At 39.8% G+C, this 72,089-nt stretch overlaps 3 protein-coding genes across 3 annotated transcripts in view; 2 read left to right on the forward strand and 1 right to left on the reverse strand.

The window, feature by feature from the left end:
• Positions 1 to 3,602: 3,602 nt before the first annotated feature.
• On the forward strand, positions 3,603 to 30,215 carry LOC147604032 (uncharacterized). The gene is made up of 3 exons (XM_086795289.1): positions 3,603 to 4,453; positions 29,673 to 29,811; positions 30,069 to 30,215. The coding sequence occupies exons 1-3, from the start codon at positions 3,603 to 3,605 to the stop codon at positions 30,213 to 30,215; spliced, it is 1,137 nt and encodes a 378-aa protein (XP_086651415.1).
• A 2,438-nt stretch (positions 30,216 to 32,653) lies between these two features.
• LOC147604033 (aspartate aminotransferase-like) lies at positions 32,654 to 47,762 on the forward strand. The gene is made up of 10 exons (XM_086795110.1): positions 32,654 to 32,997; positions 33,096 to 33,333; positions 35,423 to 35,516; positions 35,596 to 35,699; positions 36,772 to 37,020; positions 37,118 to 37,231; positions 37,655 to 37,738; positions 37,828 to 37,998; positions 46,868 to 46,981; positions 47,261 to 47,762. Exons 1-10 carry the CDS (start codon positions 32,822 to 32,824, stop codon positions 47,411 to 47,413), a joined length of 1,497 nt encoding a protein of 498 aa, XP_086651236.1. The 5' UTR covers positions 32,654 to 32,821; the 3' UTR covers positions 47,414 to 47,762.
• A 23,574-nt stretch (positions 47,763 to 71,336) lies between these two features.
• Positions 71,337 to 72,089, reverse strand: part of LOC147604034 (pentatricopeptide repeat-containing protein At2g13600-like) — a 4,708-nt gene continuing 3,955 nt past the window's right edge. Inside the window, exon 1 of the mRNA XM_086795070.1 lies at positions 71,337 to 72,089. This exon is cut by the window's right edge and continues 3,955 nt beyond it. The gene's annotated coding sequence lies outside the window, so the exon portion shown is untranslated.

Raw genomic sequence — 72,089 nt, forward strand, 5'->3', positions numbered from 1 at the left:
TTGTCCATTCAAACACATAACAAATTAGCAACACATGCTAAAAGTACACAACAACACATAAGTATTAAATCCAACACTTATTTCCAGCCATCCCTAATTTCATATGTTCTACACATGAAATATCGAGAATCACCCAAGTGCTATGCTATGAACATAGTGGTAATTAAGCATCCCCGATTAATCACAGAAGGACAGACAGACAAGCCGTGACATATGGGCTCATGTGGCTAACCCAAGAGTTATTACGTAGTTGTTAACCCCATTTTGGGTTAACTATGTATCTCTTCTCTACATATGAGAGATGGCTTAATAAGTGTCATGAATGGCACTATAAAATGTTGTATTATGAGAAAAGATGGACCAATGACCAATCTTACAATACATTTTTGGGCACCTAAGTGTGAATAAGGGCCAAATGTATATAAATAACTTTTTCTCATATCAACTTTGTGCTGATTAAGTCTTGTTTTTCTACTTGCTTTCTTGTGCTCTAGCCTTGTATGAGAGCGAGAGTTGTACATGATTCTTGATGCACGTGCCTCTTGTCCATTATGTGAGAGTGAATAGGGATCAAACAACTTGTCTCCATGCAAGAGTAGTGTGCATGATTCTTGGTGCACAAGAGTTGAGAGTAGTGTACATGATAGGGATCAAACAGATTGGCTCCATGCGCAAGCATTGGCTTAGGACTTAAAGGAAGGAATTCCACCTTTAGAACTATAAAGGAAGGAATTCCACCTTTAGGACTTAAAGGAAGGAATTCCACCTTTAGAACTATACTCCCTTTAAGCACTCACAAAATCAGGCTCAAGGCATGCAAAATATATGCATTGAGGTGCCGCATAGCCTCAAAAATCAGCAAGAATGCTCTCTCTCAAGCAACCAAGAAAATAGCACCCTCACACTCTCAACAATCAAGAGAAACAATGAAAATCATCAGTCTCTTCACTCTGATCCTCCATTTATAAAACCAAGAAAAGCACAAGAGATAGAGAGCTTGTTGCAAAAAGAACCCAAGAGAGAGAGAAAAAGAAACATTGAGATGGGTTGATAAAGGAAAGAGGAAGGTGTGACCTCTCCCAACCACCCATCACACGACTCCTTCCTTTTTTGTATTATTTGGAAAAAAAACTTACATGGTTTTTTAAATTTGACCTTAAGAAACTACCTTATTCAAATGTAAATTGAAACTCCTAAAACTTTTCAATTTGTTTTAGAAACACACACACACACACACACACATTGTCCGTGGCTTTTATAATTGCAAATCCGTTAAATAGCCATGATAAATTACATTATATTTTGCAATTGTCTAGACCACATAAAATAATAGTTTGAAGAGCCAAAAATGCTCATATTTTGCTAGTGTAGAATCATCTTTGTGCCTTTTTATTGCACAAATTATGGAGTCATCAATCCTTCTCCACTTAAACTATGAACGTCCTCGCTGAGCATTGGAAAAGAACACTTTGCCTTGGAATAGGCACCTCATGGCAATGAAGAAACACACTTTGGCACTTCACTTTACTTCACTTCTCCTCACTTCTTATAAACACCAACACTTCACACTCACACTATCTCCAACTTCAACTTCTTCTTCAACACTAACACTTTATAAAGATCTATCACTTTGACTTTGAAAGAAAAAAGTAAAAGAACCTCTCCAAATGAACATAAGTATGCCCATAACTTGGCAAAGAAGCAATGAAAACCTCCATCACTGAAGCTCATCAAAACCATGGATAAACCATGGTAAAATCCCCACCAAGGCATCGTGCATTAAGCACACACACATAAAAGATCCATTGTGAAGAGCTCCACGGAGTACATGTGTGTATAGTTTTGATTTGGAAAGTAAAGGATTTTTTTAATTTTGCAAGAAAAAAAACTTAAACTATGGTTCTTAGGTGTAGTGGGTTGAATTTCTTCGCAAAGAAAAGCATAGAAAGAGAGAGAGAAATTACAAGTATACCATAGTTATAGAAAGTAAAGCTCCATGTGTGTGCAAAGGAAAGTTTGAATTTCAGCTTGTCACGAGTCTACACGTGAACACCCTCTTGTAGAAGTCGATTTTCATAAGGTTTGATTATATTAAGGTTTTTTTTTTGAAAATAAACCTTATCTTCTGCACACACACGTGGCTTGTAAGAAATCGGCGATGCTTAACACTGGTGTCTCCCTCGTGATTACTTTAATGATGGCCGTTAATCTCTCTCACTTGGTGTCTCCCCCCGTGATCTACAGGCAACCATGAGGAGGTTCTCTCCATCATTTCCACAGTCTACAACAAACTTATTTTCTCTATCAGCCCCACAAATTACTGGCCACCATCCATGAACCTTGAATTCTCACCTGTTTCACTAGCTGTCCCATAGCCTCAAAAATCAGTAAGAATTAACCCACACGCTCTCAACAATCAAGAAAAACAATAAAAATCATCATCCTCGTCACTCTCTTCCTCCATTGATAAAACCAAGAAAATCACAAGAGATAGAGAGCTTGTTGTTGTAAGAACCTAAGAGAGAGAAAAAGAGACGTTGAGATGGGTTAATAATGGAAAGAGGAAGTTGTAACCTCCCATCACATGACGACTCCTTCCTTTTTTTTTGCATTATTTGAAAATTTTTGTTTTCAATGTTAAAAAAAAAAGGGACCTTAGGAAAAGGCCTTATTCAAATGTAAATTGGAACACCTAAAACCTTTCAATTTACCGTAGAAACACACACACACACACACACATTGTCCATGGCTTTTATAATTGCAGATCCAATAGGGGCCGATAACGAGTGAGAAATGCTTTTTCATTAATTTGTGTAAGAGGCATAATAGGAAAACCTTAGACGTGCTATGGATATTATTAGGTTTTTTCAACCTTATTTAATGACTCTAATGACTCTGAAAATTCAGAGCTCCCAAATGTCTGCACTGATGAGGGATTTGCCTCCATTGATATTTTTTATTTTTTATAAGGAAAAATCCTATGGATTCATATTCGTAAAATCTGAGAAGAGGGACCATTCTTCATAATCTGAGAAGAGGGACCATTCTGAGTGTTGCCCATGCACAAGAGGATGCATGTCCCTCTCCCTGAACCTTATCCTTCTTCGTGTTGCAAGGGGTTGATGATGATAGACGCAGCCTAGGCCTGTGGGAAGCAGAAGCAGCAGATGAAGAGGAGCCAATCAAAGCCTCTCCACGTAGAAGAAGGCATTCAGAGACATTTTCTCCCTTGTGCGTAGCGCTATCGTGGCGTTCGGAAACGCCCCTGGGGGCGGTTCGGTGCAGAAATCCGAGATAGCGGTGTGCCGCAATTGCTCCACAGTCGTTCGATTCAGCAACTTCCTGTAAGAGACCTTATTGAAATTTTTTTAAAATATATTTAAAAAATATAAATTTCATCTCTTTTGACCCAAATGAGATCCGTCGGTTTAGTGAACAGAACCGACACAATCAGCGGGCGATTGACTATATGTATTCTGAATTATTAACCTATTTTTTCTTATTTATTATGTAGTGAAATGTCAAAAATGAAAAAAAGAGCAAGAGAATCAACGACTGGAAAATTTACAAATTCAACTATTGAAAGCCATGAAGTTTCAAGCATGGAACCTAAGAAAAATCGTGGAAGACCAAAGAAGTTATCTAATGAAGATGCAATGTTAGATCAATCCAATGTCAGCTTGAAAGTACTTGAGCTAAGTGTGACTATATCATTAGGTGGTAGTGACATTGATGAAGCATTACTAAATAATCTTCATGATTTTATCACTAAAGAATGCCTTGCTGGTAGTTGCTCATTGGAAAGAGGAGGCACAGTTTTCCATTTACACTATCAAATGGTCATTAGAATTCATGCAAAGTCAATAATTGCAGTAAATAAGCTCATCAAAAAGTATCTTGGATGGGATAAGAATAATCCCATTGGTGGCATTGTAATGTGTAGAGCATTAAGACAGAAAAACATGCACACATTTCATGGTATGATAGGCTATTGTATGAAAGATATTGATAAGCCTCATTATAAAAATGTGTCACATAATATTAGTGCTGAAGATATTACAAAGGGAATAGAAATTTACATGCAATATGGTGCAGATGATTTGAAGAACAAAGTTTGTCTTACTCCAACAAACATTTTTGATAGAGCATTGATGTTTTGGAAGTTCTATTTAAAGCATCCTTTAGGCAATAATTTCTGCACCACCATTCATAAAATGATCAAGACAGGAAAGTACTACCCATCTTCTAATTGGATAACACCATATCAAGGAAGAGGAATGGAGCTTCAAAAAGTTGATGCTTTATGGAGGACAATGGTATACCCATCTAACACAACAATGAAAGATATCTTTGACATTTTTATTAATAAACAAAATTTCGATGCTTCACATCCAAGATTAGATTGGTTCATGAATAGATGGAAAAGAAATGAGAATGAAGTTGACGATTTAAGGTATGCCTTTAATGAAGATGAAATAGTAGAGAATTTATATAAAACAAATAAGCAAACAATTGAAATAATGGAGGAAGAGCAAACACATAGACCGGGTAAAGAAATTGAGAAAGATAAAGACATTCCAATTGATATTGAAGTTGATGATAGTGACAATGAGGAGAACATCCACAAGCTAGAATATATTCCTTTATTCCAAAAAAAGAATATTAGTATTGTAATCACTTGAAAGATCAATAAATGATATTTTTATTATGTTTTTCTCAAATGTGAATCCATAGGAATTTTTGTCTTGAAAAATAAAAAATGTCTATGGTTTTCTTTTTGTCGTCCTCTTTTTAAAAGTAGAGTTATAATTTTATCCGAATAGTAGAGTGAATAGTATGTAGTGAATAGTAAATAGCCATGACACATTACATTATATTTTGTAATTGAACCGCATAAAATAATAATTTGAAGAGCCAAAAATGCTCAGATTTTGCTAGTGTAGAACCATCTTCGTGCCTTTTTATTTCACAAATTATGGGGTCATTAGGAACTCATACTCAAAAGCATGTAGACACAGTCACCTATGCAACTACAACAAACCTAGGGGTAAAGCCTTAAGCGAACCATGGGAACAAGTCTACACACACAAGGCTAAAGTTGATGACATTCTTAGGGACCCCTCATTTGTAGACTACATGCGAAACGTAATTATACCTCACCATGAGACGACAACATAACCTAATCTAGAGAACAATAGAGGGGTTGGTGGCCATACCCCCATTGTTGTGAACCCTGTATTGTTATCTCATGAAGCAACCCATGGTGGACTTGGAATAGGAAGAGGTGCAGCAGCTTCAAGAAGAGTGATGCCGGGGACTTTACTAGGAGGAATTATTAGACCACCCCTAAATTTAGCAGTCGACACCCATAATGATCTATTAAGGATGGCTAAAGAGATACATAGGGGGCTTGCTAGGGAGTTGGATATAGCTCTTCCACCTCCAAGAGTTTCACAAGCTAAACCATAACATGTGGCAAAACTCATGCAAAAGTTCACAAAGTGATGGCAATGCCATACAACACCTCAAAATTTTTGAATAAGTGTGTGAAACCTATGGACGTTTGAGCTTCCAAATGAAAATACATGCCTTTTCATGGTATCGATCTCTTAAGCTTAAGGATAAAGTTGATTTCACTAGGCTTCAAAATGTATTTATACAAGTTCTGCATGAAGCGGTGTCAAATGGATCCTAATAGCTCAACTATACAACATCACATAAGAAGAACATGAAACCGATGAGAGATTATGTCTCTCGATTAAAGAATCTCAACTCTAGGTGTAAACCTAGATAAATATTAACTAATGAAAAATTATTACCTAACTTCCAAAAGAAGGGTACAAGATTCTAAGATACATGATTATCTATTGATTGCCAAGCCAATAATGCTTTGACGAAAACTAGCCATCTATTTTGAGGATAACATGTTGGAATTACCCCAATTAGATGATTCCTCCTCCACAATCTCCATTGCTCTTTGCAAGCATAGCAACTTAGAAAAGGTGGGGAAAATAGATAAAAAATCTTATCGTTGATGAGATCATCACCGCATTGATACATAAACTAGGGCTAAAGCAAACCAGGAAAAGTCCAATGAACTAGCACCTCTATCCAAGGAGAGAGTTGGTTTGGTGCTCAATTTGTAGGTAGAACCATATAAGTATAGAATGCCCACATCTAAGGCCTTGACCTTTGATGTATTGTGCACATTGTATGTGCACAATACATCAATTTGTAGGTATAACAATACAAGTATAGAATGTCCACATCTAAGGCCTTGACCTTTGATGTATTGTTCACATTGTATGCAATTAGGAATCATGATACCAATATATGCATCGTACCCATGGCCACAACAATCATGATGCCAGTATGTGCATTGTATGTAGTTTTAGGAATCATGATGCCAGTATGTGCATTGTATGTAATTAGGAATCATGATACTAGTATGTGCATCGTACCCATGCCACAACAATCATCGTAATTTCCACAAGTGCCTGTAGCACCCCCTGTCCATGGGAATGTTCAAGGAGCTCATGTAGCTAATGTGCAAAACCACAAGTGCCTACTACTACAGGGGGTGCTATAAGCACCCCCTATCCATGAGAATGTTCAAGGAACTCATGTAGCTAATGTGAAAAACCAATCTAGGGGAATGTATAGATTACCTAACATACCTATACCATTGCCAGTATTTCCACCATAACCACTTAAATCGGCGCTAGTCAAGCAAGTGGTTTTTTGGATGATAGAGACTACTATAGGGAGCTGATTATGAATTTTCATTACCTTGAAGCTCTAGAGATCAGTCTTGAATATTACATCATGCAAGGAGGGACACAAGTGCCTATGTTTCAAACCATATCATAATGGAAAGAGAGGGATTGAATGCTATGTTGAGGAGAGCCCCATTGTAGTGCCACCACTACTAAGGTCCTCATTGTGTCACTGCATGATTAGGGCCAACAACCTCTGCTAAAATGCTGATAACCCTAGTGCAAGCTATGTAAAATGTGGAATAGATCACCTCTTTAAGGATTATCCTTATAGAACAAACAGCAAAGCATCCACCTTTGCCAACCCTTCCATAGGAATCAGAATGATGAGTGTGTTATTCACATTGGTAATTGTACCTCTTAAGGACTTAACACAAGCACGAATAGGAATTCTACAAAGGGATCACTCTATGAATCCTTCTTTAAACTTGGCACACAAGGTTGGAAGAAGGAGAAGAGCGAGGAAGGTAGGAAGAGGTGAATCATTAGTGACTATATAGGACATGTCTTATGAGGGGACTATCAAAACCATATCCACATAGTCTAGCCATGAGAAACCACAATGGTAGGAAAGAAAGGGTAAAATTGGCATGGGGAATAGAGCTAATGCCAACAAATTGGATAATACCCTAATGTGCAACTAGATATTAAAAAATTAGAGGTGGCATGAGCCATAGTCCAAGAGAGTCAAGAAAAATTTGATGACAGACTAAGAGCCAGTCGGCAGGCTACAGAGACAATCTATCCAAAACTGAAGAAATAATAAGGAAAACTAAGAGAACTTGTAGACCCTTGTTGGAACAAATTGAGGAAGTGTATGATTCTGAGTTTGATATGGAGGAGGATTTTTTCAATTATATGTTAAGGGGGTTAACCTTTTTCTATGGAATCAACCATTTATGAACAAGTATCCTTGGAATTTGATGATTACTTGAACTATTCACCAAGATATGTAGCAAGACTTATGGCCTTCCTTTCTTCAAAATTTGATGATTAATTGAACCATTTACCTAGATATTGTTGGATAAATGTAATCCCAACTCCTTAGTCCAATTTAATGTGTGGTTGTTAGGCTAGTGGTCAGTGGTGGTTGGTGAGTAAAGCCTACAAATGGTTGGTGCATGTTGTTCATGCAACTCATGCAACTAAAAATAGGGTAGAGGAGTCTCTAAATAAGGTACAAGTCGTGATCAAGTGATTATGTAAGTTTGGCTCATGCCTAATTCTAATTAGTGTCTTCTTGTGTTAATCTCAAAGCAATTTTCTGCATATACCAGTTTTTGTCTCTCATATTCATGATGTTTTGTACATGCTTTGATCCACCTTGAGTATGTTTTGATCTATCTTCATAGTTGAATTATCATATCCAACATTTTGTATCAGAGCTTGACCCAATTAGGTTTAGTTGATTAGCAAAAACCCTAATCTATCTCTTAATCACCATAGCCAATTTTTCTCTGTTGTTGAAGCAGCACATGCTGTAGATTGCTTCCATGCTTGCATCTGAGGTGATTATATCCCAAGATTTTGATATAGCCTTGTTGCTTTGCTCCCACGCTTGCCCTAAAACGAAGCTCACAGCCCAATTTGATCGCAGCTTCGCGAATTCGTCATCGCCATCAACGCAGCCCGTTTTCTGCTAATCGCATCCATTCGTCGTCGTCTCTACGAATTAGCTAATTCCTTTTAGGTGATTCAAGGCTATCATGTGAGGATTCAGCATACCAAATCTTGAAGTATTTGGTTCACTGGAGCAGCTGTACGCGTCGTTTTTCCAGTCGCTTATTTTCTACCTTTTTTGCTCCAACAACATGGTGATTCTTATTTTGATCTATATTGATGATATTTTTATTATTTAGGCTTAATCATCTATATGAGCAAGTTATCAACATCAAGCATCATATTTCATCATCATAAGCTCCAAATTCCCCGACAAATTCAACAGAACTGGGTTTCATACCTGGCAAATCAAGGTGAAGGGCTACCTCATGAAGAAAATCTGTGGAGTACGGTCAAACCACTTTCTGATGATGAAGCAGGTATTTCTGCTGCAGTTACAAGAGCTACAATGGCTGCACTTCAAGCAAAAGATGAGCAAGCACTTGGTATTATCATTACTGCTTTAGAAGATGATTTTATTCATTATATTGATAATGTTGAGTCAGCTATGGAAGCTTGGGAATTACTAGAACGTACTTTTGGTGCAAAGGCAAAGCATTCCAAGATCAGTTTGAAGATGCAACTCTTTGATTTAACCATGGAGAGTAATGAAAATTTAGCAGCTTTGATTAACAGGTTGAAGAGCTTAATGACACAATTGGTTTATGTTAAATCTCCTGTTTGAGGAAGATGCTATTGCTATCCTACTTAAAAGCTTACCTTCAAGCTTTAGGCAAATTGTGACGGTACTTAAAGAGAAGGAGCCAGTCCCTTCTTTGGAAAGTATCATAAATTCTTTGCAGGAAGAAGACAAGAAGATTACAAAGGATGTGATAGATCCTTATGCATATGCTATTACTACGACATCGGCAAAGAAGAAGTGTACTATTTGTGGTCGTACAAATCATCTTACTAAGGATTGTTTCTCCAAACATCCTTGTGAGTATTGTGGAAAGACGAATCATCCATCCTCAAAGTGCTACCAAAAAGATCAAAAGCTAGCAAAGGCACATGTGGTTGAAGAAGTCAACCAACAGGAAGAAACAAATCTTTGTTCTAGTCTTAGTATAAAAGATGTAGATGATGAGTATGCTTTTTAAATTATGTCATGTATGTGGTTGAGTCAAGACTTATGTTGTTCCAACTTGACGAGTTGTAAAGGAGAGTACACCACCCTATGTTGTTGTCAAGGGGGGACTCTTACTCATTGTGTCAAGGAGGTATGTTAGTCTTGTTCATGTTCTTGTAAGAAGTTGGTCTTAAGGGGGGATTGTTGGATAAATGTAATCCCAACTCCTTAGTCCAATTTAATGTGTGGTTGTTGTTAGTGGTCAGTGGTTGGTGTGTAAAGCCTACAAATGGTTGGTGCATGTTGTTCATGCAACTCATGCAACTAAAATAGGGTAGAGGAGTCTCTAAATAAGGTACAAGTCGTGATCAAGTGATTATGTAAGTTTGGTTCATGCCTAGTCATAATTAGTGTCTTCTTGTGTTAATCTCAAAGCAATTTTCTGCATATACCAGTTTTTGTCTCTCATATTCATGATGTTTTGTACATGCTTTGATCCACCTTGAGTATGTTTTGATCTATCTTCATAGTTGAATTATCATATCCAATAGATATGTAGCAAGACATAGCCTTCTTTTTTCAAAAATTAAGATGCCAATAGATAGGGCCATTACTAAGAGGAATTCAACACTTGTGAATGGATTTGAAAGAATGGGTAAAAGAACGAATCTGATCTAGGTTGAGGTCTAATGATACTCTACCAAGCTATTGAGGAGGATTTGAACATGATCAGAGAAAGAGAGGTGCTATGACAACTTACACAAATTTCAGTGAATCATTTGGGACATTATTACGAGAGTGATAACACAAATGCAACACCACTGGTATTGCATAAGGGTTATCAAGCTCCAACTATCCTAGATGGAGGAGAGGGAGCCAACATCATTACCAAACAATGCTAGGAGAAATGGGGTAAACCGACCTTAGAAAAAACCAAACCTTATTGTAAAAATGGAAAATGGAACAATAACAAAACCCATGGGAGTTTTGTAAAATTTGAGAATTAAGATTTTCTCATTCTGGTTTTGCCATACCTTTGTGGTTATGAACTTTTCTAGCCAACCTTTGCGAAATTTGAGAATTAAGATTTTTTCATTCCAGTTTTGCCATACCTTTATGGTTATGAACTTTTCTAGCCAATCTGACTCATATGACATCATCCTTGAAGACCTTTTAGTAAGGAGGCTTAGGCTGGTGCATGATTGGGCTACAAACCACATATATTTATCAAAGAATTCATAAATCCTTAAGGTTAATTTTCTCTCATGGAAAATGCATCCTATGATGGTGGGTTGTTTGGAAATGATTCTAACACCACCAATGGAGCCATAATAGTATAGCACTACGAGGCACTAAAAAATGCAGAGTTAGGAAAAACGAGGAAGATATGTTATATGCTTATCTTCCCTCAAAATGATTTCTGTCAAAATTGGATGCATCTCTTGGAAATAATAGATGTAATGGGAAAGGTAGGAATGGAATATATTAGGAAAGATCTCAAGAGAGTACAAGTGCAATCGCCAATCTAAGAATGATGAGCCCATTGTTATCAACACTCAACCAGCATGCTAGCATGTCAATCAATGATAGCTATGGTAGCAAATTAGATGAATCCATTAGGAACCATATCTTTGGACATATGGTCCACAAATGGCTAAAGAAGAAATGCTACCAGGCTAGATGACAAGAGGCAACAACGGCTAAGATACATTAAGGCTACTTAGATTCTTGAAGAGAGTTCTCTAGAACTAGGGAGAAGAATTGAGTCAAGCGGTGATGTGGGAGGATGATGAGGCGGTGAGAGGAAGCCTGAACCTAAAATGGAGCTGAAGTTATCTAGATTTGAGAGACTTAGATGGAACAAAAGCTTCGCAAAGACTGAGAACAAAACCAAGGATGATGAGGAACCGGACTTACAACTTACTTAAAGTTCATGAGCACTTCAAGACCTCTCACATTGATGAAGGGAGTGTGGTCCATTTGAGAGCATGATGTTCCAAATATCAATCTCATATCATTGAACCTGTTGAGGTTAAGGAGGTATACATTTCCAACCTTCGAAAGGATCCCAAACGAGTCATGAATCTCATATCATTGAACTCGCTAAGGTTTAAAAGAAAGTAGACATTGCTGACCCTTGGAAGGATCCCAAACTAGTGGACATTACTACCAACCTAACTTTGAAGGAAGAGGAGGAGAGGTTAAAGGAGTATAGGGATTGCTTTACTTTGAAGGAAGAGGAGGAGAGGTTAAAGGAGTATAGGGATTGCTTTACTTAGATCTACAAGGACATGAAAGGTGTGCTGAGGTTAAGGAGGTAGACATTGCAAACCCTAGGAAGGATCCCAAATTAATGTACATTGCTACAAACCTAACTTTAAAGGAAGAGGAGGAATTGTTAGAGCTATTGAAGGACTATAAGGATTGCTTTGCTTGGACCTACAAGGACATAATAGGTGTGTTGCTAGAGTTTATTCAACACAAAATTCCGATCATTGAAGGATCAAGGGCCATGAAGAAGCAATGGCCTTATCAAATGAACCATAAATATTCAATAATTATAAAGGAGAAAATTGATAAACTCATTATTGTGGGGGTCATTTATGAGATTGAGCATATGGATTGGGTATCGCAAATTGTCATAGTGCCAAAAAATCTCAGGGTATGTTGATTGTAAAGGAGGAAATCGATAAACTTATTGTTGTGAAGTTAATTCATGCAATTAAGCATGTGGCTTGGGTATCACAAATTGTCATAGTGCCAAAAAATAATGACAAGCTCAGGGGGTGTGTGGATTTGAAGAAGGTCAATGCGCAGAAATGCAGAGAGATCATTACTCTATACCATACACTGAGCATGTTTTAGAAAGAGTGACAGGGGTGAAAGCTTAATGCTTTTTGAATGGATTTTTAGGATACAATCAAGTATTCATAGTCCCTAAAGATCAGCATAAAACGGCATTCACAACCACATGGGGAAGGTTTACCTAACTATAAAGTCATGCCACAACCACATGGGGAAGGTTTACCTAACTATAAAGTCATGCCACAACCACCACCCACGAATTACAAAGGAGTGTAACAATTCATGGGTTGCATATTGTAGATTCATTGTATTTTACACTGAGATAGCTTGCCCATTATATCAATTAATTGTAGTCTTTAAATGGACTAAGTGTCAGCATAATGAATTGAAAAAGGCATCGATAAGTGCACCTATTCTAAGCCCACCTAATTGGGACTTGATTTTTCATGTCCACATCGATGCCTCCAATTTTGCAATTTGTTGTGTATTGGATTAATCGAGTGAATTCAAGCTAGACTACCTAGTGTGCTTTACGAGCAAATAATTAAATGAGGTAGAAATAAACTACACCACCACTAAGCATGATGGATTGGGAATGGTTTATGTGGTTAAGAAGTACACACATTACTTGCTTGTTGCCAATAAATTTGTGTTTTTTGGAGATCCCCATGCCTTATTTTACCTTGTCAAAAAACCATGCACGACTGGGAAATCACAAGATGGTTGCTCTTATTGATGGAGTTTGATTTTACTACCATAGTTAAGAAGGGAAAACAATATGTATTGGTAGACCATATGTCAAGGTCCAACGAAGAACTTTCCCACCATAGGTGTTGATGATATGAAGTACTAGATTTTGTTTAAACTCAACTTGGTGCTCAAATGGGGCACATAAACTTTTAAGTATCTCACTTATAGATTCCCAATCACGATAAGGCCCTAAACAAATATAGGATGCAACACTTTATTAAATTGGCAGGTTTATTCAAACTTGACTTGGTTCTCGAATGGAGGGCATAAATGTTTGATTGCATCGCTTACAGATTCCCACTGATAAGGCCTTGAAAAAATATAGGATGAAACACTTTATTAAATTGGCAGGCCCTATCAATTAATAGATTAATAGCTAGACAATTATATAAACTAGGAAAAGACTGGAGTATCTAGTTTTGTGCCAAGTTTAAGGGTGGTAGTAAGAGAAAGATGGATGAAAAATGCATTGGATAAAAGAATATGGGACTTGGAAAAGTTAGATGAAACTTGCTATTAGCCATGCATGGTATGGTGGTCACACAAGTGGTGGTTTGACTACAACCTCAAGATGAAGGAGCTGAAAGAAGGAGATATAGTGTTGATGTAAAGGGTTGGGTCAAATAATCATGAAGGCTAGGACCCTTTAGAGTCACAAAGTTGACTCAACAATCTAAAACTGTGAGGGCTAGGAACATTTAGAGAGTCACAGAGTTGTCTCAACAAGGGTTGATATAACAACTGATGGAGTGGAAATGGAAGGCTTCATCAATGGCAGAGCAAACTAAAAGAGTATTACAACCCTTTGACTCTAGATATGCTAGTTCAGTAGCATAAAGAGAAACAAGAAAAAATAGAGAAAGAAAATCTTAAAAAAGAGGCCTAGGAGGAAGCCAAGGCAAGGGAGACCAAAGCCAAATAAAAAATGAAACATCAAACAATTGGAGTACTAGGGTTAGCAGCCTAGGCTATGGTGGATCGAAAGGATCCATGGTGTGTGGTTGAGGGAGATAGAGAGAGAACAAAGCTAGAGAGCTAATGCTACTCAAATTTGCATGACTCAATGAGTGTTTGATATATTAAGACCCTTCACTAAATACATGCTTTATAGGCATAAAGCCTTAACTTTTGACTCAATCAAACTTGGACTAGTTCTTCCCAAGAAGGAAGAATCCTACACACTTGCACACTTGCATAATATCTAATCCTAAGAGGTTGTTCTCACACAAACACACACTAGTACATATTAGTACACTCACAAAGAATGTTCACACACTATGGCTACATGCTACCCTTTGACTTTGGAACCTGTACAATGATAAATATCATGAGAACATGTGTTGTCTCCAACATTCCCCCTATAACATATGTTCTAATGCCTAGGGATTGATATAATGCTAGATACACATATGTTCTATCCAGTGATACATATCTGGATATATTAAACATCTAATGCTCACAGGTTTGATACAAATCCTAGTTGGAGGTTGCTTGTTAAATGTTAGGCTAAGAGATTTTTGGTAGCAAGAGTAGCCTAAAAAACCCAATCTGAGTCAATGATAAGTTTGACCTCTTCTGGTGAAGCCTCCACTTCATCATCTTCTTTTTTATTATCTTTAACAATCAACGCTTTGGTCTTTTGCTTCAAAAAACAATTTTCTTCCTTATGATTCTTCTTACCATAGAATCCACATCCATTATTAGTTTTGTTGGTGAAGCCCTTGGAGAAATTTCTGGTGTTGATGTAGCCCTTTTGCATCTACTTCGTGAAATAAGCCCCCCCCCCTTCATTGTAGTTGGAGCTAGAATTTCTTTGCTTGATCTTTCTTTCCTCCTCTAAGAAAGAAGCTTCAATATCCACCAATTTTGATGTCGGTAGATTTGTAAGAGTGGTAATAATATTACCATACTCTTCATTTGAAAAACTATTGAGTAAGACTAGAATTATGATGTCTTTGTCTATGGTAGCTTTATACTTGCCAATTATGTTAGCATGCTTTTCATTGAGTTTAAATGTAAGGAGAGAGAGTCCCCTAGTTTCATTTTTAGCTCAAAAACTTTATCGATAGCTAAATTTGGAGCACTTTCCTTGTGCACCAAACACAGTTTCAAGATGTACCTAAGCCTCATGTGATGTATCACACCCATCAATATGATGGATGGATGAGTCACTTAATCCTAAGGCTATGATAGCAAGGGCCTTCTCATAATCAACTAGTCAAGTAACTTCTCGTAATCAACTAGTCAAGTAACTTCTCCTTCCCGTGTTGTTGACTTTTTATCTTCTTTGTTTGCCACATTCCATATCCCTCTTCTCATAAGGGTGAATTTGACCTTCGTCTGCCAAAGTGTAGAAACCTTCTTTTTCAAATTTATCAATTTTTACTTGAGTTCCCATTATTAATGAATGAGGATAGGTCTTACTCTTTATAGGTTAAGAGTATTGTCTAAATCCAGTTACAAAATTTTAGATCACTTCACACAATTTTCCCCCTTGATCAAAAATCCAGTAAAAATGCTAATGACTGATGGGAGTATTAGCATTGATAGCCAGTGTCTATCTCGTTTATATTAAAAGCATAAATGTACACTGAAATAACGTATCCCAAAAACTCCTTCAAAATTGATTGTGAAGCTCAATAAAAGAAGCTTTAAGCTAAATGAGGTTTTTTTTAAAGCTTAGCATGTGAACACCCTCCTATTGTTTCCTTTTTTTCCTTCTTTAATAACTAAAAGCTTAAAATAAGACCTTATCTAGAATCTTTTGCTTGCTTTTCCATCGCCTTGGCACTCTGCACAAAAGGCATTGACAACCACATAAAAGGACTTGGTCGATGAGATTGGGTGTTAACAAAGCTGGTGGTGACGAGATAGGACGCGAAGGACCAACGTTGAAGAGGTTGCTGAAGGAGGTGGAGATACTGCAATCATCAAATGATGAGGCTTGTGATTATGATTATAGCACAAATGAGTGATATGGAAAAGCCAGTATAGGTTACAGGCAGGTGCAGAGCTGAAGAAGTAGGTTTGGATGGGTGGCATGAATAAAGGATGTGTGCATGTAGCAGCTACCATTTTAACCTTTGCCCAAAGTAGCATTATTTTCAACCTCTCATGGTAGTGACGCTCTATGACACTAGAATATACCCCTAACTTAGAGTTGTCAAGGGAGGCAATGGTGGCTCTGCTCCTGTTGGAATTAGGGTTAGGGTTGCAACAATGCACACACATAAGATTGAGAAGCTTGAGAGCACACAAACTCACTAGATTAGAATTAACAAATGTGTGCCATATACAAAAGATAAGTACACACCCCAAAATGAGATAAGAGGGTGTACATACACATGGGGGAAAAAACCTCCTAGTGAGGGAAAAAGTGCCCCTATTGCGGTCCTAAGTATGTTCACACACATCACTACCATATAATGCTACAAATCCCCCCTCGAGTGATGATGTGAACATGTACAAGATATGGCCAATCAATCTTGAAAAGATAGTAAGCCCAAAGCTTTACGAAAAGCTTTGAACTTTTTGTGAGGAAGAGCCTTCGTGAAATAAATCTACCATGTTGTCATGTGTAGGCACATAGACCAAGCTGATCTTTGCTGTTTGGGAGAGAGTCTTTTCCTGACATAGTGGTAATGCCTCAACATGCTTAGTGCATGCATGAAACACTGAGTTCCTCGCAACTTCTAATGCGCTTTAGCTATAAGTGAAAATCGTAGTGCTAGACGACTGTCCAACAGCTGTTCTATACTCAACTTCATTACTGGAAGCGGCCACTGTAGGCTACTTCTGAGCCATGATATACATGAATCACTAAGGCGAAAGCAAAACCCACTAGTGGACACTCATGTATCATAACATCCAGCCTAATATGAATCACTGAAAGCATGCAGTTGTGACTGACCCCTCTTTGGATAAAATAATCTAAAATATTGAGTGCCCCGTAAATAGAAGAAAACTCGCTTAACAGCCTGCCAATGCTTCATACCTGGGCTATGTATAAATCTGCTAAACTGTGAGACTACATACTGTATATCTGGCCTCGTATTGCACACATAAAGAAGGGATCCAAAAGCCTGCTAATGCAAACTAGAATCAAAAGAACCTCCTACATCTTGAAGACTAAGCCGAGTACCTAGTCTCCATAGGTGTAGCCATAGGTTTACAATCTTCAAGATTAAACCTCTTCAATAGCTTTTGTATATATTTAGACTGCAGCATAACAATGCCATCATTGCGCTACATAAACTAAATCCTCAAATAGTAATGCAAGGGCCCCAAATCTAACATCTCAAACGATGACTGCAAATCAGCCTTAAAGGCTGAAATCTGATCTATATCGGGTCCCGTGAGAGCAGCATGTCATCAACGTATAGAACGATGACCAAAAATGTGTCCTTACTCCTCTTCACATACAGGGTACTCTCTGTTGGACTGTTACAAAAATAATTTGCAACCAAGTATGCATGAATCTTCTCATAGCATGCTCTAGGAGCATGCTCTAGGAGCCTACTTATGGCCATAAAGAGCCTTTTTCAACCTGCATAATTTAGACTCTCCTCCTTTCTCAGCAAAACCAGGAGGTTGCAATACATACACCTCCTCATGTAAATCACCATTCAAGAATGCAATCTTAATGTCCAACTGATGTACATTCCACCCATGATGTGCTGCCAAAGCAATGAGACACCTAATGGTAGTCATACTAGATGTGGGTGCAAAGGTCTCATCATAATCAATGCCCTTTTGCTGGGCATACCCCTTTGCAACAACAAGTCTGGCTTTGTAGCGATCAATGCTACCATATACTTTGTGTTTTAACTTTTAAACCCACTTAGTACCAATGGCCTTCTTACCATGAGGTAGATCTGTCAAATACCAGGTGTCATTCTTAAGTATAGAGCTATACTCATCCTGCATAGCATGCATCCAATGATCATCATCATGTGCTTCCTCAAAGGAAACAAGTTCCTTCTCATTACATAAAGTAAAAATGAGAACATGGTCCACATAAGATTTATCTGCATGATGAGAACCTGCACGAGTTCTGCTATAGTGTTAAAACCCTAAGATCTCTCTAGATAATTGTTATGCATAAACATGTATAAATCAGGTATAAACTCAACCACCCAACCACCCCCGAGCCCAAGGGGATGCACACATGAATTATAAATGAAATACATCATACCTCTACCTTGATGTCCCATACCATCAAGAGGTATAACTCCAATCCAATAGCATGTAGCTATAGTGTGAAATGGTAGATGAGTAGATATAGACCTCTACACAAGAGACCATAGCATAAGCCTCCAAGCCCCCAAGCCTCCTTGAGTGTGCCCCATGCCCCTATTATATATAGGAGGGCCCTCAAGTGACTCTTGACTTTCCATTCCCCATGTGTGACCCTTGGATGCCTAACCCTTACCTTAATCCTTAAGGTTAGTCCTAACAACCCATGCTCCACTAGAGCTTGTTCCCATGCTCCCATGCAAGCCTAATGTGGGTTAGCCTCCTAGTATATGCACACATAATGTGTATATAACATAGCACACATAATGTACATATAACATACTTCCCCTCTCTCAAACCATTGCACTCTTGCAATGAAAAGAAGGAGAACTGCGCTGAACAATCTCAACCGACTCCCAAGTCGAATCCTCTATTTTCCTATCTTTCCACCTAATTTTAACCTCAGGGATAGTCAACTACAAAGTTTCCTTTCCCTGAATTCATGTACCTTATCAGGTTCATGTGGACATAGGATAAATCTTCAACTTCAACGAGTTCTTGAGGAGTAACTGTGTTATCCTCACCTCCCAGTTTTCCTTTCAATCTTTTGATATGAAAGACTGGATGAACTCTAACATGTGGAGGTAGTTTTAAGTTCAAACGCAACCGTGCCAATCCGATGTATAACTCGAAAATGGACCACAATATCTAGGAGATAAATTCGAGCATTTTTCTATTGACAAAGTCTGAGAATCTTTAGGAACATTAAAATAAACCAACACTCCTGGTTCAAAAGATCGAGATGAGCGTCCCCTATCAGCATAAAATCGTTCCCTATCTTGAGCACTCCTCTCCTGATAGAATCCCGAGCTTCGGTCAGCATTTCCTACATATCACGCAAGAAATCCCTTGATGCATCAAGCTCGATGTCCTTATTAAGACTGACATCAATAGGTGCCTTGGGTTGATACCCATACATAAGTATGCACGGACTAAAAACCAATAGCCGTATATTTAAAACTGTTATAGGCAAATTCCATCATTGGAAGATATTTTTTCCAATATGATGATTTTCTAGAGACATATGCACGAAGCATATACACTATAATCTGATTCATACGCTCTGTTTGCCCATCAGACTGGGGATGATCAGAGCAATTCACATTCAAAGTAACTTCCTCATTGTAAACCATTCGGAATAAAGTAGGAAAACATGGCATTATAACAACAGAAACCAGGGATTCATCGGCGCCACGACATACCCACATCTGCATATGGAATAATCGATGTCCCGAGTTACCCATATCAACATAGAGAGTCATCAGTGTCTCGATGAGTCACATATGTCCATCCGTAAACAATCAGGTTGACTATAATCACATATGTCCATCCGTAAACAATCAGGTTGACTATATAAATCACTTGAAGTACGGAACTAGAGAAAGAAATGCTAACAAAGAAGAAATCCAAATTTCCTTATCCGAACACAACAAGATAAACTTGCTTGAACTCTTAAGAAAGAGATTTCAACAAGTGAAAATGCCGACGAGATTACCCTCATCAAAACATGCAAGCTATAGATGAAAGAAGTTTATCTAGAGAATGCCCACACTATAACTTCTAATGAATTCAAAAAATAAGATTGTCTTTGAATGGTCAACATACTAAGTAATGTAAGCAAAGCAACAATCTTGAGCCCAAATTATCCCATAAGATAATATATGTGAGGGATCACTAGCGTCCCGTTTTGATTCTCTACAGAACTCTATTTTTGGAAGTGCAGGAAGGGAGATTGGTTGTGTAGACACTGTGTGTACTGCAAAGAGGTCTTAAAGTTGCCATTGGGTATATATATATAAATTGAGGTCACTGGTTGTGACAGTTTGGGTGCAGTACAGTACTACTGGCAAAGAATACAGCAGTTTGTGCAGGTCAAGCAAGAGCTGTTTTTGGTGAGCTTGTGTTGCAGACAAGATGTCTAATAATAGAATTATTGCAAAAAACTTGACAAGAACAACTTCCATTCTTGGAGGTTTAGATTAACAAATTTCCTGATGGGAAAAGGCTATTGGGACTATATTGAAGGTGAACATGAGGAGACACCAGAGATACCGGAGATTAATCCAACTATTGCAATCAAGGAGCAAGGAAAGTCATGTATTGGCTTTCTATTAGCATTCATGACACTATGATTGGGCATACACAGGATGCTAAGTCACCCAAGGAGACATGGGACACCTTGGTGAAGCTGTATGAAACTAACACTAAGGCACAAAAGATTTAGTTGAAGAATGAGCTTCATATTGTGGAGAAGAAAAATATGTCGAATGATTATGCCTTAAAGATCAAGGGCATTGTGGAATCCTTTGCATCTATTGGTGTTTCTATGTTAATGAGTGATGATAAGGTGGAAGTATGCCTACGTGGTCTCACGCCTCAATACAAGGCATTCAAGACGTCTATTCAAACTCTAGAGAACATTTCCAACTTTACAGATTTGGTGTCAATGCTGATCATTGAAGAAAAGAGTTTGGGTGAAGACCAGTCTTCACAAAACAAACGCAGTTCAAAGCAATAGGCCTTCTACACAAGTGCAGGTAGAGGACGAGGTAAAGGCTGAGGCCATGGCCAAGGTGGTGGCCGAACAGGTAATCAGAATTATGGTCAGCAACATCAACAATCCTAGGATTCACAACAACAACAACACATAGGTAGAAGAGGCCAGTTTAGAGGCAGGGGGAGTCAAAGAGATATCGTGGTAATTGGCAAAGGCAGCATAATGATACACGAGGCTATTTTTACTGTGGTAAGCCTAGACATGTACAGGCAGATTGCTATAAGAAGCAAAATGACATGCAAAATAAAAAAGTGCAGCAAAATAACTATGCATCCTCTAGCAGAAATAATCAGAGGTTGACATGACAAGTCATGGGTGAGTGGTTCAAGGAAATGAAGAGTCTTGAAAGACCAGGTTTTGTTGAAACAGGGGATGACATTGCTCATCCAATTTTCCCATGTTGGAGATGTGCCATTGTCTATGTAGGACGATAAGGTGAAGTACCTTGCAGATGTACTTCGTGTTCTAAACATTACAAATAATTTGGCTTATGTTGGCCAAATGATTGAGTAGGGTTTGTAGGTCCAGTTTAATCCTGATGGTTGTTATGTATGTAGAAGACTTTAAAGATAAGTGCAGGTTGGTTGCAAAAGGCAACACAGTGGGCAATGTTGCAATGTTTGCAAATGGTTCAGGAGTTGTTGCATATACAAACATTTGGCATAAGAGAATTGGGCATGTAAATGTGCAAAGAATGAAATCTATGCAGACTAAAGAAATTGTGACACAATTACCTAAGTTTAAGGTTGAAGGTATGAAAAAAGTATGTGAAGCATGTCGATTTGGAAAGCAAACAAAGCACATATTTCCACATGACAAAAATGTGAGCAGAAATGTACTAGATGTTGTGCATTCAAATGTATGGGGTCCTATAAAAACTATGTCCATGGTGGGGGGCTAGAGGTATTATGTAACATTCATTGACCACATGAGGAAAGTGTGGGTGTATTTCATGAAGGAAAAGAGTGAGGTTTTCACTCACTTTCAGAATTTCAGAGTGATGAACTGAAAAGTGGAAAGGGAAGCATGTGAAGAGCCTAAGGTCAAATAGAGGGGGAGAGTACTTCTCCAATGAGTTCTCTGATTTCTTGCAGAAGAATGGCATTCAGAGAGTTTACATATAGATACACTCCATAGCAAAATGGACTTGCTGAGCAAAAAAACAAGCACATTGTTGAGATTGCGTGAGCATTGATGGGAGAGAAGAATATGCTGCATATCTATTAGGCTAAGGCTGTACAATGTCTACAGCAGTTTATATCATAAACATGACTCCTATTGCAACCATACATGATGTAACGCCAGAGGAGAAGTTTACTGGCAAGAAACCTGATTTGTCTCATTTGAAAGTTTTTGGATGTATTGCATATGTGCAGGTGTCAAATGAGTTGCGTACCAAGCTGGATGCAAAAGTAGAAAAATGTGTGTTTATTGGGTATTCCCTTGAGCAAAAGGGATATAGATATTATAAATCTGCTACACATGAATTGAGAGTAAGGAGGGATGTTATATTTGATGAGATGAGTAGCTAGTATGTTGCTAAAAAATATGATGGTGGGGATGAATGTGGTCCATAGAATGTAAGTCAGCAATCACAGTCATTGAGTGGACCAACAGAGTCCTCATGCAGTGGTTCTGTTGATAGACCATGGAGTGGCAAGTTGTGTCATAATACCAGTCCTGGAAATATAGTTGGTACATCACATAAAGGTAAAGAGAAAGTGGTTAAGCCCCTTGGTATGCCTGATATTTTTATAGGGCATTCTCTTGTTGATGAAGAGTCTAGTGGCTTAGAGATGAGTCTTGATGAAGAGCTTGGGATTTCAGCAATGAGGACACCTGGTGTAAAGAAGGCTTTGGAAGCCATGAATACAAAGTTACGAAGATCTGGAAGCCATGAATACAAAGTTACGAAGATCTGGAAGAGTCAAAAACCCTGTGCAGAGGTTGACTTACGATGGTTATGCGGCACATCACTATGCGTATATGGAAAAAGTTGTGAAAGTTGTAGAGCCCATATGTTTTAATGAGGCTATTGGAAATGTGTATTGGGAGAAAGCTATGGATGAGGAGATGGATGTATTGTATAGAAATGAGACTTGGGATTTGGTGCCATTGCCTAAAGATAAGAAAGCTATTGGATGTAAGTGGGTGTATAAGGTGAAACATAACAGTGATGGTCGCATAAGCAGGTATAATGCTAGATTGGTAGCCAAAGGATGTGTGCGGACACATGGGATTGATTATGAGGCGATGTTTGCCCCCCGGTTGCAAAGATGGCAATTGTGAGAGCTGTGATTCCGGTGGCTGCAACTAAAGGCTATTTTTTACATTAAATGGATGTAAAAAATGCGTTCTTACATGTGGTGACTTGCAAGAAGAAGTGTATATGGATCAGCCACCTAGTTTTGAGGATACAGGTCACCAGAGTATGTATGTAAACTTCATAAGGCCTTGTATGGGCTGAAGCAAGCTCCACAAGCATGGCATGACAAGATTGCTGAGTATCTTGTCACTATTGGTTTCCATATGGCAAATGCAGATCACTCTTTGTATGTGCACAAGAGTGATAAGGGTATTGTGATCATCACCATCTATGTTGTAGATGATCTTATTATTGGGGGTGACAACTTGGAAGAGATTGAGCATGTAAAAATTCTTCTCAAAAGCAAGGTTGACATGAAGGATTTGGGAGATCTGCACTATTTTTTGGGCATTGAGGTCATTCGCACACCTAATGGTATTTGGTTGTCATAGAGACAGTATGTATTGGACATGGTATCATAGTATGGGATGGCTGATTGCAAGCCAACATTGGTACCATTAGATCAAAATGGCAAGCTCAGTGGATGCAGGTTATGTGTTGGAGGACCCCACTATGTACAAGAAGATTGTGGGGAGTTTGATCTATGTCACAATCAGCAGGCCAAATTTGAGTTACACTATTGGCTTAGAGATCCAGTTTATGCAAGTTTCGTGCAAACCACATCTTGACAGTGTGTGACACACACTTTGGTATTTGAGGGCCACTATTGATTATGCATTGTTTTATGCAGCAGCCAGGTGTACCATTGGAGCTATGTGGGTACACAGATGTAGATTGGGCAGGAAGCATCTTAGATAGGAGATCTACCAGCGGATTTATGTTTTCATTGGGACGTGTTGCTATGACATGGAGTAGCAAGAAGCAACCCACAATTGCCTTGTCGAGTACAGAGGCAGAGTATAGAGGAGTTGCGGTGGCAGCGTGTGAGGTAGCTTGGTTACACAAGCTACTTGTTGATTTAGGGTTGTATGTGGACAGAAAGTTTGTCATATATTGTGACAATCCTAGCAATATACAGTTGGCTAGGAACCCAGTTTTCCATGTGCAGATAAAACACATTGAGGTACATTACTACTTCATCAGGGAGAAAGTCTTGGCAAAGCGACATTGACTTAGCCTACATCAACACATAGGATCAGGTGGCTGATATCTTCACGAAGGCCTTGGGAGCTGAGAAGCTCCGTAGATTTTGAGATATGCTTGGAGTTCATGAGCTGGAGTTGAGCTTGAGGGGGAGTGTTGAGATGTCAATCTCAACATGAGCTGACACTCACGAAGCACCTACATGATCGTTTGACATTTACATCACTGGCAGGTTTGGTAGCTGGCACCGACATATCTTTGCCAAAGATTCTACAACTGGACTACACTAACTAGTCCACACCTATCCACTCGACTTAGCGTGTATACATTATGGACCACTTGTATATACTCTAGTAATAATGTGTGTTAGTCACTTTATCTCCTTTGTAGACCTCTTTTGTTGTGTGAAGAAGAAGAATTTTTAGCCTCTCACCGTGTGTGTTCTCTTCTCTAGGGTTTGTGGTGTCTGTGTACTTGCAAGAGCTCAAGTTCTCTTCTCCTCTGCATCTTTTCAGTTAAGGATAAGTGTGTCTATTTCAAGAATTTGCACCACTTGCATTGCATTAATTGACACAATATCTAGTCATACTTTGCACTCATATGAAACTTGGGAAAAAATAAGACAACCTAAACTCGAGCCAACAAGAGCCAGAATGTAGGGCATATGCTCAAAGCTTTAGGAGTTTTAAATTTTCTGGGTCTATTTTAGGAATTTTGACCCCATGCATTACATTAATTGACAAGATCATCATAATTTTCTCTCGTATATGAAACCTAGGGAAAAATAGAATAACCTAAGCTAGAGCCAACAAGAGCTAGAATTTAGGGCATACACTCAAAGCTTTAGGAGTTTTAAAAGTTTCTATGTCATCCTTTGCCTGGGACGATGTATGTTGTGCTTGCAAGTAAGATGATTAAAGAGATGCTACTAGGAAGAGGATGGATCAGTGCATCAGGATACACCAACAATTGGGCTCACACAATGGCACAACTCCAACGTGAAGGGATGTCCTACATCATGCCACCGTTGGAAGAAAAAAATGACAAATTTTTCCTAGGAAATTCAAAAAGGAGTAACCAGCCTAGTACACATGTTGCTAGCTCCTCAAGAAGATGATAAGGAACATCTTGGAGTACCAAACTAAGAGAAAACTCCAAAGGCAAAATCCTCTCAACAAGGTGGGTCTTCAAGTGTTCCAAGGCAAAACAATGGGTAGTACCGAAGAACTTTTAAGAAGCCAAGGGTACTATATGAAGGACATACATAGTTTTGGATTCCGAAACAACATGGAAAGTGAATAGAGATACAATTGCTAATCAGAAGCCTCTACCTAACAACCAAAGAGAAGACTAACCAATGTCCAGCTAGCACCACAGAAAGTTGTGGTGGTGAATACTAATGAGAAGTTTGGAAGCCCAAGGATACTATCAAAGGAATATCAAAATTTGGATTCCAAAGATAACAAAAGACTGAAGACTGGAATAGGAGAACAAACCCTCGAAAGGGGAAGTTTGATGGTATAGCAGCCCAAACGGTGTCCAACAATGTGATTGAGAAGCCACAAGAACCCATGTCAAGGCCATGAGAACCTTCTAAGAGAAATAATTCACTAGCTTTACAACATGGAGTAAAACAAGGAACCCTAGTGGGCGCTTTCTCCAAGGGCAAGGAAAAAATGGCAGAAACATAAGAACACGATCCTAAATACGAATTACTGCCACAAGAACCTGCCAATAAATTAATGGAGATCTTAGTGAAATGGATGGAACATATACTCCTATGCTCTAATGTGAGGAATCTACTAGGTCTATAACAAAACCAACCATCCACGTCTAGAATAACCTCAAGATATGCTTGGGCACAACCAATGTGCTCAAGAGACATTGCCTCACAAAAGAACTAACATACTAACCCCTTTCAAACCATTTACTGAAAGTGCAGAGAGACAACAAAAGATGATGGGAAGATTGTAGTAAAACATTCCTTTTATGAACACACCATCTTGACACCAATCATCATGGGTTGACCGAGCACCGCATGTCTAGTTTAGCCTAGGATCAATCACACAAAGATGTGAAGGCATGGATCAATCACACAAAGATGAAGCAAGCATGTTCCATTTACTATAGAATGATAGCCTTGATTCTATCATGTGACTCTGTTGCCTATAACAGGTGTTATTTTGTTGCGTGATTGGGCAACGTGATTTCGTTGCCTAGAACAAACATGATTCCATTGCATGTTTGAGCGCGGTGTGATTCCATTGCGTGATTGGGTGGCATGATTTCGTTTGGGGGTGATTCCGTTGCGCGACCTCTTATCATGTTCTTGGTCAACATCATTGTATAGCTTACTATTTACACTCAAAGGGATTTTGGATTTATTATAGAAATTGACCACACTGCTATGATAAACACAATCTACACTCTTTTTTAATCAAAAAATGGGTAATAGCTTGAAACCATATATGACCACAAAAAAAACAAACAAGTTGATTGGGCGTGATTATGCAGTCACACCTCGTGCCTGTAAAAGCATGCTCCTTAAGAATGCTAAAAATGCATTACCCCATTTAGCTATCAAATTGATCTTCCCAATTAACTAATTAAACCATCAATGCTTCAAAAGCACTCCTATGATGAGTAACCATGAATCACACCGTGGTTAGCAACCATGCTGTGATCCAATAGTCATGCCCTAGAAGAAAACCTGCTTAATCACGACACCCAAAATTAGAGCTTGATATAATAAATAGGTTCACATAGGCTCAACCAAGTTTATACCCCCGAGAATGCATCACAAATCCCACCCATGATTTAGCACAATGTCAATCACGACCATGAACTAAAGTCCCTTAGAGAATCCAGAGAATTAAAATATGGGTATATTAGCGGAAAAGAGTCACTCTGACCTGGCTGATTGGATCTTGGTATTGTAAGGTTTATAATCCGCCATGATGACCAAAATAAAACCCTCCTGCACATGGCATAGGGCATGTGCATCTCAATGTCAAACACCTAAACATAAGGAGGAGGGAAGCTAGCTTACAAATCAAGAGGCTAAACTGTTTCTCATTGTTTACAACAAGATGGCATACAACTTTGACTATGCATCCACCCAAGGATAGGACCTCAATAAAGCATAAGGCCAAATGTACTCCATAGAAGACCATAAGTAAAAGATCACATATTTGGGGGATTACATTGACAAGGTGTTGGGGAGCATACTTCTGAGATAAGGAAAAGGTGTAGAACAAAAAGGTGTACTTCCAATAGCACTTTCCATAGTACATGCATATGCTTAATGACGACGGGGATGTCCAGGAAAAAATACGGCACGTAGGGCTCAGTTAGGGTTAAGGGATATGCCAAAAAATTGAGACTACCAAGATCTATGTAGACTATTTGGCCACGTATAATCAGGGTACCAGAAGGGATATGGTAATCACCCTGACAACAAAAAAATGCATGTTTTCGTCACAACACAAAACACTTCGTAAAGGGATGCTTTATGTTATGGCCTACTACACCTCCCAAGAGAACTCCACACATTCACCAATGGTAGAAGCAATAGGCAACAACCATCATAGGGTACTTACCAATGTTTTGAGCTCACGTCCCTTGAGGCTCTCCAAGCTATAGCTTCTAGCAACAACCTCATAGTTGGCTGGTGTGGATGGCATGTCATATGGCATGAACATGTCAAGTTTATCAACATTGTCATCCAGGATGGCCAATTGTTGCAACACTCGACACCAACTACAAAGGTTGAGCACTATGTGATGGAGTTGAAAAAAGTAACTGTCAGCGGGATTAGTGAGCACCACATCTCCTCTAAGTATTCTCATCATCACTAAAGTAGGGTTCGCATCCCTCTCTGTGTTTTGATGTATGAGAGTTAAATCTCCTAAACCGAGGTCTTCTATTAGGTTAATTTCATATTGCAGTAGTGAGACAAAAACAAGGTAACTGTTTAAGGAGGGGCCTGAGGAGTCTCTGGCAAGGAACCTATGTCTAAGGCATGCTCAATAAGTTGGTGTAACTCATCCATTTGCTCATGTCATTGAGGTCATTCCTTGAGGGCTAGCTGCTGCTTCAATTCATGTATCCTTCTATATTTTGCATTGAGGAGCATGGAAATTGTAGCCTCTCTGGCATCCCGAGCAATTGTGAGCTCTGCATACCTTCTCTCTGTTTCTTCTCTTGCAGTTATGTGGGTGGTTACTTGGGCCTAAGGCTTCATTAGTTTCTTGAGATGATCTTCTTCCATTGTTTGGATGCTGGTGAGCTACTGTTTGACATGTCCGAGAACTTTCTGGTGTCTCTCTAGCATCTATTCCATTACCTTGGTCTTTGCACTAATTTTCTCATTGAGCTCCTTTATCTTCTCGGCATGCGCTTTGTTTATATGTTCACACTATGGTCATCACTTTCTGTTGAGCGGCAGCCTTTTCTTCTTTGAGCTCGCTTATCTGTCTACTAGTAAACCCCTCTTCTTTAGCTTAGAAGGTTGCATGAGCTTCCTTTAGTTGGTGTTTGTGTTGTGCTTCCTGAGCTTTGCTATGTTCCACTTCTTTTTGTAGTTGTTCGTTAGCTTGTTCGAACTACGTGCTGAGTCTCATTTTCCTTGTGCCTCATGAGACAATTGTCTTTCTCAGTAGCGTATTATGCTCTTCCAAGGCCCTCATCTTTGCTTCTCGGTCCTCTGCAGCCTTTAAACTCTCAACAACTGTTTCTTTGTGTTTGGCCTCAGTAGCTAACTTTTTTTTTAAGGTTTGCACCTAGCTGTTGGTTGCTTTGATATGTTTCCATAGACTGGCATGCCTATTGTTAGTAGATTTTTTAAGGTTTGCACCTAGCTGTTGGTTGCTTTGATATGTTTCCATAGACCGGCATGCCTATTGTTAGACCGGCATGCCTATTGTTAGTAGATGTGTGGTCATGAGGTGGCATTGCCACACTTGCTACTCCTATGACCATATATCCATGCTAGCGGAGCCTTCTACTTCCTGATTCGAGTTGTAGCAACTAGTCTATTCCTTCCAAACTTTTGTCCAAGTATTCCTTCCAAACTTTCATCCAAGTACGTATCTGCATCTATTTTAGCATTACCAGCTGCTCTAAGAATGAACTTGCACCTTTGAGGGAGTCGAATTCAAGGTGTCTTCATTTATTATGACTGGGACTTTCCTCTTGCCTTTTGCGCTTTTCTGTTTCTTTGGCTTGTTCCTCCAGATGAGGCTCTTAAGGTACTGAGGTTGTTTCCTCGATATCCTTAATAACCTTTGCCTGTAGTAGCTATGCTTGCCCTTCCTTGTCTGTTTGTTCTCCCTTCTCAGCTGATGGGGGCAGATTTGAAAGTATTGTATCATGTAGAGGCGAGAGGTTTTTGAAGACCAAGTGTAACAGGCTAGATGGGGGGGTTTGGAGTATAGATTTTGGTATGTATGGTTCCCCTATCCCCAAAGGTAACTTCTCGGTGAAGCTGATGGTATCTACTCCTGATTTGGCATCAATGGTTGTTGTCACCTCTACAGGGGAACTTCTTGGCCTTCCAAGGCAGCGTTATAGTTGGGACGATGTCTTTGGCCACATCTTCTTCCAGTCTTTGGGTTTCCTCTTCGATCTGTTGCATGGTGACCGACCTCCTCGAGGCTTCTTTAACGCGACCTCTCATATGTTTTGGTTTGTCTTCCTTAGCGCCTTTAGAGATCTCTTTTATGAGCTCTTTGGTGTCTTTGAGGACAGTGTGCCCTAACTGTGGTTCTACTGTTAGCTGTGCAAGATCCACCATCACCTCTTGCTGTTGTGGGACCTGTGAGACATCTTGTTTTGGATGGGCCGTGGGGTATCAGAATGTTGCCTACATGGCTAAGAATCTTGGTGAGGAGGTAGGGGTTGTAAACCTTTGATTGGTGAGATTTTAAGTATTGCCCCATTTCCTTGTGTAGGTACCATGCCCAGTCACTAACTTTAGTAAGGCAATCCCAAGATTTCTGGCGCCAAGGCCAGTAGGATTTCACGTCGTGAAATGTAGATACGTTTCATGTCATGAAATGCTTTCCCGCACTTTCACGCGTTTGTCAGTCGAGCTAATAGAGCGCTTTTTTGAGGAATTTGGAGTGTGATTTCCCTGCCCAATGAATCCAGTATGGTTGTGTTTAAACAAACACAACCAATGGCTCCTTATTTTTATGATTTTTTGAAAGAATAGAAAAAGGAATATCACCAACTGCTAGCTCACAATATAGTAAAATTGGTGACAAAAACAACAAAATTAAAAGAGTAAACCCTAGTGTAGCTTTCCTTCAAGCATTACCAAGTACTCACACACACTTCAACACACAAATTTTCACAACTAATCTAATTTCTTCACTTCCACACAAACCTTATCCACATAGTTTTTCACAATGCACTTTCAAAATGTAAAGGAAACAATGAATCTTGCATAGTGGAAACTGGATCTCTAAGAAGATAGAAGAACAACGGTGGTTTCCCCTGCAATGACACTAAAAATGTTATGGCCTACTGCACCTCCCAGGAGAACTCCACACATTCACCAATCGAACAAGCATATAAACAACAACTGTTATAGGGTACTTACCAATGTTTTGAGCTCATGTCCCTTAAGGCTCTCCAAGCTCACTTGTAGAATCTCCAATCCTCTAATGTCCACCTCCACTCTGTTTGCGGAGTCACTCACACCACAATGGAAGGCAATCGACCTCTAGACTCTCTCTCTCTCTCTCTCTCTCTCTCTCTCATACACAAGACAAGACAAGAGCTCTCATAGCACAAAGGGAGATTATGTGTTTCTAGTATGAGAAATTGCCTGATATACAATTCGCTCTTATTCACACTTGGGCACCCAAAACTTACTAACTAAAGCCTTGGCTAGCCAATATCTCATAATGTACAACCTTTATAGTGTTGTTACATAACACTTATCAATGTCCTCAAATGGAGGAGTATCTTTATCAATTAAAAATGGGATTAACACCTTGCAATTTCCAAAGAGAGAGAGACCCACCTATTTTAGTAAAAGAAATAAGGATTGTAAAGATATCTTCCAACAAATCCAAATAAGGTCAACAACAATGAGGCACAATTTCTCTATATAAAAGACTATAAGTTGGAAAAGACATGCAAGGCAGTTACCATGATAATGCAGGTACATGCCATGGATAGGACCAACTGCATAGACTTACATAAGTTGAAGAGGTTACAAGGTCAAGAAGGATGACTGGACACAAATTCTCCACAAAGATTTCAGTGCATACATGACTAAGCATGAATATGAGGTTGTATACCCTTACCTAATGACCAAGATCCTAAGTCATGTTGTAGACACTCCTCTTATGGATAAATTACTTAGAGTCCCTTCCCCTCAGCCCATCGATGACAAGGAAATAAGTTTGGATGCAGCAGTTCTCACCGATACAAAGGATTTAGTAAAGAAGATAATTGAGGGTGAGAAAAATAGGCAAAATTACAGCAAAAACAACCAAGAGGAGTAAAGAAAAAAAGATGGACAAGAGGCCAAGAAAAGGATGAAGCACACACCTGTTAAGCCCACTAGTTCCCTAAACAAATCAACAGTGCAAGTATCAGCTCCCACAGAAACTCTACATTAATAGGAAGCCTTCATTTACTACCTTTGTCATCCTTGGTAGAGTTACAACAGTTGGAATTATGGAGGTAGGAGCCTACTCATTACCAAGGAGTGCTACAGAAATGCTTTTTATACCTAATGAACAACCTAAAGAAACTAATGTGTTGTGGGAAATGCCTAGCCCTCCAAGAAGGGAGAGTGAAATGTTGGTGTGATGAAGTGGCTCCAAGCATCCTATGACCACAATAGTGGTATGCAACGTGAGAATGCAAAAGCATGTAAAATAATAGTTGATCACCCCCTTTTCCATATTACAGAGCCACCACCTCTCGAAAGTAGGAGAGAGTTAAGGTGACCAAATAGATGTACTCTTACCAAAGCTATCACGCTTAGAGAACACCGAGGAGTTTGATACAGAACCATGCTTGCTGCTAATCCACCAAATCCCTAATATGATGCATGTCGAGAAATAGTATGTAATAAAACAGCTAATACATGGGTTGGGACATTGTCTTTTAGACAAATACATCAATTCACAAAGCTACTTGGCCAATGAAAGCACTCAGGATGCAACTCAAGGGGCGATGATAGTCGACCTCAGTGGAGCAGAATTAACCAAGATAAAGAACATGTAGGAAACCATTAAACAACATCATAAACAACTAAGTGCCCAAAAAAATATTGGATTGACTAGTCATCAGCACGAGGAAAAAAACCAAGCTGTGTAGTGGAGGTAGCAAGCCCCGATTCGTCCACCTCCACGACGAAGGCTTTGGCAGAAAAACGTTCACCCGTGTCTCTCTTTCTCTGTGTGTCTGTTTTTTATTCTCCCTCTCTTATTTCTGTGTGTGGTAGGGCTCTTCTCCTGTGCCGATCTCCTCAAAACAAAATGGCATTGGCGGCCTGCGATTTCGTAAGCCTTTCGACAAGTCTTCACGGGAAACAGGCGCCTCCCAGCTCTGAATCGAGCAGCAGCACCGGAGCAGCTCTGGGATGCCACAGCCAAGCATGGTTTTCTGGCCACTTTGAACAATGGAGCAAAATCTCGGTCAGAACCGCTCAACGGTATGGTTCTCATCCTACGATTATTTTTCCAACCTAATTATGATCAGTCGCAACACAAAGGGACATTAATCTCAACATGCCTACGATGAAATGCGCAGGAGCACAAATTGTGAAAGGCGTGATGGCCTGAGGCACAGATTGGTTGCTGAAGCAAACAAGCCAGAAAATGGATCAGCCGAGTTTGATACCTCGCTGAGCCCACGGGTTGCGGCGCTCAAACCCTCCAAAACCATGGTCATCTCTGATTATGCCACTGCTTTGGTAGAATCTGGCATTCCGGTTGTCAGATTAGCAACAGGCGAACCGGACTTCAACACTCCATATCCCATCGCTGAGGTGAGCTCCCCCTCACTCCTTGCATCAGGTTGTCTCATGAAAGCTTTTATATGACATCTACCTGCGTCACTTTGGAGGGTTTGCGAAGCCATGGTTAAACTGTTTCCATCTCGTCAGCTAGGATCCCACCACTGTGGGAGATGAGGCTAGACCTAGTTTGAAGTTGTGAAGGGGATGGAAGGACTGATCCTATATCAGAGACAATTTGATAAATGTAAGTGGGCCATCTATATAAAAAGGCCATAATGCAAGTCTAATACTAACTTAGTGCAAAACAACACTCGATAAGTTACAAAGACAACTTATGATAAACTATATGCCTTAAAGGGGCCAAAGATTATAAAGTGTATACATGTTGATAATAATTTTGTGAAAGGGGGGGCTAGAACCCATGACCTCGCAACTCTCGAGAACCACCTTGCAAGCAGTGGCATGTAGGGTGTGTGTTGTTCTATCTAATTCCAACCAAAAAAAAAAAAAGAAGAAGATAATTTTGTGAAGGGTTTGGAGGATGATGGAACAAAGCTCAACACAAACCACCGCCTTTGTCTACCCATGGTGCATGATAACATGAAAAAAATATTGAAGCAACTCATACAATGCTTCCATGACTGAAAAAAGGTATAAAACCAAGCATTTATCAAACAAAAATAAAGACAATTTTACTTGTGCTACATAAGGTAAGTTTATTTTCCTTTGTAAAAGGTAAGTTTGATTCAACAAAAAATGTATAAAACCAAGCATTTATCAAACAAAAATAAAGACAATTTTACTTGTGCTACATAAGGTAAGTTTATTTTCCTTTGTAAAAGGTAAGTTTGATTCAGCAAAAGGGTGATTTATGAAAGTTGTTCGCCATTTGTGAAAATATCAAAGTTTAGAATCAACATAGTACTAAGTAAGATAGGGAACTCCATTGATCTTAGAAAATTGTCTATTGCAATTACTATTTGTAGCATAAGCCCATGTGTGATGAAGCTTCCAATGTGTCTTGCAAACCCTTTCGGTTTCCTTCTTTTTCTTCTCATTGGTCTCTAAAAAAGGTTTGTCCTCAATGTCGGTGTTATCATTTATAGTCATCTCATTCAAATTTATGGCTCAGCTTTGATTGGGCACATTCCAGCTAGCCATACCAAAAACACCAAATATGTTTTGCGTGGCATCTTTCCGAGGCCTTCCAAGCCTACATGCAATATTACTAGAATTGCCCTCCTCCATAATAACCTGAAATTCAAATGCTTTTTTTACCAAGGTACAATTCAAATGCTTTTTACGAGAAGAACGAGACAAATGCATAGAACGTAATTTTGCAACTTTGCAAGCAAGATGGATTAAATTGAAGACATAAAGCAAGGCATTAAAAAAAACATACAATATTTGATGTTGCAACTTATTTTTGCATAAAAACGTCTCAAAATGAAAAACCTATAGGTTGTAGGCTTGCTACTAGCTAGTATTGAGCAGGGTTTCAAAATGAAAAACCTATAGGTTGTAGGCTTGCTACTAGCTAGTATTGATTCCTGATCAATGTGAAAAGAAGGCATGATTGTACTCCTAGCCTCCGAGTAGAACAATGTGTAGCCTGAGCTCTGTAGAGACATTATGTAGAGAGAGAGAAGTATTAACGTCGGTAGAATGCAACACGAGGACAGATATGACCAACGGTGGGACTTGAACTCGGGTGGATCATGGCCATTATAAAGGCCCTAGCACTAGCCAATCTGCCAGGGTGTTCATTGTTCGGTATTAGGCTCGAAGCAAGGCTGGCCAGGTTGGATGGCTTGGCAAAAGAACAAAAGAAGGTGTTTGCTTTAGAGTCCACATGCGAAGTCTAGACTCTAGAGCCTGCTGCAGTGTGGGAGGCGGCAACGTCAGAGGTAGCCTGTAGGTTTACACCTTTCATGCCATACTAGACTAGAATATGGTAGACGATGTGCGGGTGCACCCTGATATGTTGATATGAGCTTCGGTCTGATTGCTGCCAAACGTGCAGCAGTTGAAGGCAGTTGTGAAGGGGCATGAGACTGCCCATGTTCAAAAGAGTTTAGTAGAAGGATAATAAAATAGGCTTGTCTTATTATGCCTGCAGGCTGGTGCAAAGGCAATTCAAAATGGTTACACTCACTACACACCCAATGCAGGCACCCTTGAATTGCGGCAGGCTATTTGCCATAAACTACAAGGTCTGTAACAGTCTGCTTATTCCATCTTGGCTTTTGCAAGGTCTCAATGAAGCAAAGATTCACACATACTGTGTTACAGATGAAAATGGTCTCACATATTCAACTGATGAAATTCTGGTCAGCAATGGAGCCAAGCAGAGTATTCTACAAGCAGTTCTTGCCGTCTGCTCTCCGGGGGATGAGGTAAGTTTCGTTTTTGTCATTTTCAGTGATTGTATCTTTTTGAGTCAGCAGATACGTTTAAAAGCATTTTGAGGCTATTTCTGTGCACCAATAAGCTCTCTGCCTCTCGCTCTCTCTCTCTCTCTCTCTCTCCCCCCCCCCCCCCAAAGCATTGAAAGGCTATTTCTGTGTGTTATACCTCAGTAGATGGTATAACTCTCTCTCTCTCTCTCTCTCAAGATGGATGGCAGTGTGCAGCAGTTTCAAAAATCGCATGCTCATCATGTCTGTCAGCTTCAAGGGACCTGGGAGACGTTTTACTGACACTACATAAATCTTCAGTCCAGCATAGTGGTTCTCTTTCAGGGTGTTTTGTACTTTGCAATATCTGCAAGAACTGCTACTAGGATGCTTTGTAAAGAGCACGCCATTAGAATAGAATCCCACTGGGACTTTGTTGAGATGATGTCAATATAGACCATCCACAAGCCCTTTTGCATAGACCATAAAATAGAAAAGGAGCTTATATTGTTGAGCTGCTTCACATCTCCCCACACATGCTCATTTTATCATAGCTAGACATCATTGTATCAACCTCCTTTGCATTCCAGTCAAGACGAACTCTTGCACATCTTAAGGTGTTAACACACCAAGAACTAGCTCCTTAGCGGAATTTAGCAGCTACAGCCCATGGCCATTAGAATAGAATCTCATTGGGACTTTGTTGAGATTTTGTCAATAACCAGGGTGGATGTGTAGACCATCCACAAGTCCTTTTGCATTGACCTTACAATAGAAAAGGAGCATATATTGTTGAGCTGCCTCACATGTCCCCATATCCACATTTTATCCTAGCTTTGACATCATTGTATCAACCTTTACTTTCCAGTCAAGGCGACCTCTTGCACAGCTTCAGGGGATAACAGACTAAGAACTAGCTCCTTATCTGAATTTGTCAGCTACAACATTTGGGGCACCCCTGCATCACACATTGCACATTTTACATTCTTGCTTTGTACAAGCAGTGATTAAAATGCACGTGCTACAAATTGTTTGAAAGTTAACAAACTAACATTTTCTGTGGATGTTGCAGGTCATCATTCCAGCTCCTTTTTATGTTAGCTATCCTGAGATGGCACGCTTGGCAGATGCAGCACCAATTATTGTACCAACAGATTTATCTGATGATTTCTTGCTGAGGCCTGAAGCATTGGAGGCTGTCTTGAATGAGAAATCTAGATTGATGATCTTATGTACCCCTTCAAATCCAACAGGGTCTGTCTATCCTCAGGAAACACTCGAAAAAATAGCAAAGATCGTTGCAAAGCACCCGAGACTACTGGTGAATCTTTATGAACCCGATTCAGAAGTGGCGATTAATTTTTAACGATACAAACCTCTCTCTAGAGTCTAGAAACAATTGGAATTGGTGCATGCAGGTACTATCTGATGAAATTTATGAGCACATCATGTTCAAGCCAGCCAGCCACACATCTTTCGCTTCTTTGCCGGGAATGAGGGAACGTACCTTCACTGTCAATGGATTCTCAAAGGTATGGATCCTCTTTTGAGCAGATTTTGGATTGCAGTTAGTGCAGCTGAATGCTGGAAAGTTGGTAGAAGGGCTCACTGTGTTACATGTCCAATATTTATGGGGTTGCCCTGAGGGTGGATGTTTACCAGGAACATAGAAGGTTAGGCTAGTGTTTGAGGTGGCCAATGTAAGGGAAAAGACCTATAAGGATCAGGGCACTATTTTATGCATTAAGGTGAAAGGCCCAGAAGGGGTTTGAAGTCTTAGGAATTGGTTAGGTGACAAGCACTGGCCCAGCCCTCAAGATTCCCAAATTCTGCATGGCCCTTAGGGGAATCCGAACATGTATCAGACTGTTCAAGCAGTTTGAGGTATTTTCTTAGAGACCCCTTGCATGGGTTCGTGGATGGATTTCTAAAAGTTGTGCTGGTTATAACAACAGGCATTTGCCATGACTGGCTGGCGTTTGGGATATTTGGCAGCTCCTAAGCATTTTGTGACTGCTTGTGGCAGAATTCAGAGCCAGGTTAGTAATGTTACATCTATTTTATCTTGAGGCTTTCTGTCTGGTGAGGAGTCGGGCAATAGAGTTCCTTGTATCTTTTCTTTGTGCAGTCGACTTCAGGAGCAAGCAGCATTTCTCAGAAAGCAGGCCTTGCAGCTTTGGAACTTGGTTATGCAGGTGGCGAACATGTAGCTGTAATGGTCAAAGCTTTCAAGGAAAGGAGGGACTTCCTTGTGGATAGATTGAAGGCATTAGACGGTGTGAAATTATCAGTTCCACAGGTAGTGCACTACCTATTGTCCATAAGAAATTGCATTGATGTTTTTAAAAAACTTGTTATTTTTCGGAAAAAGTACTTGTACATAAAGGCTGATGTTTTTCCCACATAAACAAGAGGCTACACCATGGTCTACTAGGGTTTTTTTCCGGGGTGGGATTACAAAGGATGGTTGAGACTAGCAATGTAAGCCTTTCTGGCCCCTCTGTAAAAATATCCATGTTCTCTTTACAAAGCCTTACAATGCTCCTCAACTTCTTTTTGGATCCTCTTTGAGTGCCTCCACAGGGTGTGGAAAATATCACCCATGTTGCCATCAACTTTGTGATACTCTGTAGAGTATGGATGCCCTCAATTGCCCCCTTGCATTCGGTGCACTATATGCACTGTTCGGAAGTGTCGTTTACTTTGAAGCACGAAATTGAGAGGAGTTATGACAAGGGAAGGTTGATGATTTCTCTCAGCTGAATGAATAAAGCTTACAAACGTACAAAGGATTCTGCTAAATCGGTGAACCATTGAACTGCTTGTGCTCTTAGAGATCTTGGGCTGTGAAGAGAGCAAGAAAACTTTATGTGGTCTTCTCCTTAATCCTAAACTAGAAAGCTGTAGACTAATTTGCATTTATCACTCTTATTGGGGCTTCTTGAAGGATGATTCTAATGCTCTTCAAGAGGGTTCTTCTCTCCCTTGGCTGGCTGCTTCTAGAGAGAGTTGTATTTATAGATCTCACTGAGGAAGGCCTACGTGCATTCATTTTGCTAGTTTACATCCACACATAGTTGCCAAGCGTTTCTTGAAACGTGTTTCATAAACGTTTCAGGAAGGTTTCATAAACGTTTCATTCATTTTCCAGAAGTTTCAAAAACGTTTCATATAAAAAAGGGGGGGTACAGGCCTCAAAATTTATATACAGGTTTATAATATTTTGAAAATATGTTGCCTTCCCTGCAAAACAATATTAAACATGCATCATTTACACATTAAAACATGTTTACAAGCTAAAACTAAAGAATCTGGGTGACCCAGTTACAGTGGGCACCCAACTAAGTCACTGACCAATTGGCATAAATAAATTGCAACATCAAGAATCAAGATCTGGATTTCATCATCAATAATGGCACTCAGAGTGATCACAAAAAGTTTGAATCCTGAGTTGATACAAAAAAAGTAAACTTAAGTTTGAAATACACAAAGTAAAGCATGCTGGGCTGAAGCTCCCGCGCTCCCCACCCTGCTCGCGCTTCTGTCTGCACACCCCTCACCCTGCCCGCCCTCGCGCTTTCCCCCCTCCGCCTGCCCTCAGGTTTGCGCCGCCCCCTCCCAGCCTGGTTTGCCTTCCCTTGAGTCGATGAAGAAGGCAGCCAAAGGAGAGCAGCAACAGTACAGCGGGCGATTGTAAGGCAAGGTGGCCAGAGCAGAAGCAGACGTGATGTAGATAGACGACACCGTGATGAGAGAGGCTTGCGTTGGTGATGCACAGAGGCAACCCGGCTAGTGACGAGAGTCGGGTGCGGGATGGAAGGACGGCCGTAGCCGAGACGAACATGACACGTGGCCTTGCGCTTAAAAACAAACAGTGGCGGTTGGTTACAACTGAGGAACTGCTATCGTAAAATGAGACCGAGCAAGGTAACAATGAGCAGTTAAGGTTGCACTCAGCACAGTAGGCGGAGTAGAGTGGCAATGTCACAGAGACAGTCGATGTAGAAGATGACGAAGGCCGCTGTGCGGGAGCTTGCTTGTGCCGCCTTGGAGAGCTTTGGATGTAGCCGTCGTAGGAGATACTCCACTCACGGAGGCTATACTGTCATGATGCGATTGCTGGAAGTGCCGTTGAGTGGAGAGCATATAAGCAGTTGGTGATGAAAGTGGGAGGAGCTCCAGGCGCAGGGCTCTGATACCATGTAGAAATATGGAAACAAGAGCTAGAAACTAGAAAACTAGAAGTGAAATAAGCACAAGATTGAGGGACAAAGAGTTACCTTGAGATGAGTGTAGACAAGACACAAGCTAGATACTTCTTATGATGTGACACCCACAATATATAGGTGTGTAGTACAAGAGATAGTAGCTACGCTGATATGTGGGACAAATAAGATGCCACATGGCAGACACACAAGACTCAAGACAAAAGTTTATACTAGACTAGGAAAAGAGTACACCTAGTGTGCACTTATTTCCAACAGCATTCATACTCATTTATAGCATTCATACACAGTCTAGCACAGTCTCAAACAGCCCCTCTCTCAGCCTCAGCTTTTCATCCCTCCCTCATTCCATTGGGAAGAGTGCACAGGCTCGAGATTGGACATCATTGGTGCTTCTACAGTCATGTACAGTTCAGCCCAACTCTCGGTCTTCAGAGGTCTTGCGTTTGGCTTATCGTCAGTCACACCGTCAGTCTCTTCAAAGATAATAAAGCAAATACTATCTCGGTAATGGGATAGGGGGTCCTTCAGTGGGTAGTTCGGGACCCCATACGGTGTACAGTTTCTCTCTCTCTCTCTCTCAAATCTCTTAAAGTTTGAAGTCTTAAAAGTGGATTGCTAAACTTGCGAAACTCAGGATACAGAAGATAGTGTGAGCATTTGTGTGACAGGATGCTCCAATACGAATACTTCCGTTGCATGTTACAAGGATGAACCCCGATTACGCCAAGCAAGTCAAGAAGGAAATCGACAAATTGTTGGTAGTAGGATTCATCCGACCAATAGAAAAAGTAACCTAGCTAAGCCCCATCGTGATCATGCCGAAAAAGAATGGCAAACTCAGAGTCTGTGGATTACAAGAAGCTAAATGTAGCAACAATACCAGACCCGTTTCCTTTGCCATTCACAGACTCTATGCTGGATGCAGTAGTAGGCCACGGGATGTATTCTTTCTTGGATGGATCAATGGATATGACCAGGTCAGAATGGCACGTGAAGACATGGAGAAGACCGCATTCATCAGGGAGTGGGGAGCATTCTCGTCAAACGTCATGACCTTTAGACTCCGGAATGTACCCGCAACATTCCAACAAATGGTACAAGAAATTTTGTATGATTACCTAACTAAATTCGTGTGCGTGTTTGTAGATGACTTCAGTGTCTTCGGGAATTGTGTGGAGCATCTGCACCAACTACACCTGTGCCTAGAAAGGTGCAAGCAGACGAAGCTGAAGTTGAATCCAATGAAGTGCGTGTTCGTGGTGAGGGGTGGAACTCTCCTTGGACACATAGTATCCAAAGAAGGGATTTCTGTAGATCCAGCCAAGGTCAAGATGATCAGCAAGCTGAATCCACCGTAGAATGTGAAGGAGCTCAACAGACTCCTAGGCCAAATGAAATGGCACAACCGATTCCTCAGGTACCTTGCCGATGTGGCACAACCACTGTACAACCTAACAAAGAAGGGGGTAGAATTCCTTTGAACAGAAGAGCGCAAGGATGCCTTCCAAAATCTGAAAAGAATGCTCGCCAGTGCACCGATCATCCAACCTCCAGAATGGGACAAGATGTTCCATGTATTCGTGGACGCATCGGATACAGCAATTGGAAGTGTGTGGATGCACCAGACAGAGGAAGGGTGGTAGAGACCCATTTACTATGCCAATCGGATGTTGTCGAATGCTGAGAAAAACTATAGCACCACAAAGAGGGAAGCCTTGGGATTGATTTATTCAGTCAATAAACTCTGTCACTATGTGCTGTGGGAAATCACTTTGTGTTCCATGTCGATCATCAAGCCCTACTGTATCTGGTGAATAAACCAGATCTGACCGGGAAGCTAGCAAGGTGGATGCTTCTACTGCACGAAATTCAGTTCACCATTGTGCACACCCCCGGCAACCAAAATGCAGTAGCGGATTTCCTCAGTAGAATAGACACAGGAGAGCAGCCCACAAGGGTGGTTGATCAGTTTGCGGATGCAAACCTGTTTACTGTTCAGTCCACATCCATGCAAAGAAATTGGTACTTTGACATGCTGCAGTTCGTTAGAGAAGGCACATTGCTATTGACATGAGCAGAGATCAGGGGATGAAACTAGCTCTTCGAAGCAGGCACTAACTTGCGATTGCAGGAGCCTTGTACAAACAAGGCATCGACCAGGTGGTCCACAAATGTGTGCCAAACCACGAACAGACAACTGTCCTCACAGAAGCACATCAAGGAGTGTCAAGAGGTCACTACTCTAGAGAAACGACGAGCAGAAAATTCTTGCAAGCAGACTTATGGTGTCCCACTGTACTTAAAGATGCATGGGATCATGCTTGACAATGTGTAGCAAGGTGCTGCTAGGACAAACACAACAGAAAAATGCTGATTTGTGCGATGAAGTAGATCTCCAAAACGCAGCCACCAAGGGTGCGGAGGAGGAAAAATGCAGGCTGAAAACTCTTCTCGCTAATATGTGGAAGCACAAGATCTCTGATACATGTGGGAATATGTGAATATGAAGCGGAAGCAAAATAGAGATCACACAAGAGAGAGTAGACAGCCAAGAGAGATTAAACACTTGAGCTAGAAACTGAAAAGTATTGATTTGTATTGAATAAATTATGAAGGCACAATGGCTATGCTTATATACATCGCATGTAGAGCAATCGGCTAGTAGCATTGGAGGACAAATGTCCACGACTGATAAAAATGCCTAAAATATCCTAAGAAATATGGGAAAAATCCTTAAAAAATATTAGATAAATATGTGGATAAAAAGTGGCATAAAATGAAGTAAAAGAGAGCTAGAGATGACATGTCCAACACCTCTGCAGGAACAACCTGATGCAAAAACACAAGCAAGAGATGGAGAGAAGAGAGAGAGAGAGAGAGAGCTGAGTTTCAGTATATTCATATAGTACAAAAAGGTGTACAATCTGGCTAGCCATAGGCTGCCCCTTCAAAAGGTGTTCTTGACTTACATAAGAGTCCTATCCTACTGACTCAATTCCTAGGGGACTGAATGCCTAAATGAATACATGGCTGAACCTTTTATAGGTACTTGGGACAACCATTTATGCTGGCTGACTGCTGTCGGCCAGTAGAAAATTCACATAATATTGTGCTTGCAGCCGATGTCATCTGTAACACTCAGAGCCACCTGCCGACCTGATCTTGCATCCACAGGATGCCCTTCTAGCCTCCTCCAGTACCTTGTTCAAGCCATAATGACTCTGTTTATCTTGCTACCCTTCAGGGATTAGCCTAGGAACTAGCATGTACATGTCATGCACATGACATCCCCCTCTCCTAAACTTGATGACAGGATTCCAACTTTTGACTGTGGATGATTGTCATCATCTCGTTGTCTCCTTGTGGACTTCCCAACTTGTCATCCTCTCCTTCTTGGCAACCTTTTCACTGAAAACCCTGCCCGGTCTCCAATTCTACTCCAAATTTGATGAAGATCTGTGCATCTGTTCCACCCTTTCCCCTATTTGTCCTTGAACACTTTCTTTGGTCTTCTTTTCATGAGTATTTAGTCTGGCACTCTCACTCCACCCCTTGGAGGATCATCCTCCCTTGAAACCGTTGCCTGAAAGCCTTTCTTGGTATGCCCCACATGGCACCCGACCCACAAGACTGCCATTCCCCTCGGGTCTTGTGGAACACTACCAACCAACCTCTTGGGAACTTCTTCCATGTCTTGTGTTACTCTCCTTCGACTATGCACCTTCATCTGGGACACCATCAGTGTTTAGCCTTACTGAATCTAATGCTAAGACAATGTTACTTGGTCACCACACCACCAAAAGATCAAGACACGGGCGATGGTTTTGTCCATGCACAATGCAGTAAGGGTGGGTGGGACATTGGCAGCAACAATATCTTAGAACCAGCCTGAAGCTCTGATACCAATGTCACATGCGGAAGCTTTGGGAGTCTTCTTTCAGCCCTAAACACCTTGTAGGAACAACCTGATGCAAAAATGCAAGCAAGAGATGGAGAGAAGAGAGAGCGATAGCTGAGTTTCAGTATATTCATTTAGTACAAAAAGGTGTATAATCCGAGAAATCCTAGTCTAATGACTCAATCCCTAGGGGACTGAATGCCTAAATGAATACATGGCTGAACCTTTTGTAGGTACTTGGGACAACCATTAACAGTTGGCCAGCAGAAAATTCACATAATATTGTGCTTGCAGCTGACATCATCTATAACACTCTAATCCGCCTGCCGACTTGATCTTGCATCCACCGGATGCCCTTCTGTCGTCCTCCAGTACTCTGTTCAAGCCCTAATGACTCTGTTTATCTTACCGGCCTTCAGGGATTAGCTCAAGAACTAGCATATACATGTCATGCACATGACATTTGGCACCTTATCTTTTGACACAAACAAGTACACACACCATAGATAGTTGCCACATGGCATACTTATCATATCCGCCCATAAGAGGTGGTTCACACACAAGTACACTTACACATATGACTTTGTCACAACCTTACAATTGCACATATTCCAACACGCCCCTTAATTGTGAGTTGGGGCACACATACATACACATAGGCAAGACCTTGATTCCAACAGAGCCATCTAACCCTACCATCGGTTGAAGCCCACAAGTTAGTGCTCAAGGTAATGTTCCCACTCAGATTCTTTTTGCGGTCATGCACTAGGTTTGGATGGAGCAAAGTCTCAACACTTTGCAAGCTAATATGATTTCCATGACCAATCATCTCACCACCCTTGAAACTATGTTACAAGCTCGGCTCGTTGACTCTCAAAGCCAATTACAGTTTCAAGCTGTGCCTTTTTCCGGAGAGAAAAAGGAGCACGAAGAAGCTACAGTGGGAAACTGGTTTGACTTTTGGACGACTTACTATGACTCGATTGGTGTGCTCAAAGATTGACGATTTTATCAAGCCCAGATTTTTATTAAGGGCAAGGCTTATATCTGGTGGCGTGATTTCTAGCCCAAGACCACGACGTGGCAAGGGTTTATGCGTACTTTTCACAAGCAGTTTGCATGATAGGCCCGATTGTAGCCTATTGGAAACTGTAAGATTTGAGCATGTTGGGAAAACTGTTCGAGCGTTTTTTGAATTGCTTCTGTACTCATATGGCGTAGTGTAAAGGGGAATCTTTCCACAGCATGGCGATGTTTACGCATGGATTAGATCTAGATTACCAGTTAGAGGTCTCCTGGAACGAATGGTAGCAATCATAACTTCGTGAGTGCTCGCTTGTTGTAGAAACTGTGGTTGCCAACGCTTGCCAAGTGACTAGAGGTACCAAGTGAACTTCACACCGGGCATGGCACCCAAGATTTGGGACAGACGGTTCTGAACTTGGAGTTGTGCATGAGTGATTGTCGTGAGAACCATGACTTCCACCTCATGACCCTGGGTCTGGTTGATAGTAATTTTGAATATCTTGGTTTAAGGATAAGAACACTGATCATCATAGCCCTTCATGGTTGTACTTAGCCCTTCGCGGCGGTTTTCTCTTTAACTAATTGAAGGATCTTTTTCTCGGGAAAAAAAAAAGAACACTGATCATCATTCCTTAAAATACGAGATTCTCTTTGAGTGTCATGATGTTCCAAGTGCAAGGCACCCAAGCATTCAAAGAACACTTGCGTTAGTCAAGAGATATTTCTATTGGCCGTTCTATGTGGAGGATTATGTAAAGAAGTGTAGTGCCAAGTGAATAAGGCTGATCGCCTTAGGCAATGTGGTTTGCTTCATCCTCTAGAGATACTAGAAACCAAATGGCAAAGGATCTCAATGGATTTTGTCATTGGGTTACCTCTAATCCGCCTGCCGATCTTGGATTTTAACCAATCCTATAGCAATTGGTGACCAAGGTTGAAAACATTTAGACCTAAACTACCATATATTGCCAAAACATGAATACATACAATGAGTTCCCAGATCTACACTAAGATTTGTCGTGCATAATGGTGCATATCTAGCATGCAATGCAAGTCATGTTGTCTTCTTGCGGCTGAGAAACTTTCAGATGATTGTACTTCCTGAAGATTTCCATCAGGGGTGACAAGAAGGAGGGGGGGGGGGGGGGGGGGGGCGGCGTATATGGCCTATTGTTTTTCAGTTAAATGAATCATGCTTCCATGTTCATTGTGGTTGGGTTTAGCTGCCCTCTCGAGTGCACACTAAAGATCAGGGTAAATTTTCTCTTCATATTGAAATTGCAGCAGGTGAAAGAGCTGTCAAAGAGTCCATATTTATCATTTATGAAGCTAGTATCTGAAGGATGAAGAAAATAAACACCAAAGAAGAGCACTTGGCCAACTGCTACTGCAGGCTTTCCTGGCCTTTTGGAAGGCTTGATAAAGTGAGAGAAGACACTCTGTCCGTTTCTTGGTGAGTTTTGGGAGGGCATGGAGAATGTCAAAAGAGGTCACTCTTATGGTTATGGGTGATAGCTGTCAAAACATTCCAACGGAATGAAAACTGTGCATTTCATGTTTTGAAAATGGCAAAATTTGAAATGAAACCGGATCCAAACGCCATGTCATCATGCATGTCAGAGGATTATTTGCACTTCATAAAAATACACACAGGTTTGAGGATGACAAATTTATGGACATGTAAGGTTGCAACACAAGGAAGAATTAGTTACACATCCACCCCAATGCCAATGGCACACGAGTTCGCCTTACGGTAGGGTTTAGCCTGTTCACATCATTGTTCAGAGGTGTAAGATAGATGTTGTAGACAGCGTAGTTGGGCACTTGCAAGACAGAGACCAGGGACCAGGCTAGCCCTGGCAAGCCATGATGGGCACTCAGGCATTTGGTGGGTGGCACGTGCGTGGATTGAGTACACCATCACCCTTCAATTTGTCTCTCATAGTGCTGCACAAGCCCCTGCATGTGATTCATGACAGGTCGTATAACCTGTTTATATTTTCTTTTGTCAACAGGGTGCATTCTATTTGTTCCCTGATTTCAGTGCCTACTATGGGACTGAGGCAGATGGATTTGGCACGGTTCATGATGCTGAAAGTCTGTGCAAATTCTTCTTGGAAAAAGCTCGTGTAAGCTCTTCTTCTCAACTTCTTGTGTGGTGTATTGCAATTTTATAGAAGATCATTCATATGGTCTTTGCTGTAACATTCATGTGCAATCTTTTCATCTAGAAGAGACTAGGCATTTTATGCTAGGTGTAAAGCTGGTCATTGTTGAGTGTTATCTGCTCACAGATTTGGAAAGCTAAGAGCGACTCAGTATCTTAAAGAAGTCATTATCTCTAAAGAGAGAATAACCTAAAAGTGATTATTGTTTTAAAGAAAGGTCTCTCTCATTGGTGTTGCTAGGTGGCGCTTGTTCCTGGTGATGCATTTGGAGATCCAAAATGCATTCGAATCTCTTATGCTGCCTCTCTTGACTCTTTAGAAACAGCGATTCAAGACATCGAGAAAGCTTTGAGCTTGTTACGGCCAGCAGTTGCAACGTCTCTGAAAAAATAACCTTTATTTTCTTCCTGCCATTGAGTCACTTCTTCTTTGCCAAGAAAAAAGATGTATCTACATGTTACATCATTTTGATGCATCACTGGCGCATCAATGAAGAGCATAAGTATCATGGATGATCATAATAACATGCACTCTTTTTCAGCACTTCAAAGTGAAACAACAAGTATGTGTAAGCATGCAGGTATTTAACTGGGAAGATACTTCAACTGCCTTATAATTTTGGACAAAGTACATTGTAAGGGGTCAGACATGAGCCCTCCTTGGAAGGGTACCTTGTATAAGCCCCTCTTTATAGTGGTAGTCCAGCCTCAATCATGAAGCTGTAAGAAATGATGCATTGTTCACTGATGGTCTTCCTTATCCTGCAAGTTTTTTATGTGCATTGTTTTATGTAAGTGTTTATGTTTTCAAAGTACCAAGCACCTTAATCGATAATGAGATAGTGTGGCGACCTCAATCACTATCTTGGTTGTAAATGCATGCATTTATGCTCAAGACTCAGCAAATTTAGGGACACATTGAGGCCTTTATTGATATACCACTGTAAACACACCTATGGCATCTTGTAATGAACAACAAAACCTGTCAAAAAGTATTGACTGTGTTGGTGTGGCATTGCCAGGGTTGTGCTAGCAGCTATGTAGGCCATGACTTGTCCCACAATCCACGAATGAAGGGGGAGGAAAATGTGTCCTTGTGACTCAAGCTTTTTATTACTCTTATGCCATTGGTTACATTAGCTGATGGTCTTTGTCAGAGTTTTTATGTACATTGCTTGCTTGTAGGTTGCAGTAAGAAGCAATCCACTATGGCCACTTCTAGCTATGAAGTTGAGCAGAGGTCAACATTTACAGCTCAGACGCCTTATTGTTGATTTGGCTATTAGCAAGTCCTTATCTACTACCATCTTTACTGATAGTCAGAGTGTTATGGCAATTGTAAGGAATCCAATTTTTCATGCGTGCACAAAGTACATTAAAGTGCATTATCATTATGTCATGGAGAGATGCTTTGCATAGGAAATTAGCTTGGTTGGTGTGCCAACACAAGACAACATGGCAGATTTATTCACGAAGGATTTTCTCATCAGAGAAGTTTGAAGCTTTTCACAAAGGTTTGAACTTTCTTCCCTTTGGGGATTAGTTTGGGTTTCCTCTCATAGTCCAAAGAGCTTGGCATATCTCTGTACTTTTAGTGTCACCTCACCTCTTGTTCACATCATCATCACTCCTAGGGAGGATTTGTAGCCATATTTGGTAGTGATGTGTGAACACATTAGGATCAACCAGGGTGATTTTTTTCTCTTTAGGAGGATTTTTTTCATGTGCTAGTATACACTCATCTTGGGGTATACTTATCATCTTTGTATAACACATATTCATTATCTATCTATCATCTCATTGTGTGCTCCCTTGAGCTTCTCCCTTGTGTGTGTGTGTGTGTGGGCGCGCATTCCTGTAACCTTGTTTTCAACATTGGTCTCTTTCTTGTCTCTTGAGCTCTTCACCATGAGAATTCCATGGTGAAGAATGAGAAGATTGCGGGGGAGAGCTTGAGCTGGAGCTCCTTGTAAGCGCGCGCGCGCGCGCACACACACACACACAAAAGTAGACAAACAAATAAGAGAGAGAGATGTTTGAATTTTCTTCTATTTTCTAGAATCATAACATAAATATGTAAGAGTATATACTACTATAAGGAAAATTACTCCCCTACAATAACATACAATTGTAAGTCCATAGTGTGAACCTGACTACTACATAAGCTAGCTATGCCATAATTATTACAAAATATGGTCTCACAAAATATGTGATTGAGGGGAGAGTATTGAGAGAAAAAACATACATTTGGTACAATGTAAAATTATAAGGGTAAACATGTTGATGATAAAGTCAAATGGAAATTGGAGAGTGTAGAGTGTAGACACATGGTGTGCAAGGTGGAAACTTATAGAGGATAAGAATGCCACATTGGAGAGTGTAGAGTGTGGACACCTGGTGTGCAAGGTGGAAACTTATAAAGGATAAGGATCCCACATGTCAAAGAGTCTTGGTAGAGGCTATCTATATTCGAAGCCTCTCATTTTATGGTTAAGCATATTGTAATACATTTGGTTGAGTGTGCTCATTGGTGTCCACATATTTTAATCATGGATTATCTTGATTATTTTGCACCTCCCTAATTTAATCTCTCATTATGTGCAACACCCTACCAAGTCTATCCCTAGCACCTTAGATTCTCAACATGATATCAGAGTCATGTTAGGTTCTTTGGATTTGGTAGAGAGTTTAGAGTAGATTTACACATTGGTTCATTTGATTAGGACTTTTTATGCATTTCACTCTTTGATTTTTGAAAAATTATCACACTCATTATCTTAGGGAGATATTATTTGTGAGATTGTCTTGCTTAATGGTTCAATGGAAGGATCGGAGGTTTCTTGAAGCTGCCCATGGAGTAAGCAACTGAAGCTTTTAGTAACATGAAAATTTTTGGAGTCAACATTCTCAGAAGCTACCAAGAAGTGCATGCCTTAAGAAAAGGTTAGTTTTTAGTTCTTACATCGTTAAGTGTTAGCTTGAGCATATATGATTCTTATCTTGAAGAAGGGATATGATGTGCTAGGATATGAGATTCCCATGGCAAGGAATGTGAAGAGTTGCAAGCTTGTCTAGGCAAGGAATAAGCGGTCATGGGCATAGGATGAATGTTATGAAAATGGAAATTATTAAAATTATTAAAATGGTATTTTTGTGATGTGTTTCATTTATCATGGATATTTATTTTTAATTATTTTTCACATGGTTAGTGACTTACTACAAGGTACCCATCGCACCATGTTGGGTAGATAATCACTGGGGATATAATATTTAACATGTGTTTTTAATAGCAAGTTAGTGGTGGCAAGGCTAATGCAGCTGACTTGATGAGGGTTGCACATGTGTGTTTGGTGACATTTTATTTATGCAACATTGTATTTTTGTAGCTAATTTATGGCCGTCATTATTTTGGATTTATAGCCATCATTGTAGCCAAATGATGTTTACCCTTATTAGTAGGTTCATGCATAAAAACTTAGACTTTTCTATTTTTCAGAGCAAGGTCCAAAGTGGAGTGTAAAAAATATTTTTGGCTCACAAGTAATGAAAAATTATATCTAAATACACTTGCTTGAAAGCGTGAGCCATCAAGCAAGTGGGGAACATGTAACGCATTTTCGTATTGTGCATATTCTTTTTCTTTGTGTATTCTAGCAAGTTGGATATTTTTTATGCTATGGCTTTAAACAAAAAATTAGAGAGAGAGAGAGAGAGAGAGAGAGAGAGAGAGAGAGAGAGAGAGAGAGAGAGAGAGAATTGGGCATACAAGTTCAAAAAAGACTCCCTCTCAACCATAGGATAGAAGATAAGGTAGGTAGCCTTTATATGACAGGCTTTTACAAAAGAGATGAATTATCGAATAATGTGACTCACTCCCAATTCTAGAAAGCATGTTTCACTCCTCAACTAGAAGAATTGCTCGGCATGTGAGGAACTTACAAAATTCCTCTCAACCTTAGTGACATCTTTGGTACAATCTCTTCCAAAATGACCTATTTCACTACACTTGTTACATTTTTGTTTTGATGGATCTTTCTTGAAGCATTAAGCTTCAACATGCCCCTTCTTCTCTTGCAAAAAATACATTTTAATTGGGATTTGGACGCACCATGTTTCATCACAAAGACTTGAGTTTTTGATGTAGATCCACCTTTGCTTTGTCCCTTATATCTTCTTCAAGAAGTGCTGCAACAATACCTTCAAATGTTGGATTAGGAAGGTGCTTCAATCTCGTCACAAAGCTATCAAACGAGAGGCATGCTCTTTAAGAGCGCGGAAATAGCATCATCTTCTTCAACTTTGGCATCAATGCCCCATGATGCTATTCATCTCGCTGACGAAGTCTCCAAGAGAGCCACCCTCTTGCATCTCAAGACGAAAAAACTTGACCTTAAGTGAAATCTTTGAGTGCTTTGCCTTGGCTCCATGAAGCTTCTCAAGCTCAGCCCAAGCCTCTTTTGGTGATTTCATACATACCTACAAGATGAATGAGTTTCTTATGAATATGAAGGGCAATAATGGCATGAGCCCTCTCATCATCTTTTACCACCTCTGGATCTTCAAGGTCCACCTTCTTTGTGCCTTTTACCAAAGGCCATAAACCTTTGAGCATGAGCATATATTTTACTTGAACTTGCCAAGCATGCTAACCCTCGCCACCATCAAACTTCTCAATCGAGGCTCCCATCTCCTTCGACATGATTGATAGGGGTAGGAGAGGTCTTACCACTTGCAGTAAACAAGGGCAGTGTCTAACTCCGTTTTACAAGGCCAAAAAATAATCCAAGTTTTGAATAGTGGTGTGTTTGAGCGGGTTCAAAGATTAAAAATTACCTCTTGTACTTTGATGAACAAGAGCGAGTGGAATCTTTTGGCAATGGAAACCTTGGAGAAATGGATTCTAAAACCTTAAAAAAAGGTTTTAGAAAAAACCTTAGAAAGAATAATTTTAAAAAGACCGTAGAGAAAAAACTTTGAAGATTTTTAATGATTTTTTTTTTCTGAAACGAAAAAACGCAGTCTTACTGCCCGCCGCCAATGTTGCTCCTGTTGCTACACATCGTGTTGCGCTTGCTACTTGCCAGAGTCGCCACAGACGGTGCGCCACCCTCTGTTGTTACCTACTATGCAGGTCACTCGTGTTGTCTGTCGCTCTGCAGTCAACGTTTTCTTTGCCGGATGCTTTGCAACAGTGGGCACTCACGATGGATCTATTGTGTTTTTTCCCCCCCCCTTCTTGTTACTGATAATAATGGTCTTCTTCTCCTCCTTTTTCCAAGCTTCAGGAGCTTTTTGGTGATGCACGCCTCCTTTTCCATGAAGCTTTTGAAACTCTGCTTTCTCCTGCACTCTTTCTTGAAGCTCCTCTCCTTCTTCTACCACACCTTCTTGCTTGGTTCATGAGAGAGAGAGGGAATGAAGGGGATCTTATCCTTAGTAAGGCTTTGATACCATGTTAAGAATCATGGGAATCTAGAGCATGCAGCACCGGAAGCAATGGAAACAAGAGGAGAGAAAAGTATGAAAGAATGAATGTAAGTATAAACAACTTACTGAATTGTCATAGAGAGACACCGTCACACCATAGCTTGAGAGAGGACACAAGATGTATAGAAAGCTTCTTCTATTATTTTCTATTTTATCCACCCCAAATTTGGCTTACCCTTCTCCTCCAAGTTGTTCTTGCTACAAAAATTAGGGTCTCTTGCCCTTTATATAGACTCTACCAAGGGCTAGGGTTAGGCTAACACTAGATCCCTTTTCCACCCACAAACCCACTTTGAGTGTGTTCACACCTCCATTACCTCTTCTTCTCATCTTTAACCTTGTACATCATATATTTCAACAAGATGGGGATCATTTTAATTATTTTTGTGTAAGAGGACCATCACCCTCTTCCAACAACGGGTAATCAAAGCCAAGGACAAGTCCAAATCTTGAAGCGATGAAGGACCAGTGGACAAGGAGGTGAAAAATTTGAAAGGAGAAAGGCCAAATCAAAGGTTTTAAGAAAGCTAGAGGCAATTTTATACATTGGTTATTATCCAAAGTTCCACAGGAGGTGGAAAATCATTTATGGTTTCACAAATCCACTAAAAAAATCATTTATGGTTTCACAAATCCACTAAAAAAATCCAAAACCATCTTTCTCTACACTAATCCTCTTCTTAATCATGGACCATAGATGTGTTTTGCAAGCACACGAGGCTTCAATTCTTCTCAAACATGATGAAAAGCTTCAATTTCACCCTCTCCAATAATCAATGGCTGTTAGGCGACTCCAAATAGACTCCCTTCTTCTCCATGAATTCGTTTTCGTGGAAAACCACATTTTTGAACCTTGCAAAATACAAGCTTACAAGATTTTAAGCTTTAAAAAGCCCAAATTGCATGCGTAAAAATTTTGTAGCTTCCCTGAAAGTTTAATTTTATCCATATTTTTTAAAAAAATTTCAACCTTATTATCTAATATCTAAAAATCATTTTAGTCCAAAAATCGCCCAAAAATGCCAAAAAAAATCCTAGAAAAATCCAAGAGAATAAGAAAATCCCATAAAATCTCCTTTTTTTCTGAGCTTCTCCTTCAGTTTTTTGAGCTCATTTTATGTGCAAAGCTATTTGCAAGGCTCATAATTAGTGTTCCTGGGGAGTGCCAACCTCTCCATTATCAATTTTGGTATCCAATAAACCCTTGTGCATTTTCTACAATGCCTACAAATATTTATTTTGTGGTGGCCAAAAGACACACCGAAGAAACTTAGTCATGGCAGTATTATCTTTCTTATTTAGCTTATACAAAGCAAGGTAAACCTCTACTTGCATTCGGCACACACACGGCATCATTTTGATCAACTCGATTGTGATTTGCATTGTGTAAACAAGGTAACAAATCTCCAATTTCATCAACAAAATTCACAATAAATCCTTCTTCAAGTGTTTGCATATCGACAACACTTATGGCTTCACCAACTCCTCACTTCTTGAGAACCGACGCTCAATCAAAAGCTTTCTTCAATCCAAGCTTAATTGGAAGAAGAGCAACAAATGATGCATGCATGCATGCAAAATCCTTATTGGAGCGTGAGAAGTTGGGCCGAAGATTTTTAAGAGGATGACTACATTACCAAAATTCTTAAAGCAACTTTTGATGTTCAATATGCACACAAGGAATCCAATATAAATCATCGTGCTCTTTTAATTTTTTGAATTTTGATGGTAAAAAGGATGGCCACTCTATTCTTTCATGGTTATGCCAGTTTGATGATTATTTTATGATGAAAGATTGTCAGAAAAGGATAATTTGATCAAATGTGCTACTACTCACATGGTGGATAAGGCATCTTTATGGTAGAATGTATTACATCATGCTGCCGACAAACCAACCACACGGGTTGATTTCCAAAGACAAAGTCAAGGAGCATTTTTTGCCATCCCAATTTCATCTACAAGCACGTCGTGCATGGAGTAAGTTTTGTTAGAATGATCGTGACACTATATCTCAATATATAGAGCATTTTTAGCCGACTTTATTACATCTTTGCATGCTTGAGGATATCCTTGATGATACTTTACAATAAAAATACGAAGATGGTCTCAAAGAAGGTATATAAGCAAAGGTGAATATGTTCAAACCTTCTTCTCTCTATCAAGCTATTTCTCTAGCTCACGATGCAAAGAAAAAGCTTCACTCCATCGGCAAATTTATTGGCCTATGCAAGGCCCTCTCCCATACAATCGAAAATCCTTTGTGGGTAATAATCGTCCGTTGAAGTGCTCTTTTCAACATAATTCTTTCACTTCAAATCACAATAGTAATTTTAAAAATTCACGTGCACCCACAATTTCAAAGCTAAATCTTGTAAATTTAAACCCCAAGCCTAGTCACAATAGCACCCACAATGTGTCACCAAATCCCCCTAGACCTAGTTTTATTTGTCATCGTTGTTAAAAATTGGGCCACATTGCAATAAATTGCTACTCCAAGTCACCACCTCCAAAGACGACAATTGCCGCCGCAAGAAGCCACTACATTGAAGAAGAAGCTCATGAGGTCGATTGTGACGTTGCTCTACATTGGACTCAGGATACTCTTCATGATGAGGTTAATCAAGAATCAACTGACTCTCTAGGTATTCCCCAATCTTTCAATTCATTATTGCGTATGAAAGGATCCATCAATGGTAGACTTCAAGTTTGTGTTTTACATGACGATGGAAGCTTACATGATTTCATTTCTACTAAAAATCATGTTTAAAAATTATAATTGCACACCTCTCCTTCTACATATAAAGTAAAATTTGCATTTCAAGGAACTTATAAGTGAAGTTAAAAGTCTTCAAATTTAGATAGGGCCATATAAAGAGCACCGTAATTTCTTAATTGCACCATTATATTTCTTCGTGGATATTATTTTAGCCTATTCCATCACCAACACAATCCTATAGCATTGACTACCACACTCACACTATGCAGTTCACACATAATGGTGCATTGATTTCTCTTTCCAATGATTCTTCACTTGAACTTTTTCCATTGAAGCCAAAAAGAGCACTTCAGAAGGAAAATAATGCATACATGATTTATGTGACACTTTCTTGATACTTTTCATGATTGTTTTGCTAATGATTATCCAGCTGACTCACCTCCCTATTAGCTTGAGGATCAAAAAATAGAACTTATACCAAGTAGTCAACCACCACATCGTACACTTTATAGAAAAATTCTTTACAATAACAAGAAATTCATTTAAATTAAGAAATTGGTAGATAAGAGTTTAATTCGACCTAGTAGTTTGCCATTTAAATCCTCTATCTTGCTAGTCAAAAAGAGAAACAAGACCTATCGAACGTGTGTAGATTCCGTGCATTAAATAGAGTGACTGTAAAAAATTGTTACCCTATCCCTAGAGTTGACGATTTGCTTGACAAGTTAAAAGGTGCTAGTGTATTTAGTAAAATAGATTTAAAATTAGGATATCATCAAGTGCGTATGGATTCTCTTGATATTTATTTACACACTCAATTTGGCCAACCATCATGAATTTCTAGAAATGCCCTTTGGCATTACGAATGCACCAGCTACATTTGTTTTCATGCTGAATATAATCTTCTTAAATCCCTGAGATTTTGTAATTGTATTTTTTGATGATATTATTTTTTCTAGTCGTTTTGAAAAGAACACAAGGATCATTTAAGAATTCTTTTCAGACTGCTAAAAGAGAACTAATTGTATGTAGACTCCAACAAACGTTATTTCTTTCAAACTGAAACTAAATATCTTGGACATATTATTTTCGCTCGCTGTGATGGCCTCCGTGTTGACCCTAAAAGATAGCAACTATTAGAGACTAGCCCATTTCTAAAAATTTCCATGATGTGAGATCTTTTCTAAGACTTTATGGCTTTTATAGAAAATTTATACAAAATGTTTTCCTCATTTCCTTACCTTTGACTTTGTTACTCAAAAAGCAAATTCTTTTTCGTTGGGGAGACAACCAACAAAAGTCTTTTGATCGTCTCAAACATCTTTTGACTCGTCTCAAACATCTTTTGACTCGTGCCCCAGTCTTACTATTACTTGATTTTGCTAGACCTTTTTTTGTAGTCATTGATGCTAGTGGATCCGGTATAGGAGCAATTTTAGTGCAAGATGACCATCCACCATTGACCATTTGAGAGTAGAAAGTTAAAACCTCTGAGCTTAATTACAATACCTATGATAAGGAACTTTTGGTTGTAGTACATGCTCTTTGCATGTGGAAACACTACCTCATGGTTTCAGAACTCTTGATAAAGACCGACTAGCAAAGCATTAGAAACCTTCTTAGTCAACCCTTGATCTTTGATCCTCATATTAAATGGGCCTTATTCATTCAAAGATTTCACCCTATGATTCAATATCATCCGGGTTGTGCTAATGTTGTCTCGTTGATGCTTTGAGTCGTAGACCATCAATAAATAACATTTCTGTTGTTCAATATTTCGATGTTATGCATAACACTTGTGCGTATGAACTTGATTTTTCAAATGCTTGGAACACACTTATGCATAACAACTACTTGCCTTTCAATAGTTATGCTTGTGCTGATGGTTTTCTATTCTTTGAAAAAAGACTATGCATTCTTGCACTTTATAGAGAACTTGTTTTACAAGAAATGCATGCACCACCTTATAAAGGACATCATGGCATACTCTATACTTTGACTACTTGTAAAGAAAACTTCTATTGGCCTAACATGAAAAAGGATGTAGAAAATTTTATTTATGCTTGCATTGTTTGTCAACGTGTTAAGCATCATCATAGAAAACTATATGGCCTTTTAATGCCCTTGCTTATTTAAATGGTCCATGGGAAGAAATTTCAATGGATTTCATTATGGGATTGCCTACTACTTTGTCACATAATGATATGATATGGATCATAGTAGATAGATTTAACAAACATGCATATTTTGTTCCATGTAAGAAAACATTGACTACTCCACTTGTTTTTGCTAAGTTGTTTAGTAAAACTGTTTTCACTCATCATGGTTTTCCTAGAATCATTGTTTTTGACAAAGACTCCCACTTTTGCAATCATTTTTGGATAGCTTTATTCTCTTCAAGGACTAAAATAGACTTCAGTTCTACTTTCCATCCTGAGAGAAACGGCTAGATCGAGGGTACTAATAGCACTATCATGGTTGTTATGCGATCTTATACTACTACTTCACCCTCTAATTGGGACGAACATTTACATATCTTGCAATTTGCTTATAACAATACCCCCCATTCTAACATAGGAAAAGCCCCCTTTGAAATTGTATATGGTAAAAAGTTACCTATCCCAGCCTCTAGTATTGGAACATAGGCTCCAGCTGTGCTGCTGATCAATAATCTTGCTCGTGTGATGATACCAAACTTTGGTCGAAGTAACTCAATCTATTCAAAAAGGCCAAGAAAGATATTTCAAGTAAGTTAACAAGAAGCGAATACCTATGTAATTTCAAGTAAGCTAACAAGAAGCGAACACCTACGTAATTTCAAGAAAATGATTGTGTTTGGTTACGAATTGAGAAACACAAACTCAAGGGCGTTGAAAAAACCCCAAACTTAAGCTCGTCTCCATGATTTTATGAGCCATTTAAGATCCTTGAGAAAATTAATGCCTTCTGTGATTAGAAATTTCCTCTCATTGGTATGTACACAACTCTTTTCATATCAGTTTACTATGCCCATTTAAGGGAACACTTCCAGTTTACCCTGTTCTAGATGACACACCCTTTTTACGAGAAGACTCCAAAATCTTAGTCCTCGAATCAATCATTGACCATGACTAGACCACAACCCGTGCTGATACCCATCGCTACTTGATAAGTACAAAAAACATTGTATTATTGAGGAAGTACGGTGGCTCCCACAATCATTGTTGTCTGCCTACTGTGCCCTGATTACTACTTATCATTCATAGTTTCCTTCCAGTATCAAGTGTATAGACTCATCGATTGTGGTGGTACACAAGTAACAATGCAAGTATCAAGTGTATAGACTCATCGATTGTGGTGGTACACAAGTAACAATGCAATAAGCTAGATGATAAGGCAGTAAAATGTATTTTTATGGGATCGAAAAGCAAAGGATATAGACTTTACCATCCAGCCACAATGCAGATTTTGGTGAGTAGAGATGTTATCTTTGTTGAGAACTTAGTTTTGCCCACACTTTTATACAAAAAAACAATAAATTGTATGCTCACAAGACATCCTTGATACACTCCTACCCTTGTACAATATCGGGTAGAGCCATATGTGGAGAAAAAGAATGCTCAACAAGGTGCTTCAAATTATCCCCATATCGACCGAAAATTAGCTCAAATTTCATTAGCCTATTGATAGGACAATCGTGGATGTGTATGAGAAAAGGGTAGCCATAGAGACATGTAAGAGTATGCCAAAATGGTTAGTGCAAACCTCGTGGGACAACAAATTAGCTACTCTTTTACCCAGAAGGACGACTGGAAGCACATGGGGTTTCACATGCACCCTGCACTGGGTATACACGGTGACACACTGGCATGATCATTAATGTAGCATTTGTATAGAAGTAGAACCTTTTCTAGGATTATTTGTCGTACGTCGTGACCCCATTGTGAGCCCTCAGTCCAGGCAAAGTTAGGCACGAGCTACGTAGGTCACTCTCTGAGCTTTAGAGATCAGTCAGATGTCACTCCTCTTAGCCCACTTGGAGAAAGCATCATTTAGAAGTATATAGTTGTCAGCCATACTAGTAGTTGCATGTAGGCATTTTAGGTCTCATTGCACATACAAAGGGGGCAGCCCCAAGGCAGGCCAACATGGGCTAGCCTTACAAGGGGCATCCAAGGCCCTTTTCCATTTAGTTGGCCAGCCCATGTGGCTTTGGCCATGCAGTCGGCCAACCCCCCATAAGGCTTGGGGTCCAGTCGACTAGTACCCGACCAGCCCCACAACAGCCGACTGGGCATGGTTACTAGTCATGGGCTTTACACAACAGCCAACATATAGTTTTTGCACCCGACCAGGCATTACAGCAGCCGACTAATCATTAAAGTAAGTCGTGGGAATTTTTTTCATTAGCCATGGGACAGCCCTCTATAGGCAACGAACTACAACTAGGAGGTGGTATAAAATCATGACCTCAGTTCCACATCCCATATTCAGGTATTCAACAAAGTACACACAATTTACAGCATCCAATCAACTCCAGGCTAAGGAAGGAAGCTCCTCTTCACATTCTGCCAGCATATGTGTAGTCCTACAGCTATCTAGACTTGCATCAATGGGCCAAGGAGAGTCCAGCAAAGCCTCAAAATAGGTGGATACTCAGCCCCCGACGTATGGTCTTCCTCGTCCTTGCATTGGGAATTCATATCACTTGTACTCAATACTGTACAACATTTCTCCAAAGAATAATATAAGAAAATACTCCTGCTTCAAGGGGCCCCTTCAGTGGGTATTGGGAGCTAATACTGTGTCATCTTCTACATTCTCATACTCTTCTCTCTCTCTACTCTCTAAAGTTGATGCTAAAGATTCTCACCACATAAAGGTATAAAGAAGGCCTTGTTGTGTATTATCATAATCAAGCTTAGTGCATGTAATATTAGTATCAGAGTATCAGGTTGGTAACCCAACTTGGCTACCTAAAGACATGAGAGCATCCGGTGGATGGGTTAATCTACGGGTCGGAAAAGAAACCCAAGCCTCCACCATGTCGGGAGAGACATCACATCAAGAAGAAAGCCAACAAGAAGGGATGGAGGCACAAAGATTCCAAACAGAAAAAACGCTTTCGCCAAGCACAAAAGAGCTCCTAAGAATAATGATGGGCAAATAAATTATCTGAAGATCTAGCTTGTCGCCAAAAAAGAGAAGCCCAAAGAAGGCATCTCAGATCTGGCAGCACAGGTCCTTCTACATATGGAGGAACAAAGAAGAAAAGATGAAAACCGATGTGAAGAACAAAGAAGAAAAGATGAAGAAGCAAAAAGAAAAGCAAATAAAGAAAAAGAACGGAGACGTGCGGAGGAACAGGGAAGCCACATGCAAATATGAGGAAGACCAACGCCGTAGAGAGAAAGCTAACCGGAGTTCTAGCCAAGACTCGACTAGGAGGCTATGCAAATCTAGAATCAACAAACAATCGCACAAATTCTGGCAGCTCTCCTTCAGCAAGCTCCAAATTCCTCGTCCTTCATCACCCCTACCACCACCGTCATACGAACCATCCAAGTTTTAGTAAGTATGATGGTAAGTGGTAAGGACCAAAAGAAAATTCTTTAGGTAAATTGGGCAATAAGAAAGATTATGCGCCCAACCAAGAAGACTCCAGAGGAAAAAGCTAAGGAGGGCATCAACAGAGGTTAGCTCTCCAGCCAGATGAATAGACTTGGTAACAGGAACAGAGAACCGTTGTTTCTTCTGTCACATTGTGGGACATGGGAAGAAATATTGCACTAAGTTCTAGGTTGAAAAGTTTGCTAAGGCATCCACTTCCATAGCAGCAACCGTAGCATCATCATCCACACCTCCTCCATCAGCCTCAAATGCTATTCAGTTTTTACCCTCTTTGAATTCAGTGCCACTAGTGGTATTTGTTGATAAGCAGGAGGGTAAAGGTTGAGGGAAAGACAAAGGCTCTCATCCGTGCCTATGGCACTACAAAGGGATAGCAGTTCATTGCCCTCTTTGACATGGGCAGTTCTGAGGATGCCATCTCTCTGCAATTGGCTACCAAGATGAGTTGTACCTTGGTTCCTTATCACTTAGATGTGGATGGGTTTACCCCTGGTCTACGTGCACACATCACTCATAAATCTCATCAATTTGAGTTTCAGGTTCAATGAGCCACATTCAAGCGGGATTTCATTGTCTCCCTTCTTTTAGGGTGTGACATGATCCTTGGGATCCAGTGGTTTCGACAATATGCACCCATTCCTGATTGGAGACAGGACACTTTCACCATAGTTAAAGGCTTTCCTAAGCCTCTCATGATTCGTGGGGATCGGAGAATTCCTAGCATTCCACTCATTTCCCACATTTAGGCCCAAAGAACCATCATAAAAGGAGCAGTGTGCATTCTTATATGTCCTCTCTCAATCTAATGCAGTTCAAGTGGCACCCCCACAGGGGAGTAGCTGGTCTTTTGTCTCTCAATATAGCAACACATCATGCTCTACGAGACAACCTCCCACCTACTCTCCCACCCAGTAGACCTAAGGACCATTGCATAGAGTTGGTTCTTGGTTCAAAACCTCCAAGCAAGTTCCCCTACCACCTTTCTAAGGCTTTGTAGAGTGAGCTGGAGCAGTTGTTAGCCCAACTACTACGGTCTAGATTTATCTGACCATCTTCCTCACCTTTTGCTTCTCCCATTCTATTTGTCCAGAAGAAGGATAACTCTGCCATTCTCAGTTTGGATGTTCAAGAAATCTGCTCCTTTGTGGGTCTTTATCAGGCACCTCTTACTGACTTGCTCAAGGGCGTGAAGACTCGTCGTCAGAAAGTGTCCATCCGGGCAAGGCTCTAGAGACATTCCAGGCAATAAAGAAAGTTTCTCTGAGTCACTAGTTTTGAAGTTGGCATCATGGGATGATCCTTTCGAGGTGATTACCGATGCCACTAACCTTGCCATTGGAGCTACTTTACAGCAAGATGGTAGGCTAGTGGCTTATTATAGCCATAAATTGAAGAACACCGAGAAGAATTATTCGGTGTATGACAAAGAGCTCTTGGGGGTAATGAACGCTCTTAAGCATTGGAAGCACTTCCTTTACGGGAGGGACTTCACAGGTAAGACAGATCTCCAGGAACTTAAATGGTTGCTAACCATGCTCAGTGCCTAATGGAGTGACAGCAAATCCAGGTGGAGTCAATTGTTCCAACAATTTGGGGGAATGATTGAATATGTCCTGGGCAAAAATAACCATGTTTGCTGATACTCTTAGTCGAAAGGGCACTATTTAGACATTGTAGGAGTCCACTGTGCGCTAGAAATTCAAGGCAAAGACTTAGACAGTATGAAGGCATAGTACCCGGAATTGAAAGAGTTTGGGACTCATTAATCAGTTGGCCTTCAGTTCATAAATAGCGAGGCCACTACAGTATACGGGATGGTTGGTTGTTTTTCAAGAACCATCTTTGTGTACTCAAAACGAAAAGCGCCAAGTCCTTCTCCATGATGCCCATGCTTCTCTTGTTGGGGGGGTCATAGGACCTTGGAGAAGTTAGAAAGGTCATCCTATTGGCCTAAGATGCGCCAGCATGTCTACCAACATGTCCAATCATGCCAGATATGTCAAAAAGTGAAAGTTCCTCATACTAAACAATGAGGGTTGCTTTAGCCTTTGCCTATTCCTGAGGGACCCTTTCACGACATCATGGACTTCGTAGGCCCTCTTCTTGCCTCAGCAACAGCTGGATCTTGGTGTATGACAATCATTGATAGATTCAGTAAGTTTTGCATGCTCATTCCATGCAAGTAGACAACCAACAACCGAGGACATAGCTCACTTGTTCATTCGGTTTTGGTACCCCATTGGTGGTTTGCCAAAACGGACGATCACATTAGATAGAGATCCAAAATTTACGTCCCATTTTTGGAGAGCATTGCTTGACAATTTTGGGACTAAGTTACAGTTGTCCAGAGCATTCCATTCTTAAATAGATGGCCAAACAAAAATTTACAATCAATTGGCCTTTGATGTTCTCAAATCATACTGCCATGACCAGCAATCGAAATGGGAACAATATCTTCTTTTGGTTCAGGCAATCCTAAACGATACTCACTCATCAAGTATTGGTCGAACGTTGTATGAGGCAACATTTGGTCGCCAATTCTCATCTCTTTTGATGAGACAAGTGTCACCATCTCTTGAGGCCAATAAAACCACCGAGACATTCTCGAAAATCATGGAGTCAGTTAAGGAGGAGCACCTTGCTAAGGCTCAGGAAGCATACACCCATAGCTTGCTTGTTCATTCAGTTTTGGTACCCCATTGGTGGTTTGCCAACGGACGATCACATTAGATAGAGATCCAAAATTTACGTCCCATTTTTGGAGAGCATTGCTTGACAATTTTGGGACTAAGTTACAGTTGTCCAGAGCATTCCATCCTTAAATAGATGGCCAAACAAAAATTTACAATCAATTCGCCTTTGATGTTCTCAAATCATACTGCCATGACCAGCAATCAAAATGGGAACAATATCGTCTTTTGGTTCAGGCAATCCTAAACGATACTCACTCATCAAGTATTGGTCGAACGTTGTATGAGGCAACATTTGGTCGCCAATTCTCATCTCTTTTGATGAGACAAGTGTCACCATCTCTTGAGGCCAATAAAACCACCGAGACATTCTCGAAAATCATGGAGTCAGTTAAGGGGCACCTTGCCAAGGCTCAAGAAGCATATACCCAACACGCCAACAAATCCAAGCAAGATGTTAACTTTAAGGAAGGGGATTGGGTATATCTCTTCATCATGAAACAACGGCTAAAGCAAATGGGCAAGTGTTGTCCCAAACTATCATTCTGAAGTTTCGGCCCATTTCTAGTCATTCAAAAGTTAAGTGATGTCTCTTTAAAGTTAAAGTTGCTAGAAAGTTGGACTATGCACAATGTCTTTCATGTTTCTTGGTTGAAGCCATATGTAGGTCCAGTATTGCAAGATATATCCAAAGAGCAACAGCCAGATATGATAGATGAAGCTGAAGTCATAAGCAAGAGCAAATTCTCCTTCACAGATGGAAGCATGGATCCGATCAAAGAATCTGACAATTCTATACGAAGTTTAAAGACGGCAGAACCCATGAAGCAGTTTGGCTGGATGAAGAGTTCTTTTAGGAGTACCCCCAAGTGTTGGGCGGACTACTTGGAAGCCCTGAACCTACCGCTAAGTTAAGCAGGAGGGAATGTCACGTGGTACACAATGACACTGGCATGATCATCAATGCAGCACAGCCGACAAACAGTTTCTACACCCAACCAGGCATTACAGCAGCTGACTGATCACTAAAATCAGTTCTGGAATTTTTCATCAGCCCAATAGCCCTCTACAGGCAGCCGATTGTAGCCAGGAGGTGGTATAAAATCATGACCTCTGTTCCACATCCCATATTTATGTATTCAGCAAAGTACAAACAGTTTGCAGCATCCAATCAAGTCCAAGGTAAGGAAGGAAGCTCCTCTTCACATTCAGCCAGCATACGTGCAATCCTACAGCTATGTGGACTTACATCAATGGCCAAGGAGAGTCAGAATAAGTGGATACTCAACCGACGTACGATCTTCCTCGTCCTTGCATCGTTGGGCATTCATATCACTTGTACTCAGCATTGTACAACATTTCTCCAAAGAATAATATAATAAAATACTCTTGCTTGCAGGGGAGGCCCTTTAGTGGGTATTAGGACCCAATATTGTGTCGTCTTATACATTCTCATTCTCTTCTCTCTCTACTCTCTCTAAAATTGATGCTAAATATTCTCACCACATATAAAGGTATAAATAAGGCCCTTTTGTGCGTTATCACGATCAAGCTTAGTGCATGTAACATGGGGGAAATTGCATGTATACTAGAGAAGTAGACCATCTCGGTCCTCTCGAGCCAGAAGCACCCTGGGAGCGCTAGATGTGTTACTAGAAGTATCTGTTTCACTATCATGTGTCATGTCTTTGCCCTTCTTCCAAGATGAAGACTTTCCCTTGGTCTTGTCCTCCTTCTTGGACAAACAATCCTTAGACAGAGGCCCTCTCTTCCCACATGAGAAGCAACGACTTCGACCTTTCTTTTGTACTGAAGTAAGTGCCAGATCAGAACTATTGAGAGACACCTTGATCTTACCCTGAGAGATGATGAGGATGGACTCTTCTTCCAAGAGTAGGGAGCATCCTTATTTGTACACAGGGGGGAGCCATATCCAGAGCAACAAAGTACAGAAATCTCAACACTCCAAGACTCCTCTTGAGTGCTTTCCAATGAAACGAGGCACCAGGACCAATCAGCCTGCTCTCAAATCTGAGGGAGAAAGAGGTTGGATAGCAGCAAAACAGTCCACCAAAACTCACCAAAAACACCCAACCAGAGGAAGGGGAAGCTAGGGAAGAAGTAGAGATGTCGGGGTCGATTTTTTGGGATGCACCACATGCGAGAAAAACACCTTCCATTGTAGTCCACACTGTAAAAATAGCCTATAGATCTCACACAACTGCAAGTAGAAGCAAAAGCGCAGCCAAAAGAAGCTTGAATATAATGCTTGGTACCCAAGCACAAGAGCAGGGTAGCCTGAGGAGGAAAAACATAGATGTGAGAAGCCTCTGGGAGGAAGTAAACACAACTATGATCAAAAATCTCAAGCCAAGGGCACCATTAGAAAGAGGAGACTGAGCTGGACCAAAAAGCTAAAAGGCGCTTTCTCAAAAAGCAACTCTAAGGCCTTAAAGCTAGAAAAGCAAAGCACCAAAAGTTGAGTAATATTTTACTAATAAAAGTAAAAAGAGCAAAAGCACAGGCAAAAAGGGAACAACAAAGCATAAAAGGGCAAAGCAAATGCATGAAGACTTTTTGGCAAAAGCAGAGTCAATTAGAAAGTTTCCCCTGAACCACACTAAAAATGATTACATATATTATTTTTATTTTACCATGAACTTAAGTCATGAACTTAAGTGGAACACTTTTAAAACTTCCATTAGTGTTAGAGATAAGTTTCCAAAATAGCAAGAGCTAAAGAATCACATCTTTTAGAGGATCTCTTCTTTTAATAGGAGTGATTACTAAAAAAACAAGACGTGGAGAATCTCATCTTAAGAGGAATCCTTTCTAAAAGAGCAAGATATGAAGAATCTCATCTTTTAAGAGGATTCCTTAACCGTTATCTTTTGGAAAGAAATATCAACAAGTAGTATTAGTCGTGAATGGAAGAGATAGAGGTTTCAATAGAGATGGAAGGTCATCATTCCAAGGAAGAGGAAGATTTCAAACATACCATACAACATGGAACTCTATGCTGCCACGATGAGTGAAAGCATGAGAATGTAGACAAGACAAGGAGACAAGAGAAGGAGACAAGGAGAAGAGAGCATACCCATATAATATCTTAGTCGGCTTCGTCATAGTGCTCATCACCTATTACTCAATAATGCCAACCATTTTAGCTACATGCAATTAAGTAGACTCCTCATAATTAATCCCAACATGATAGCATAAGATAGACACTGACATATACACCAATAATACTAGCTCAATATATAATGCAGAGTCACCAACAATACACCAGTAATACCAGCTCAGTATAAAACGTGGAATCACTTGCAATACCAATAACACTTTCCCCAAATGTGCAAACATCATTAACAAGCAGCCCATTAGTATTTTATAATATAATCACCCATGATACCAACTATCAGCATAGTGCAATGGTATTTCAAGCATCCACAATCCGCCATAGAAGTATCAAGCTAACAATCTAGAGACCAAGTTTGTTGAATTTCATTAAGAAATCCTTAAGTCATGGGTTGATTAAGGTACTCCTTTGGAAAACTTCAAGATACCAATTGGAAAGTTTCCCCTAAACCACACTAAAAATGATTACATATCTAATTTTCTTTTACCTTGAACTTAAGTGGAAGACTTTTAAAACTTCTATCAATGTTAGAGATAAGTTTCGAAATAGGAAAAGGTAACGAAACACATCTTTTAAGAGGATCTCTTGTTTTAACAAGAGTCCTTACTAAAATAGCAAGAGCTGGAGAATCTCATCTTAAGAGGGGTCCTTTCTAAACGAGCAAGAGATGAAGAATCTCATCTTTTAAGAGGGGTCCTTTCTAAAAGAGCAAGAGATGAAGAATCTCATCTTTTAAGAGGGGTCCTTTCTAAAAGAGCAAGAGATGAAGAATCTCATCTTTTAAGAGGATTCCTTAACCCGTTATCTTTTGTAAAGAAATATCAATAAGAAGCATTAGTCATGAATGGAAGAGATAGAGGTTTCATTAGAGATGATAGGTCATCATTCCAAGGAAGAGGAAGATTTCAAACAGACCGTACAACATGGAATTCTATGCCACGATGAGTGAAAGCATGAGAATGTAGACAAGAGAAGGAGACAAGGAGAGTAGAGCATACCCATATGACATCTTAGTCATCTTCATCATAGTGCTCATCACCTAATACTCAATAATGCCAACCATGTTAGTTATATACAATCAACTAGACTCCTCATATTTAATCCCAACATGACACCATAAAATAGGCACAGACGTATACACCAATAATACTAGCTCAATATATAATACAGAATCACCCACAATACACCAATAATACTAGCTCAGTATAAAATGTGGAATCACTTGGAATACCAAAATAACACTTACCCCAAATGCACAAACACCAATAGCACTAGCCTGTTAGTATTTTATAATAGAATCACCCCTGATACCAACTATCAGCATGGTGCAATGGTATTTTAAGCATCCCCAATCCGCCATAGAAGTATCAAGCTAACAATCTAGAGACCAAGTTTGTTGAATTTCATTGATAAACACATAAGTTAAGGGTTGATTAAGGTACCCATATGAAAAACTTCAAGGTACCAATTTGAAAGTTTCCCTTGAACCACACTAAAAATGATTACATATCTATTTTTTCTTTTATCGTGAACTTAAGTGGAAGACTTTTAAAACATCCATCAATGTTAAAGATAAGTTTCCAAAATAGCACGAGATGAAGAAACACATCTTTTAAGAGGATCTCTTCTTTTAAGAGGAGTCCTTACTAAAATAGCAAGAGCTGGAGAATCTTATCTTAAGAGGGGTCCTTTGTAAAAGAGCAAGAGATGGAGAATCTTATCTTAAGAGGGGTCCTTTGTAAAAGAGCAAGAGATGAAGAATCTCATCTTTTAAGAGGATTCGTTAACCCGTTATTTTTTGCAAAGAAGTATCAACAAGTAGAATTGGTCATTAATGGAAGAGATAGAGGTTTCAATAGAGATGGTAGGGCATCATTCAAAGAAAGAGGAAGATTTCAAACAGACCATACAACATGGAATTCTATGCCATGGTGAGTGAAAGCATGAGAATATAGACAATAGAAGGAGACAAGGAGAAGGGAGCATACCCATATGATATCTTAGTCAGCTTCGTCATAGTGCTCGTCACCTATTACTCAATAATGCTGACCATGTTAGTTACATATAATCAATTGGACTCCTCATAATTAAACCCAACATGATAGCATAAGGCACATGGCATATACACCAATAAAACTAGGTCATCATAAAATGCAAAATCACCCACAATACACCAATTATACTAGCTCAGTAGTATAAAACGTGGAATCACTTGCAATACTAATAACACTTTCCCCAAATGTGCAAAAACCAATAACACTAGCCTGTTAGTATTTTATAATAGAATCACCCATGATATCAACTATCAGCATGGTGCAATGGTGTTTCAAGCGTCCCCAATCTTCCATAGAAGTATCAAGCTAACAATCTAGAGACCAAGTTTGTTGAATTTCATTAAGAAACACATAAGTTAAGGGTTGATTAAGGTAATCATATGGAAAACTTCAAGGTACCAATTGGAAAGTTTCCCCTAAAAACACATAAGTTAAGGGTTGATTAAGGTAATCATATGGAAAATTTCAAGGTACCAATTGGAAAGTTTCCCCTAAACCATACTTACATATCTAATTTTGCTTTTACCTCGAACTTAAGTGGAAGACTGTTAAAACTTTCGTCAATGTTAGAGATAAGTTTCCAAAATAGCAAGAGCTAAAAAATCACATCTTTTAAGAGGATCTCTTCTTTTAAGAGGAGTGCTTACTAAAATAGCAAGAGCTGGAGAATCTCATCTTAAGAGAGATCCTTTCTAAAAGAGCAAGATATGAAGAATCTCATCTTTTAAGAGGATTCCTTAACATGTTATCTTTTGCAAAGAAATATCAACAAGAAGCATTCGTCGCGTGAATGGAAGAGATAGAGATTTCAATAGATGGTAGGTCACATGGACTTCTATGCCACGGTAAATGAAAGCATGAGAATGTAGACAAGAGGAGGAGACAAGGAGAAGAGAACATACTCATATGATAGCCTAGTTGGCTTCATCATAGTGCTCATCACCTATCACTCAATAATGCCGACCATGTTAGTAACATACAATCAATTGGACTCCTCATAATTAATCCCAACATGACAGCATAAGAGAGGCACAAACATATACACCAATAATACTAGCTGAGTATATAATGTAGAATCACACACAATACACCAATAATACTAGCTCGGTATAAAACGTGGAATCACTTGCAATACCAATAACACTTATCCAAATGTGCAAACACCAATAACACTAGCTCATTAGTATTTTATAATAGAATCACCCATGATACCAACTATCAGCATGGTGCAATGGTATTTCAAACGTCCCCAATCCGCCAAAGAAGTATCAAGCTAACAATCTAGAGACCAAGTTTCATGAATTTCATTAAGAAATACACAAGTTAAGGGTTGATTAAGGTACTTGTAGCAGTATATGGTAGTGATGTGTGTGAACACACTTAGGATTTCCGTGGTGGCACTAGGAGGTTTTTTTCCCCGTGCATATGTACACCCTCTTATCTACTCATTTTGGGATGTGTACTTATTGTTTGTATCTGGCACACATTTGTTTATTCTAATCTAGTGAATTTGTGTGCTCTGAAGCTTCTCTATTTTCTGTGTGTGCATTGTTGCAACCCTAACCCTGATTCTAACAGTACTCATGTAAAAAACTTCAAGGTACCGATTGGAAAGTTTCCCCTAAACCACACTAAAAATGATTACATATCTAATTTTTCATACAACGTGAAATTCTTAAAATACTTCAACAAATGACTTTAAAAATAGTCTTTTTCAACACATAACAAAGTTCGTATTTGAATCAAAGAGGTAGAGGAAGAATTTGTTGGCTATCAAAGAGAACCTAGAAGTTGTAATTTTTGTGGTAAAATTGGTCATGAGACGAAAGAGTGTAGAGCCAAACAACAATAAAAGCATGGGTTTTCTTCTTGAGGGGCTTCAATGCTTCAAAGCTTTCACTCAAAATTAGATCGGATGAGAAATCAAGACTCTCAAGTTAGATCCTATCAAATGAATAACAATATTTTTTCCCTTATTGCGGAAGACATTATATATACACGAATATACCTCAACAAAATAGCATTGCTGAAAATAGGGAGTTATTGTGGAGCATGCTAGAAGCATGCTAAATGAAATGTGATTACCAATTGTGTATTGTGAAGCATGCTAAATGAAATGTAAATATTGTTGGGAATCAAGGTCTTACCTATGTGTGAAAGGCTTTTACCAACAAATATTGTGTATTGTTAGGAGAATCTCTGAATACAATGGTGATTTTTCTCAATTGAAACACCAATTGAATCATTAGGAAGGAGGTTTACATAGGTGAAAAGCCGAATATTACTACATTTGAAGGTATTTTGATGCATTACTTTTGTGCATGTACTTTGAGGAAAAGAGATATATCTTTGTTGGGTATTCTTCTACCTGAAAGGTATGTAAGGTGTCTTACAATCCCATATCTAGAGAAGTGATAGAATCAATGAGTTAGAACCATGATACAAATTTAATCAGGCTAGTATCGACAATAATACTTCAATCCCAAATAGCCCTTCTAGGTAACTTGTAACAATAAACAATGCCATATCCGTGGCATAATGAAGACACAGATGTGAAGATCTCAAAGGCAAACTCAATTTAACAATTACGCTTTACTTTTAAGTGCATTCTTAGGTTCACACTGTTCCCAAACTCAATTTATTCACTAAAGTAATACATCAATCAAGCTTTGCTTATACAATGTAATTGTAGTCATGCAGTTGTCTTTCGTTAATTCCTCATTGTCAAAGCTTCATACTTCTTTGTGTATGAGCTTAGGGATCCTTAGTTTTAGCATATTCACTCTCTTTTTTTCTTCCAAAGGGCATGTGCTGCACTCTGCACTAGACACTTCATGGAGCATTGTTAGGCCTCCCATCAAAGGGAGAACCCACGAAAAGCTTTGACATGTTCAATCAAGTCGTTTTTAATCAAGTTGCCCAGGCCATATATATATATATATATATATATATATATTCAGATAGGTTTCAGCTCACTGATGTATGCTCTTTACTGATGCGCGCTCCAAGGTCATGAACATGTTCATGCCGTGAGCCTGCCTCTAACATGGAATGCCGTTCCATAGCCTTGGGAACAAGAGAACATGTTCCATAACCTGTGTCGTTCCCGATCCCATTCTGCAATGTGCATCCTTGGCTAAAGGCATTCTGGGTCTAATTTTTTTGTAAATGAGAATTTTTGTATTTTTCTATGATCATATCATATCATATGAGAGTGATGTATGACCTTGCATCTAAAAGGCTTGGCAATATATACCCTTGCATCTCCTTAGCTTGCAAATGGTAGCCATATGGTGATGACGTGTCGATGATGTGTCGTTCCCATTTTCTTTCCGGTTCCCGTTCCCGTTCCATCTGTTTGTTCCCGTTCCATGTGA

The sequence above is a fragment of the Cibotium barometz genome, chromosome 62, assembly GCF_041138505.1.
Source record: "Cibotium barometz isolate CiBa-2024 chromosome 62, ASM4113850v1, whole genome shotgun sequence".
Taxonomy (NCBI): Eukaryota; Viridiplantae; Streptophyta; class Polypodiopsida; order Cyatheales; family Cibotiaceae; genus Cibotium; species Cibotium barometz.

What these genes read in the sequence shown, in the direction of transcription:
- LOC147604032 (XM_086795289.1), top strand. Translation starts at nt 3,603, where the DNA reads ATGGAACCTAAGAAAAATCGTGGAAGACCAAAGAAGTTATCTAATGAA. An exon ending in AATGAAGTTGACGATTTAAG is followed by an intron (nt 4,454 to 29,672) that starts GTATGCCTTTAA and finishes TGATGGGGGCAG; the next exon opens with ATTTGAAAGTATTGTATCAT. An exon ending in ACTTCTCGGTGAAGCTGATG is followed by an intron (nt 29,812 to 30,068) that starts GTATCTACTCCT and finishes CTTTGAGGACAG; the next exon opens with TGTGCCCTAACTGTGGTTCT.
- LOC147604033 (XM_086795110.1), top strand. Translation starts at nt 32,822, where the DNA reads ATGGCATTGGCGGCCTGCGATTTCGTAAGCCTTTCGACAAGTCTTCAC. An exon ending in TATTTGCCATAAACTACAAG is followed by an intron (nt 35,517 to 35,595) that starts GTCTGTAACAGT and finishes ACTGTGTTACAG; the next exon opens with ATGAAAATGGTCTCACATAT. An exon ending in GTGGCAGAATTCAGAGCCAG is followed by an intron (nt 37,739 to 37,827) that starts GTTAGTAATGTT and finishes TTCTTTGTGCAG; the next exon opens with TCGACTTCAGGAGCAAGCAG.